The 72089-nt window shown below is 38.4% G+C and overlaps 2 protein-coding genes across 2 annotated transcripts in view; one reads left to right on the plus strand and one right to left on the minus strand.

The window, feature by feature from the left end:
- Nucleotides 1-6547: 6547 nt before the first annotated feature.
- On the plus strand, nt 6548-49873 carry setd2 (SET domain containing 2, histone lysine methyltransferase). The gene is made up of 21 exons (XM_073847830.1): nt 6548-6576; nt 9099-9120; nt 9234-13216; nt 13366-13497; nt 15184-15312; nt 15394-15517; nt 15628-15705; nt 16095-16192; nt 16300-16444; nt 16990-17124; nt 17932-18060; nt 18299-19468; nt 22774-22822; nt 22911-23169; nt 23258-24014; nt 26375-26500; nt 26749-26885; nt 33458-33569; nt 40150-40224; nt 40330-40431; nt 48392-49873. Exons 1-21 carry the CDS (start codon nt 6548-6550, stop codon nt 48551-48553), a joined length of 7953 nt encoding a protein of 2650 aa, XP_073703931.1. The 3' UTR covers nt 48554-49873.
- Nucleotides 49874-67557: 17684 nt separating this feature from the next.
- nradd (neurotrophin receptor associated death domain) overlaps nt 67558-72089 on the minus strand; it is a 16597-nt gene continuing 12065 nt past the window's right edge. The window contains exons 5-6 of the mRNA XM_073847646.1: nt 71845-71987; nt 67558-68896 (exon numbers count right to left, since the gene is read on the minus strand). Of these exons, the coding sequence (XP_073703747.1) occupies nt 68583-68896; nt 71845-71987 (457 nt within the window). The 3' untranslated portion in view covers nt 67558-68582. The remainder of the gene's footprint in view (nt 68897-71844; nt 71988-72089) is intronic.

Below are 72089 nucleotides of genomic sequence, written 5' to 3' on the forward strand. Positions count from 1 at the left end.
AGTGAAGCGCGTGGGAGACCTGCACGCACTCTCCGTGGGCGCGACATGTGTGGAGTTTGGACCTAATGACTCTAAAGTTATACTCAAACCCAAGCATGGATATGTGCCAAAATCTATTAACACACCGTTTCGAGCACAGGTCATCGCCCTGTCAACTTTACCGGTTGTGAATGAAGAGGCTGACGCGAGACTCTTATGCCCAGTTAGAGCGCTAAGAGTCTATGTGTCTCGCTCGTCTGCTTTTAGGCAGACAGAGCAGCTGTTTGTCTTGTTTTACGGGCATTCTAAAGGAATGGCTGCGTCAAAACAGAGTTTATCCAGATGGATAGTGGATGCTATTGCACTGGCATACGAGTCCAAGGGCATGCAATGCCCGCTGGGTGTCAGAGCACATTCCACGAGGGGCGTGGCCTCGTCGTGGGCCTGGTCGAGTGGGATCAACCTACAAGACATTTGTACGGCGGAGGGCTGGGCCTCTCCGTCTACATTTATAAGGTTTTACAACCTGGAGGTTCCCGCCTTGCAGGCCAGATTGCTGTCAGTCTAGATGTTCAGTGTTGTCTGACCTGATGTTATCAGCTCGGAATGCTGCGTCTACTGAGCACAGCTCTAGGGTCGACAGTGAAAGTAATAGCACAAGATGTGTCTGGGCAAACTGTGTGAAGACCCTTATTCTTACGTCAGCTCAGGCCGTAACCCCGCCCTGTATGTACGTTTAATTAGCGTTTGAGTGACGCTGCACTATGTGGAAGAGTGCGGCGTTGCCCCTCCCTCTTCCCCGGACTCCCTGTGAGTTCTTAGGTGATTATGAACTGTATGAACCCCGGGCTATTGCCCTTGGGTCTATGGTATCAGATCCTGGCATGCACGGCGTTTTACATGGGGTCCCCAAGCGTAAGATACTTACGCAGTACGAGAGACCTCTCGTAAGAGAACGTACTCGGTTACTAACGTAACCTCGGTTCTCTCAGAGAGGGAACGAGTACTGCGTATCTTGCCGTGCAAGCGCATGCTCTGGGCGCTTTTATGATGAAAAAAACAGTGTGTAGCTACCTTCGAGCGATATTTATAGGCTTGAATCACGCCACTTTGGGCGGGAGATGACGTATTAGGCGCAAAATGCCCTCATTGGAGCTGGCACCGCGCCAAGCCTCACTCGATAGGTGCTGCAGTTGCAGCAGAGCAGCCAATAGGCGCGCGAGCCGCCTCGCCTATGTCTGCACACTGCGGCAACGCGTTTTACATGAATACAAAATTAAGGATCATTTTTTGGCTTCAATATCTCTCGCGGAAAGGATTTTCCCCAAGCGTAAGATACTTACGCAGTACTCGTTCCCTCTCTGAGAGAACCGAGGTTACGTTAGTAACCGAGTACGTTATAACAAATCAAGAAGAAGAAAAGTGCAAAAAACTCTAAGGAACAAAAGGTGTTTTTGGGCGGATAAAACGGAACTAGAATTTCCAGGGCAAAAATCTTTGCATTTGTTCTTATAATTTCCGGTCAGGTAATTGAAATAACAGTCTCTTAGTTAATACTGCTTGTATCTTTACCACCTAATAAACTTATTATATATTGCACACTTTCCTGCTTACTGAAATTAATATATACTAGTTACTATTGGATTACTTACTACTAGGACTAGTAACATACAAATAGACAGGGCCTACTAGTTAGTTTTTTAAGGAATAAATGTTAAAACAGCTTGCCATACACAAACTGCCCATTTTCCGAATTCCTCCGAATTTCACATTTCCAGTCTAACAGTTGCGGATGCTGAATTGATTTCTTGGTGGGGATTCCACGCCATTGAAGGCCCATCCGGTTTCCATGTTGTCTGACCAAATGTATGGAAAAAATAGCCTTTAGCTGCCTCTGTCGTACGTTGACTTTTACATTAAACAATTTTATTCCGCGTTCTCTTGTAATGTAAGATTTCTGGCTTAACAAAGACCCCGAAACGGTCGAATCGTCATCAGTCCCTCTGGACAGCAGCGCATGCATGTCGACCTCCTTCTTCACGGCATGAGCTGTGTCTCGCAGAGAGAGGAGGAGTCGCAACCGGTGCATCGCATATCGACTCCGCCAGATCATCTGAGGCTGCCCTACTACACCATGAAACAAAAAGGATGGTGCCTTCCACAGCCTGCTTCGTACTGATAAAACAGTACAGAGTCGTCTAATTACTATTTATTTGATCACCGTGGACCGAGCATTAAATGCAAGCATTTGGATCTAGCTGTATGCTATCTAACGTTAGCACCAGGCGAATTGTGTTTTTGAGAGCAGTTTGTTGCCCCGTGTGGATTTGACGTCTGTGGTCTGCTGCTGGATGTTTAGGAAAAATCAAGTGAAAGAGCGTGCCATCATTGTCCTACAAGATGGAGTGCTTAACCGAACTGGAAAAGTATAAAAAGTGAGTACTTTACAGCTGCTATGCGTTTGTTTTGGTACACAAAACATACCCAATGAGCACCTACATGCACTACAGATTTTAACCAGTTAGCCGTTGAGCTACCTAGTTAGTCCTGCTAACCAGTGACCCGTTTTCATGCTTTCAGAGCATTAACCACAAGTCAAACCGTGAAATTAGTCTTTTAGAGAAAATATATTGTAGATAACCAGTTAAGCTTAACAAATAGATTAGGATATGAAAAAACGAACAGTCATAGGTGTCTCAAAAGCGACAGAGCGACAGTTCACTTTGCAGCTAGCCAGCGAACTGAGGGAACTATTACAAGCAGGGACCCATCAATAAATGGGAAAAAAAATCTTATTTAAATAAAACGTGATATTTTTAGTTCTTAGAAAATCAAAGCATGTCTAAAACATTATTAGGTAATACTGTAGTGTCAATCTATATTGTGTTATATGTTCTGGAAGCACAAGTGAAAACAGATGAAGCGAGGCCTCCACGTAGGCCTCAAATCCTCGAGATAAATTTTTTAGCTGCCCGCGGTACAGGGTCAGAGGATCTACGCGTTGCCATTACGAACCAACCAGTCAGTGCTGGAGCTATTGGTGACGAAACGAAGGCCTTGTTGTTAGACAACCTGAGCAGTTGACGTTGTGTTGGTATTGTCATCCATGTCAGTAACAACCGAGACAACTGTATACAAAATTGTTATGTTGTGCAAACAAATGTCACCCACATGCGCGTGATAGCTCATCTGCAGTGTTCAAGCATTTATTCGTTCACTTTGCCAAACCATATCGATCTCAAACATAGTTTTATTAAAAGATCAACGATCAAGTTTTTACTATTTGACATAGTAGACTAGACAATCCAACGTTACTTGTTTATGTCAAAACACCAAGCGTGCTTATTGATATTGTGTGTCCAGGGCACGCAGTTTACCTCAAACCACATTTGAGACAAAAGGCAGTTTGTCCTGCTGAGGCAGATAAGTGCTCTTCCCTCCACTTTACTTCTGTCTGCTGCTACAAGCCTAATGTTACAGATGACCATTTCAACAAAATTCTTATTTTGAAAAGCACAGTAAAGTAAGGCTTTACATTATTATTATTATTATTATTATTATTATTATTATAAGCAAATATTTAAAATGTTCAGAGAATTTAGACATTGAAATTAGTATTACAATTAACTGCATATGACATGTAAGCTGAATATGATCTAAATGTCATTTTGTAAATGCATAAATTACACAATTTTCCCAGCTGAAAAAAACATGGGACAACTACCAAGGCCAAATATTGTATTACTATTAGTCATATTAATATTTGGCCGACAGATGAATTTACAGCAGAATACTGTAAAGTTTGATTTGACATAATCAGCTTAATCAAGTGTTTCCCTCTTAAAATGCTGACAAGCCTATTTTTGTAGCCCCCATCATGCACAACTATATTAGTTGCATCTGAAACTCGGCATGAAAAGACTTCACTCTGATAGCATATGCAGCACTTCTTTAATCATTTAAAGCACTTAAAGAGAAAGTTCACCCAAAAATGAAAATTCTGTCATGAATTAATCATCCCCTTGTTATTCCAAACCTATAAGACCTTTGTTCATCTTCGGGAAACAAATTAAGATATTTTTGATGAAATCTGAGAGCTTTCTGACCCTGCATAGACAGCAACACAACTGACACATTCAAGGCCCAGAAAGATAGTAAGGACATCATTAATACAGTCCATGTGACATCAGTGTTTCAACTGTAAATTAATGAAGCTACAAGAATACTTGTGTGCAAAGAAATGTTGAATAAAGTCATTATTACAGTTGATCTACTGATAACAGATGGACTTTTTTAACAATGTCTTTACTACTTTTCTGAGCCTTGCACTTGTCAGTTGCATTGCTGACTATAAAGGGTCAGAAAACTCTTTGTTACACTCACATGTTGCAATATAGAGGGAAAAAAAACTTCACTACCTCTGTTTCACTGCAACTTTAACATTGTCCTCGACTGGATCAAAACAGACTTGTGACCCATTTTTGTGACCCACTGGTTGAAAGCCACTGGCCTAGACAGCTAAAACACAATAACCTTCTTATAGGAATTAAAGAGCAGGTCATATAGTATTTTAAAGTGTTCTAATATTGTGCTGGGGTCTGCAACAACAGGTTTAAATGCATCTAGAGTAGGGCTGTATACCTTGAAGAACCTGGCGATACGATACATACCTCGATACACAGGTCACGATTCGATACATACCTCGATACAGAGCTGTCTCGATACGATTTGATACAATGTGACACGATTCGATACGATTCAATAAAAATACATGGGCCAGAGCCAATTAGTTAATGCTGAACACATTTACTCAACAAACAGAACTCTGCATTTTTCTTCAATTTATTGAAGACAAAAGTGCATTATAACAAAGTGCATTTTGCTTAAATATTTGCAACTTTTAAGTGCTCTGATTAATTGTACACAAATTGTATTAATCTGGAAATTACCACAAGTCAACATTTACCTTTCCAAGGGTACAGTCTGAGCTCACACAAGCACAAAATCTTCTTATTATTCTTTTTTGTGACACCATGTACTGCCATAACATATTTCACTATGAAATCACTTAAATGCTACATCTAGTTCTTGAATTCTTCGAGCTTCTGCAGTGATTCTCAAGTATATTTCCTCATACATACATGGTCTCTTTCTGCTGATCCATGTACCTCTTGCTCAAATCTTGGCAAATAGCCGCTTTGATTTCTTTCGACATTTTCCATGAGTTTTTTTAAATTCGAGGGCGCCGCTGCGCCTAATGGCTAGGCGGAGTATCGATACTAAGTGCTAGAATATCGATACTGTATCTTTTTTTATTATATCGGTATGTATCTAAGAATCGATATTTTGAGCACACCCCTAATCTAGAGTCAGAAAATAATCGTTTTCTCAGAATATGCATTTAATATTAGAATCATTTTGCAACAATTTTGAAACTATTATTTTGAAGCAGTTCTGAGCTTATGGTCTGTAAACCCTTCCCTTCCATAAACCTACACTGCTGTGATTGGTCAGCTGGCCAAGTGCTAAAGTGACTTACTGATGAAACAATACAGTTCATAAACCAAAATATGTCTACATTATTATTAAACAAAGTAATTAGAACAACGATAGTCTACATTAATAGACATATTCTTAGGAAATGTTGGGTTCACAATGAATTATCAGAACTATTTCAGTAAGAAAGTAATATCATAGTTTTACCTGGAAACCTAAAGCTGCACCAGGTATACATCACATATTAGCACAAAAACTTAATATTTTGAGCACGCAATTGAAAATTCACACATAACGTATCAATCGTACTTACAGGTTGTGGTTCGGAGATGTTTGTTTGTCCAAACAAAGAAGGTACGGACTTATCTTTCATGGACAAGCGTTTATCGAATCCCGTGTTAAACTCTCCAAGATTAGAGAAGCAGTCCTCGGTAAAATGCCGAGCACACAACAAAAGGTTCGAATTGGATTGCTGTGGTATTTGTAAAATATTTTACCACTGATTCTTCACATTATCATATTTCGGCAATGAAAACAAAACAAACTTGGCTTTAATAGCGCATAACATAGTGTCAACTCGATGTGAGTAAACACAAACTAGCGGAAGTGTTTGTGGGCTGGTCAGACTGTTCGTATTTATTATTATTATAATTATGCTAATATGTTACCTAGTGACGACTCGTTAAGGCGTCTCAGAGCCGACTCTTTTATTTGAGAGACAATATCTTTATTTATTATGCACTTTTTTGGTTAACAACTTTGTAGACTGTTTACATTGAAGGGAAGCTGTGTTACAAACTGCAAAAAATATATTTTTCGAAAACCCATATGACCTGCTCTTTAATTTAGCACTTCCAGTGGTGTATCTTTGAGGTTCTACAAATTATTTTGCTTTTGGTAATGAGACACCTGATGTCTTCATCTATAGACAAATATATTTGTGTCACGGAATCTACATTGCCTGTCTCTTCTCCATAGGTGTGACATCATATCGGAGAGCATACTACTCTGAGTTGGTTTGCCCCAGTGTTGCAGCTTCTTTCAAGCTGCTCAGCATCAGCTCTGCCTCAAAATGGATGCTCTGTTGAATCAAGAGCTCAGGTACTCTCTAAAGTGTGGCTATTGAGTGGAGTAGAGTGCAGTATAGCATTTGCTTAAACTGCCAGCAGAATTTAAACAACTTTCACTTTTGGCTGTTGTTGGAACAGAGTCTTTGCAATAGTGTTCTTCAGTTGAGTTTAAGTGAACACTTGAATTGCAAAATTCAATGTCTAATTTGTCATGGGCCAATATATCTTTAGCTCCTTATGTCAACGGACAGTATGCAAGAATGTTAAGCCATGCTTCCCTGCAATACTAATCCTGCTTCTCCAGTTCCGGGCTAAATTTGGTTTTGCACTATTGAGGGATTTTAGATAACAGAGTGCTTGCATATATTATATGTAGGCTTAAAAGTTTTTTGCATTTAACCTTGCACTCTGCAGCATAAAGTTATTTTAAAACAAAACTGTAAGATGTCAGCATTTTGTCAGAACATAGTTCGTTATTTGTGAAAAATTGTATTCAGACATGGATATTGTGGGTTAAGTTTTTAACAAATCTGTGGTCAGAATAGACATTTATTTTGTTGTGTCATGTTTATGTGCTTGCCTCACTTGAATGTGGACAATGTGAATGTGTTTACAGCTCTTGCCTTCTATGCAGTGTTCGGTATTTGAGACTTTATTTATTGATATTTGAGTTTATTTTATGCTACTAGTGTCATTAGGGATATAATTTTAGCGATATCATTGTTCCATTGGAATGGCTGAAGTGGGTCACACATTAAAATTCTATTATACTTGATTCTTGATGGTGCTATTATTAAAAAAATATTAAATAGGGTCATGGTAGATTAAAATATTGCCTATCTGACAGATATGAATGGCATGAGAAACCCCTCCCAATACTACTACTATCATTGTAGGGTGACTCCATTATTAAGGTCAGAGTCTCAGAGGAACATGTAACCTAGTTGTTGCTTGGTAGCTTCACTTAGGTTTTATGAGAGCTAGCAAATAGTCTGCTTATTTGTTGATGAAAGTGTGTCAATTGTTTATTATATGTAGGGTTGTTCCGATTCCGATACTAGTATCGGAAATGCCGCCGATACCACAAAAAAATCTAGCATCGGAATCGGCGAGTACTTGAACCCACGTACCGATCCGATACCATTTTCTTAAGATATGTTATTCCCGCTAGCAAATCAGAAGCCAGTTCTTCTTCGCGGCTCAGAATGCAAACAGTGTTGCCAGAAGCAACCACTGTTTAGAGCAGCGAAGAAGAAATACAAATGTGCTAGCAGTTTGTCCGCTAAAACGGCGGCATGTCTCATATGTGGGGCTTTATGATTTCTGCGATGCGGAAAACACGGACGGAATCGCGGAATCCAGTCAAAATGGAACTTACAGTTTAACGCGGAACGTCACGGAATTTGTCAAAGTTTGATGCATTAATCAAAGGTAGTTCATTACACTTAAATCAAATCGTGATATGGACTAATATTAAGCCAAAAACCGACTGTTTAAATATGAATTAATGCGTGGTTCTGTGTTAATGAATTGTACAGGCGCGTGGTTTGTTTACTCCTTGTACTGAAGTGCGCGGGACACTTGCGGTAATATTAAAGGGCTCCAGACTGTGACCAATTTTTCTGCCAGTGTTACTAATTTTCGTGAGCGGTCACACTGGCGCGACCACCACGTTCTTCAACTCATAAGCTCTGCCATTTCTGTCTCAGATGAGAAACATAAAATGGCACGCGAAACGAAAGTGAAACTAACACGACACGTTTGAGCTGCTCAGCGCTGACCGTTTATCAGCTTGGACTGCAATGCAAACAAACTTTCACAAACCCCGAACAGCTTTATTCGGGAGCCAACGTTGATTTTGCAACACTGTTACTGCTGCGAGATGCAGTGAGGAGCATTTGAAAATGCCGCACAATGAATAAGGTTGCTGCGAGATCTAGTGAGAATCTTTCAAATTCTGGCCAAAATTCTCTGTTATAAACAGGGCTGATGTACGTCAGAAAACCAGATTAGTAATACTAACTATATGAAAAAATATTACTGTCAAATGTATGTCATATAATAAAAATACTCTAGTTCACTGTATATGTCATATAATAAAAGTTCAATGTATGTCATATAATAAAAATACTCTAGTTCACTGTATATATCACTGTATATTTGTTTTATTAAGGAATAAGTCTGAAGCACACAATAAAATAATTTATTAGTATTATCTACAGCTGTATATACAATTACACACCCAGGTATCGGATTAGTACTCGGTATCGGCCGATACCCCGAGCCCAGGTATCGGAATCGGTATCGGGAAGGAAAAAAGGGTATCGGAACATCTCTAATTATATGAAGTGACTTCAAAAATTGGAAGTAAATATGAACTATGTTGATATATTGTGTTTCATAGACTATTTTTAACTATTAGTACTTGGCTTTTGGATGAAAGAGTGATGTTATTTTCACAGCAGGTTTTTAATTTCCCTTGTAATGAGATTTTAAATTGACTGGACTAATGTTCTGCTTTTTTTCTTTCCTGCCATTGTTTTGTGACAACAGGGAAGATGTGAAAGATTGCTCGGTAGGTGTATAATTCAGATGTTTTGTGATTTTTGTTTGTTAAATGTACATGAACAACATGAAACATGTTTTGTACATATGCATAAAATACTCATTATTGTTTTTTATTACTAGATCAAGGTTGAAAACCTCCCTAAGCAAGTCATATTCAAAGGCCTTGCACCTAGGGTTGTATTGACAAACCATCTCCTGCCTAAAGGACCCAAGACAAAGGTAAACCTTGAAGAGCAGGGTCGACAAAAGGTCTCCTTCAGCTTCACACAGACAAAGAAACCACGTCAAAATGTGTTTCTAGCCCCACCAAGCCCAGAGAAATCTGCAAGTGAACATTCTTCTGCAGTGCAAGCTGGATCTGTACCTACTTCAGATCTGACAGGACAGAGTGATGAAACCAAGAATGTGGATACAAATACTTCAGCAGCTGGGGTGACCCAGACAGCACCTGCCCCAGTATCGTTCCCTCTCAAATCAAAACATGTTCTTGGAATGAAGCATTTTAAGAAACAGATTCTCAGCGTTACCGTTGTTGAGGATAACTCCATTGTCAGCACTGCTTCAGCAGAGATTTCGGAGCCAGTAGTCCCATCTGAGTCAGACAAAATTAGATCCTCAGCCAAGGTTGAAACTGAAACCTCATTGCAACAGTCTCACAAGAACTCTGTCATTGATAGTTCCTCTGAAAAAGTTTTCAAAGAGGAAAAACCTCAGGAGAAAACAGACTCATGCCTTAAAGGTCCTGTTTCTTCCCATATTGGGAAGGGAGATATGGATTCTTCCACTATTTCTGAGCATGAGGAAAACAGAAAATCCCAGCCCCGATCAGATAGCACACTTCCAGGTTCAGAGTCTGATGGGGATTCAATCCGAACATCATCTAGCCAGAAGTCTAGTGACCGCAGAAATAAGATAAAGTCTGAATCCCAGAGTAACGAAGCAAAAAGATCCTCAAATTCCAAAACTGAGGAGTTGGAAAAATCCAGGCCTGATAGGAAAGATGATGAAAAGGGGTCGAGTCGTTCAAAATCTGAACGTGACTCCAGGCACACATCATCGAGATCTTCTCGTTCTGACAGAGACAGAAGAAGGACCAAAAGTCGGTCACGGTCTAGATCTCGAGGCTGTCGAACTAGTTCTTACTCCAGGTCTGAAAGATCCAGGAGTGAAAGACAGTCAAGGTCAGATAGGTCACATTACCATGATACTGAGCGGAGGTTTCATAGAAGCTCTCCTCATCGTGAAAGGAGGAGCTCACGTTCACGAACCGATGGCAGGTCTCGTGACAGTTCTGACTCGGAGGATGACCACCGGCGGACAAGGACTCGAGGTAGTGACTCAAGTCGATCCTCCACTTATTCTAGCTCACAAAAAGACACAAAATCGTCCACTCACTCCAGGTCCCACAGGGACTCAAAACCCACAGATTGTTCTCGATCATCTGAGTCAGACAAAAGAATACAGCATTCAAAATCAGAACGATCTCATTCAAAAACTGGTGACTCTGAATCCAATAGAAAGAGCTCTGAAGAAAGAGCTGAAGCAGAAGTAGTTCACAGGAAATTCAGTGCCCACTCAAAATCTGAGGTTAGTGCTAAAACCTCAAATTCTAACCCAACTACCTCATCCCGAACATCTGAGAAAAAGGTCCATAAAAACAGCTCTGACTCTGATGACGAGCACAGGAAAAAACGCCAGTCACAAGGATCAGACAGGTCATCTGCATCTGGGACTTCATCTTCCAAAAAAACTGATTCAACGGATCACAAGACTTTAAATAATGTTACTGGAACAGAGAGACAATCAAAAGACAGATCAAGTAATAACACAAAGCAGTCACAGTTAGTCCCCAGCCCAGTTACTCCTCAGAAGGAATGCAGCAGAATTGATGACAACTCTACTCGGTCTAAATCTAAATGCACTTCTCAACAGATGCATGAAGCTACGCACAAAGTTAATTTGTTCAAAACAAATCAACACACTGAGCATCAACCTCCAAACCAAGATCTTAGTAGTTTGGGAAAGTGCTCAAATGTTCCTGAGAGTCACAAGGCAACTGAAAGATTGAAGGAATCCACAACAAGTAAAAGTCTTGAATTTAGAAGTTCCACTGATAAACCTGGATTGAAAGATGAGATTCCAGTCCAAAGTGAACCTCTGGCAGAAGGACCAGTTGACTCATTAGGTGTAGGCCACACTCCCGATCAGGATTCAATGGGATCACTGGCAGACCCTCTTTCTGTGAAAGAATTACCACCTGGAGGATGCTTGACATTAAACACTAATTTAGATGGGCCATCACTTATCAATAGTAATACCAGTATGCCCATCACACAGAGTGCTCAACTTTGTGAAAAAGTTTCTGAGCCGCATTATGTGAATCCTGAAGAACCCAGTAGTGGGATTTTGAAAAAGGACGGTAGTGCTAAAAAATCCAGATGGGACATTGTTGGTCAAGCCCTTTCAGAAAATCAAAGCCCTACAAAAATAGTGAACCCAGATGTGAAAAATGTAATGTTGGTAAAAAGAATAGAGTTCAGCAGTGAAGAATCTTGTACACAGCAACAGGACTCTAAAGTACCATCTAAAAAACCTGTAGATGGACTAACACAAGACACAACCTTAGTTGAATCTCATCAAAAATTAAGTTCTTGTGCATCTGACCTTGGCACCCAACATACTCATGGTGAACTTACAAATCAGACTGTTGAATTTCCTCAATTAACAAGTGCCCCTGTTGTTACTGATCTTCCCCTTAATTGCAGTTCTGGCAGTAAAGAGAAAATCAGTGTAGACAAACTTAAGTCTGAAACTCAAGACCCTGATTCTTTAAATCATGAAGGTAAATGCCACAGTGAAGACAGTGAGAGTGAAGAATCGGACTCCGATTCAGATGATGGGCGTGTTTCCCTAAAGCGATTGCACTCTGTGGTGGTTGTGCCAAAAAATTCTACTATTGCTCTTGAGACAAATGACTTTACTGAACCGTCTACTGGGTCCTCTGTGTTTTCTGGACAGCAACGGACTGATACACATGAAAGCATTAATAGAGAATTTGCTTATGGCTTTAGCAATCAGTCAAAGCTTGAGGAATCATCAGCTGCACTTTTTAAGGCCAGTGCAGAAGCTGCATTGCTAAGTCCAGAGTGTGTCTCCTACCAATCCCAGAGCAACATGGTTGACAGCACCAGCCATTCGGAGGCTACCAGTGCTCATGTGGACAAGAATTGGAGTACCCAAGAAAGACCAAATAGTGTCCAGATAAACCAAGTATCACTTCAGAGTTTTGAAAAGACTTGCATGCAACCTGAATCAGATCGCCATCAATACCATGATAGACCGGATAGCTGGAATGGAAGGAAAGGAGGAAAGCAGCACTATGGGAACTCCAATGACTTCAACAGTGGGAAAGGTTATGGTTTAGCTTGGGACTTTAACCAATCAGAACAGCCCAGCAGCACATTTCAGCAACCGGACAGCAGTCATGGCACTGAACACCCGCCTCCACCAGGAATTGCTCTGTTTGATAGCGGTAACAGACAAGGTCCATGGGCTCAGCCTGCCATATCTAAACCCAACAGACCAGTCAACGCACATGTGCCTTTTCCATATCTTGATTCGCTTAACCAGATCCATCCAGACTCTTTGACCAATGATCATGATGACGACAGGGTAGTAGGGATCAAGCAAGGATGTATCCTGTCTGCTGATCTTCCCGGATCAACCCCATTTGTTCAAGCTCATGAGATTAGTAGCAATTGCACCTTCACCACAGAAAGTCAGAGCATCTCTGAAGCCCCTAGAGAAGACAACCAAAAGCCTCATCGAGGAAGGGGCCCACCTAAGAAGAGACGTCAAGAGTTTGAATCAGAATCGGATAATGAGGCAGAGGCTGGTCTGACCATTAAAAGGGAGTGTTTGGATGAGAGCTCAAGAGTTGCAAAAGATAGTAAGGAATCCTTCCATCAAATTCAAGAGGTGGAGCGCCCACTGCTCAGTCTGAAAGAGTTTGTGGATCCAGCTGTGTGGCGGGAAAAGGCAAAGCAGAAAAAAATGCCACCCTACTTTGACCTCATCGAAGAAAATCTATATCTGACAGAACGGTAGATATATATTTTCCCTTTTACACAATTTTCTTTGTGTTAGCAGTATCATACTCTGCTGTTCGAATGAGCTCATTTCTAAATGTTCATTTTGTTCATTTAATTTGATCTTTTATAAAGCTCATAAAATCTGTTCTCTGTCCTTACAGCAAGAAGAATAAGTCTCATCGAGACATCAAGCGTATGCAGTGTGAGTGTGCTATCCTCTCAAGAGAAGAGCGTGCCCGAGGAATGATGGCATGTGGCGAGGACTGCCTCAATCGCTTGCTGATGATTGAGTGGTAAATGTCCTGCTACTACAACATAATATTTGCTTTATTGCAAATAGAATCTGTAGGAAGAGACTATTATCAATATACCATGTTTGTTATTTTATGATTTTGTATTACTGTGGCAATTTAAGCAAAACTAATTGGGTTCGAACACGTAGTGCTGAAGGATCCACAAACTCTGAATAAAACTGAGATTTGAAACTTGAAGGGATGGTATTACTTTCACCATCTACAATGTCTCCAAGGCTCGCCCTGATTGTCCTGATAAGAGTGCTACAGCGATCGAAAGTATGAAATCACTCATAACTCCTTAAATGTTTGCCGCATTCTTAAGTGTCTTATGTTGTTGAATATCTTGGATTCGTCCATCACCCTGGCTAGGGCTGGGCGATTAATCGAAAAATAATCGAAATCGACATTCAGAACCTATAATCGTTAAAATTTTTCCAGGAAGATTATTTCAATTACTTTACTTATTATTTTACTTTATACAGTAAAAAGTATTTACAGGATATACAAGGGTAATTTTATTTAGAGGAGATACTGCTTATTTTCTACTTTTAATATGAAAAACATTGAAAATTATTTATTTTGTTTCCAATAGTGCAAGTTATTTATTTTCACTAATTTAAGAAAAATGTGACTTTTCGTTTTAAGCAATGCTTGCTTTAATTTCAGTTGTTCAACACTGATGTTCAATTAATAATCATAGATCGTAGATAGTGTGATTCCTTCAATTATTTTAAAATCAAGTAATGCACCCTTCATCCAAAAATCTCTCGCTTGTAATGTGTGAGCATATTTACTGTACAAAACTTGTCAGTGAACTATGAGGGCAAAAAAATAAATATTATATAAATATAATTAAATATAATTTTATTAATAAATAAAATAATCGTTCATTAATCGTAATCGGGTTAAAATGTTCAATTAATCGAGATTTTGATTCTAAGCCAAATTGCCCAGCCCTAACCCTGGCAAAATTTTGGGATATTTTGCATTTTTTGAAAAACCTACTTTTGTGAACTAGTCCTAGTTTTTTTGCTCTATTGGAACCAAACCAGTGCAGGAAGATTCTCTGGAGAGTGAGAATTCTAAGAAGTCGAAGTTGAACTTTCAACTCTCCATTACAGAGAGATGCTAAAACATTTGAAAGGGACAGGGCCGCCTTTACTAAACTGGCTATAACTTTTGAATGGAATTAGATATCTTCGCCAAACTCTCAATGCATATATGAAAGAGCTGAATCTGAGGTCACATGAAAAAGTCATGGAGCTTGGCCACTTGGTGGCGCTATAAGAGGGTAAAAACATAAAAACAACAGGGTCGTTTAGAAAGGGGCCTGTCCACTTATACCAAAAAGCCTATAAAGCCTAAACGAAAACTCAAAACTGGGTGAGCACATGCGACAGCTGATTCTAAACAAGAATGCAAAGTTTTAGGGAGATCGGACCACAGCTGTCGCTATAACGGTCATAAACGTTAAAAAACAATATATTTCTATAGTAAATGACCTGGATTTGCCAAAAATGCTTTTTCATTATTTATTTAGATCATTACAGGTTTGATAAATAATATGTATTGTCTTTTTTCATATGTGCTTAAATGCCTTAAAGCGCTTGAACCCTGGTAATCGCTGCTTGCAGCTATTTTTCTTCTTATTTGTTTATTTTCTCTTTTTCTTGTTCTTTCAAGCTCTTCCCGGTGTTTAAATGGAGCATACTGCTCCAATAGGCGCTTCCAAATGAAGCAGCATGCAGACTTTGAGGTAATTTTGACTGAGAGCAAAGGCTGGGGCTTGCGAGCAGCCAAAGACCTACCACCGTAAGTACTATTTGCTTCAGCTAGCGGGTGCTTATATGTTCTTTGTCTTTTTTGTTAAGTTACCTGTTTTTTTTTTTGCAGAAACACCTTTGTTTTAGAGTACTGTGGAGAGGTTTTGGATCACCGGGAATTTAAGGCACGGGTAAAGGAGTATGCGCGAAACAAGAACATTCACTATTATTTCATGGCTTTGAAAAATAATGAGGTGAGTCTGAGGAATTATTGCAAAAATGAGAATTTGAAGTGGTGCTGACTTTCATGAATTAAGTTAGGTTTAAAAAAAGACGTGCGCCTATGTCTCTATTATGTCTGCAGATAATTGACGCTACTCTGAAAGGAAACTGTTCCCGTTTCATGAATCACAGCTGTGAACCCAATTGTGAAACTCAGAAAGTAAGTGTAATTGATTTGTGTTCTCAGATGTTTGTACCCCCACACAAATCCTACTTCTCCTCATTATCATAAGAGCTCGACCTGAACTGTTGTACGGTATACCTGCATAGATCTTTCAGTTCCACCTCCACATTCAGGATGAGAAGCAGGATGTCATAAGAAAATGTAAATGTGATTGTTAGTGTGATGTTATGAGGTCAAGTACTTATGCAGTAAAAGGTTATTTTGCCACATTTTGTTCAGTAACTTAAGGTGTATTATCTGTCTGTTTACACATCTCTATTGCATTTTTTTTGCCCATGTAGGAATAGGTGTTTCTGAAACTTAGAGCCATTGATTTCCAAGTAAAATCTTTGTTTTGCATTTCTAATCGATTGCACCTTTTGCAGTGGACTGTAAATGGCCAACTTCGGGTTGGCTTCTTCACCACCAAAGCTGTGACAGCTGGGACAGAACTCACTTTTGATTATCAGTTCCAAAGATATGGGTAAAAGATCCAGTCATTTCCCTTTCATGTATAGCCTTGGTTTTCTTAAAATGAAACTCAACATATTGATCATATGGATAATGTCACATCTTTTCTTTGTCCACTAGTAAAGAGGCCCAAAAGTGTTTCTGTGGAGCTCCTAGCTGTCGAGGTTTAATTGGTGGAGAGACTCGGGTTAGTGTCCGAGCAGCAGGTGGGAAGAAACAGAGGGAACGCTCACGGAAGAAAGACACTGACAGTGCACTTACCACGGTGAGCAATAAAACTCAATGATTGGGCTTCATCCAGGCAGAACAAACCCATGCGGTGACAAAGTGTTACATGTCAAGTCCATGATATCATGTTTCAGTGATTTAATTTAGTCAACATTTGCGCTTGAACAAGTATGTGTTAATACTAGATACAAATAACACATGGCCTGCCAGATTTCAAACCGTTGTTGAAAAGTGTTATCTTTAAACCAGCAGTACCAACGCAATGATCTTGTGGCTGAATTAGGTCAGCTTTGTTCTTGCTTGCATGTTAATTGCTCTGAGACTTTCAGGGCTTGTTTCAGTCTACAAATAACACGGCTAATATATTCTGCATGCATTCAAGCTAATTTCATTTTGAGCTAGCACTCTTTATCTCTGGCACAGACTAGCACTAAGAAAGCAAACAAAATGAAACATCCTCCTAATACATGACTTCCATGAAATTGGAAGTGCGCTTTTGCCATGGTCACAGTTTGACAAAATCCAAGAAAGATGTCTCCTGCGTTGCTGCTGGTGTCTTAACTGGTTGGCGTTGTTCTGCAGTTGGATGAGGAGCTGGAGGCTCTGCAGGAGAATGGAGAAGGCTTGTGTGGAGAGAAAGATGTGATCGCACTCTGCAGACTCATGGTTCGAGTGGAGACAATGGAGCAGCGACTTACCTGCCTTAAACTCATACAGGTATACTGCAACGGCATCACATTGACATGAATTTGTTTCATTACATTGAACAGCATTGGAATGCTGGAGGACATACTACTACATGTTTTTTGTTTGGCGTTTGGTTTCACTTCCAGAATATAAATATCCTGAAAATGTACTCACCCCCATGTCATCCAAGATGTTCATGTCTTTTTCTTCAGTCGAAAAGAAATTAAGGTTTTTGAGGAAGCGTCCAATTTTTCTCCATATAGTGGACTTCAATGGGAGCCAACACTAGGTCCAAATAGCAGTTTCAGTGAAGCTTCAACGGGTTCTACATGATCCCAGCCAAGAAATAAGGATCCTTTCTACCAAAACAATGTCATTTTCTTAAAATAAAAATATATACACTTTTTAACCACAAATGCTTGTGTGTACTAGCATGATCTTACATAATCACGTTGGAAAGGTCACACATGACATAGGCGGAAGTACCGACCCAGTGTTTACAAACTGCGCTATCCTAACATTTTGAACCGAAGTACACAGGCAAAGAACTAACCACACATGACCTTTCCAACATGACTATGTAGTGACACGAGCATTTGTAGTTTAAAAGTATAAATCTTTATTTATCTTTTTTATTCCTCGGCTGGATCATGTCAAGCGCTTTGAAGCTGCATTGAAACTGCATTTTGGACCTTCAGCTGTTGGTTCCCATTGAAGTCCACTATAGGAAGTGGGGGTGAGTAAATTATTGGGAAATTCTGGAAATAAACTAATCCCTTAAGTATTTAAAATGACCGAAAACTGGTCTTACAGAGGTTTTTTGGCATGTCTGTGTAGAATACCCAGAATCCCTTGTGCCTGAAGCAGTTTTTGGATCACCACGGCCTCTCGCTGCTGTGGATATTTATGGTTGAACTTTCTGAGGCTAAGACCAACTCTGTAAACAACATTAAACTACAGCTGGAGGTAAGAGTTCAAAAAACACACATTTAGGGGGTAATTTAAGAGCGGATCACCCAGCAAATTAGTGGGGTGCTAGATATTTCTGCCATTTTCCTTTAAGCAAAATCCAAAAATTCATAGTGGCCTGTTATTTTAGCCAATGTAACTTAATTGTGATAGTGCTTTATGTATTTTTGAGCTCAAATTTAGGGTGCTGTCTCCTAAAGCTAAACTCTTTTACATTTTTGGGCAAAATTCTTAGATAATGAAGGCTCTGGCAGTGCTTCCCATCTCAACGAAGAACATGCTGGAGGAGAGCAGAGTGCTGCAGTTTATCCAGCGCTGGGCTCAAAGCCGGCCACTTAGCCAACCAGCCGAACAGGATGGCTACTCCAGTGAGAGCACCTCACGTGCCCAGACGCCCCTCAACACCCCTGATGGTCCACCAGCTAAGCTGGCTACTGAGCTGGATGGGGACACTCCCAAGCGAGCAGTCTACCGTAGGTTGAAGATCATCAGTGAGAACAGTCTAGACAGTGCCCTGTCAGATGCTAGTAAAGCTTCGGATGGGAAAGAAGAGGAGGATGAGGAAGAGGAAGAGATGGAGGATGAGCCTTCACAGGTGGAAGCCACAATTGAAACTGAGGTCAAAGTAGAAGACATTGAAGCACCTTCTGAAAGTCAAGCTGAGCTTGAGCCCGAATTAAAACAAGAGCCCTCTGAAACTGAAGAAGTCGCACATTTAACACCAGAAGCCACCGGCAGTGAGGTAGAGACACTTGAAACTCAAGAACCTGAAGAAAAACCCATCGTTAAGCCTGAAGACCAACTGGAGGATGAGAAAATCGTGGAAGAGACCAAGAGTGAGGACCAAGAGCCTTCAGAGTCCCAGACGGAGTCAGCGACAGTTGAAGATGCCCCTTCAGTCACGGACACCACATCTGCAGCAGACGTTAGTAATGATGTAACTGCTGAAGTGGAAACTCCAATGACTGAGACACAGGTGGAAAATGCATCTTCTGAACAATGCAGTTCCGAAGGGAATGGAAGTTGCAACACTGCAGAAATCACACCCACGCAACCGTCAGAAACTCTAATGGAGAGCGTATTCTCTGAATCTGCAGCTGTTGCCATAGAGAGCACACCCACAGAATCTCCATCTGCCTCTGTGGAAACCACTCCACCTGAATCTGCTGCTGTTTCTACTGAAAACGCATCACCAGAGGCTGCCGTAGCCACCGGTTCTGCTGATGCATCGGCCCTGGCTATTGTGGCTGTTCCAGCTGAAGGTGCCGCAGTGGGGACGCCCTCTCAAGATGAGGAGGAAGGTGTTTCTGATGTTGAGAGCGAGCGCAGTCAGGAGCCACAAGTTCGGGCTTCTGATATCAGTGACATGGCCGCCCGGCTGCTGGACAGTTGGAAAGACTTAAAGGCAAGGCTATCATTTATTAAAAGTGGGCCAAGTACAAGTAGTGATACTTTTTTGGTTCTCACATTACTTTTAGTAATGCTGTAATTTTCTAGTACAGTACAGTAGGGCTATCACTAACGATTATATTTAATAGCAATGAGGCAATAATAATTAGTTCAAATAAAGTTTGAGAAGCAAGTAATCACATGGTTTTATTAAAGAAAACTGTTAAAATACAGAATACATTATGCATTGTCAAATGCCTGCAGAGGGCGAAGATATCCTGGTGATTGTTTTTACACTCTACTGTGTGATCTAATCTTTGTTTAATATTGACTAAACAACATTAAATCTTAAAGTCCACTTAATCTTTAATATTTTGCAATTTCTTTATAACAGAAATGCTACAGCCGCTTTATTTTAAATAGCATTATGCTTTATTATAACAATTAGTCATGATTAATTGATTCAAAATAAGTTTGTTTGCATACTATATGTGTGTGCTGTGTATATTTATTATGTATATACAAATACACACCTATATGTATATATTTTTAAACATATTTGTTTGTGTTTTATATATATATATATATATATATATATATATATATATAAGTGGTGGGCCGTTATCTGCGTTAACGTGCTGCGTTAACATGAGACTCTTTTCGGGCGATTAAAAAAAAATATCGCCGTTAATCTATTTTCAAAGTTGGGTTGGGAGCTGGGTCTAAACTACGCAAGATATGATGACTTTCACCTTGATATTTTAGCGCGGATGACGTATACCTAGTCGAATTGCACTGTAGGGGGCAAGAATGAGTCTTCAACTTCTGTGAAATTACCACATCAAATGAGACATGCAAACATGGATGCAGTTATGAAGCCGCTTCAGGGCAGGTGCGTTGCTAGACCCTTTTTACTGGGGCAGTTATGATTAACTTTGATAATCCCGAAATAAAGACATTAAACTATATGCAACAACTGAATTGACGCTTCTAAAAGCAACGCAGTTTAATCAAAGACTATGCACGCAGATAGGCTATCCATGCCCGTGCGCGTCTGTGTATTTAACGGCTACGTGCACGTCGTGCAGCCTTTTGCGCAGAAGTACTTGGTTTGTATAGGTAATTATGTTGTAAATGCAATTGTCAAGCAGTTTGTGATGCATTTTGGAAACAGGAGATGAGCGCCTGTTCTAATGCGCCACCTGGCCCGTTCTCGAAGACTTACTTTTAGTCATTATTTGGGTAGCACACATATTCTGAATGCCTTAATTCAAATTAGCCATTTTAATCTAGATTAATTCCAAGATTTAATCTAGATTAATCTAGATTTAAAAAAATTTATATATATATATATATATATATATATATATATATATATATATATATATATATATTAGGGCTGTCAAAAATAACGCGTTAACGGCGTTAATTATTTTGTTGTTGTTAATTACGTCAAATTTTTTAACGCATTTCACGCATGCGCAGAGTGACGAATTATTTGTCAGGAAAGTGGTTGGGAAGCTAGAGGCTAGATGGAGCAAGGTGAGCCTATGGACGGATTCAAATATAAAAAGAATGATGATGGTACAGTTAACAAGTACAAGCCTGGCCGACAGCCCCTCTGCAACTGGAGTGGTTAGCTTAGGCCCGGTTCTACTGGGGTAGACGGTGCTATATACCCTCAAACGAAAGCAAACCAATTGAAGATCAGGCAAACAATCCAGCGTTGTTCATCTCCTGACTAAGTGTAGACGCGATGTAAATAAAAGATTCATTGTGTAGTTTAGAAAGCTTTATTGATTATAACGGAACGTTGTGAGATCTCTATGAACTAAGATTTGTGACGCTTTTAGTGATAATAAAGGGAGCGCGCTTTGCACTTTCCATGCCATAATCCATTCAGAATTTGTATGAAACTTTCGTTTTTCTTATGTTTTGGGAATTAAATCTGCATAGTTATGCTGGGTTCATTCTCGAAAGAGCGGTGACTGACACAGTGACAGAGTGGAGAGTGGAAGATACATAAAGCCGCTTTGCAGGTCATCGAGGCACCAGCTCGATCATTTGCATTTTTTCAGTGGAAGCAATTTAAAATTATCCGTCATTTTTGCTCACAAAGGAAAAAGTAATACACCAAAAAACGTTGCAGTGTTTTTATAAAATAAAGAAAACAAAAATGATGTGCTTTCTGTCGTCTCGTTCTTGAACAGGAGTGCTTAACAAAAATAAAGCTAAATGCATAGAAAGTTTTAAATTATTACTTAACGAAATAAAACAAATCGAAAACAAAAACGTGTTTAATATGTAATCCTTAACGATAAATTTCTCTCTCAAAGCGCGTCCAAAAATGAGATTGCAGGATCTTTGCGACATTGACTCACATTGAATACACTTTATTAATAAATAATTCAGATATGTCCTTACTCTTTCCCCGACACATTTATTATTTATTTTTGCCGGTATTTTGTGGCAAGTTTCAGCCTACAGCGTGCGATTGAACGCGGATCTCTTCCAGTTGCGCCATCCGAGCCGTTGTCGAAAGTAAAAGCGAAAGTCTCGTGTTGTTTCCACCAGCGCGACATAATTGATGGATGTCTAAAATATAAAAAATAAGGAGTAGCCTAAAACAGGCCCGATGCGGGCCCTGGCATAATATGAAAATGTGAAAATTATGTATCTGTGTCCTGTTATTTATATTTTGGTATGCATTTCAGAAAAAAAATGGTTAGGATTCAGGTGTCGTTGCAAATAGTGATTAATCATGATTAATCCACTGAAAAGTCTGATTAATCTGATTAAAAATTTTAATCATTTGACAGCCCTAATATATATATAAATATAAATACAAATTGTACACAAGTGTTTACATACAAATACATACAACACAAATGTTTAAAAATAGACATTTTTACATATAAATTTATATTAATCAAAAATCATATTTTTTCTTAATACATGTATGTGTGTGTTTATATATATATATATACATAATAAATATACACAGTACACACATAGTATGCAAACATGAACTTTTATCTTGAATCAATTAATCACGACTAATCATTTTGCAGCTTTACTTTAGCCTTGAAAAACAGTCTGATAATGGTTTTATGGATTCTTGTCCGTGTAATGTGCCACTTCCTGTATTTTGCCAGTTACTTGACATGGGCAAAATGTAGTCAAGGATTTTTCGAAAATTGAGTACTCAAATTTAATCAAGGAATCGTGACAGCCCTACAGTACACTGGACTGATTATTAGAGTTAGCGTAGACTAGATCATTTTGTATCACAAATAAACAAGCTGGTTTTTTCTCTCTCAGGAGGTTTACAGGATACCAAAGAAGAGCCAGGTTGAAAAAGAGTCAAGTGGTAGGTCAAAAACACATCATACTTCTCAGTTCGTGTTGTATGTTGTAAGCATTTTTTGTAATATCCTCTGATGCATCCTTTGTTTCAGATCGCAGTCGTGATCGAGAAGCCCTGATGACGCCTCGCACACCTTCCAGCAGTCGAGAGAGAGAACGAGAAAGAGAGAAGGAGCGTGATCGGGACCGGGACCGTGACCGGGACCGAGACTGGGACTGGGACCGTGAGCGGGATCGGGAGAGGGATGGGGAGAGATCGAGTCTTCGCAGTGCAGACAGGAAAAGAAGACGAGGCTCTACCTCCCCTCTCCCGCCTTCAGCCTATGAGAGGGGCCGCAGAAATGATGACCGGTAAGATTTAAGGCACAAGAGACATAGATAGATTTGTGTTCAAAGTCTGGTTACTGACACCTAGATCTTCCTGCATTATTTTCTGTAGTTATGAGCAGGCAAGCAGCAAGAAGAAACTCCACACCAAAGAGTCTCGTAACAAGCTGTCTACTGAGGAACGACGAAAGCTTTTTGAGCAGGAGGTGGCTCAGCGAGAGGCCCAAAAGCAACAACAACAGCAGCAGCAACAACAACAACAACAACAGCAGCAGCAATTACAGACTCTTGCGTTTAACCCACTTGCTTACACCTCCAGTCCAAACTTCATGGCGTACCCGCCTGGATACCCTATCCAGACCTACGTGGATCCCACCAATCCCAATGCAGGAAAAGTACTCCTGCCCACACCTGCTGTAGAGCCTCTTTGTGTCACTCCAGCTGCTGGTACCTTCGAACAAACACCTACTCAGCCCATCATATCAGATCTCAATCTAGCTTCACCCTCTTCCACCACCACCCAGGCCGGACCTGCCTCCAGCTTGGCACACATCCCTGCCACTCTAGAGCTTTCCTCTGGCACACAGACTCAGCAGTTTGTCCAGCCTGCTGTGCCAGCACAGGACCTGAGTGTGGCTGTCCTGTCGGTGCCTGCGCAAACAGCCAGCCCACAGGTTCAGGGTCAGCAGGGCTACGCCACTCTCTGGGACCCTAACACACAGCAAGCGGTCACAGTGCAGACACAGCCAACCCAGCAGTATCCTACCACCGCACAACCTCAGACTGCCATCTACTATCAGGGCCAGCCCTGCCAGACCATCTATAGCATTCCTACAGGCTACCCACAAACCAACACTCCTGTCATACAGGTTGGACACAATGCTTTCTTTTTAATCCTCATTCTCACTATATTCTCACATAGTGGTCAACTGATAAAAGTTCTTGAGTGCATATATCTAGAGAGAGTGTATATGTGAATAGAAAATATGATGCGATGCAGTTTCATAAAACAATAGCAAATGAAACTTTTATGTTATTTAAAAAAAAATCCAAATTGTTTTAACATATTTTGAACTATGGGCGCCATTATTTAGATGACATTTTACTCGGAGTGCTACTGGCACTTCCTATTGCTATTTTTATTGGAACACAACTTAGAAATTTAAAATACTGGTATGATGATCACAGCTACTAAAAGAGCTTACAAGTGGTGATGGATATAAGCTTAAGCTTAAGCCAAATGCTGTACAATTTATTTATTTTTTTCCCACAAGCAGTCTAAACACTCCCTGATATCGAGTGAAATCTGTGCTGAGAAACTGCTTCAGTGACTGCATTGGCATGTTTACATCCTGCCAGGATGGCCTCTTCCCATTCTTTTCTCCTCTTCTTATCGCTAAGAAATCAGTGAAGACTTGCATCGTTTCTCTTGTTCTCATTATATCAGTATTTTATTTTCCTGAGTTGTTTTTTGAGAAAAATTGTAACAAGTAGCGCCAGTAGCTTACCAAGTGCAAACATCAAAATGCCCCCCATAGTCCAAAATATCTAAAACGATCTGGATTTTTTTTCACTTTCATGGGTTTTCTACTACATATTGCAGTAAGGGACATTCATGATATTAAACCATACAAGTTTTAATACATGGGGTTCCCTTTAAAGGGGTAATGTGACATTACTAAAAATAACATTATTTTGTGTATTTGGTGTAACGTGTTTACGTGGTTCAAGGTTAAAAAAAAAAAAACCTTAATTTTCTACATACCGTACATTATTGTTGCTCCTCTCTGCCCTGCCTTTCTGAAATGCATATATTAAATACCTCAAGCATGTGATGGAAATGTTACGCCCCTTACCATATTTTAATGCAGTGTCTCGGCACGACGAGACACATTTATTACAAGACTATTATAAACGAGGCATTTTTTTTGCATACTATTTATGATGACTTGTACTGTCTTTTCGCGTTGTGCCGCGAAGACAATACTATGAAAACATAAAACCATGTCTGCATTTGTAAAAATATACTTGCAGGCTGTGAGGCAGAAGCGACTGTTCTTGCAAAGTGGGAAGGACCGCAGACTTAGCAAGAATTAAAATTAGGCCTTCTTTCTTTGCGTATACATTTAGGCGGTGTTATGCAAATCTTCCCACACAGTGACGTAGATTTGTGGGGGCATGTTTGAATGAGGCATTTTAGGAAGGTGTGGCTAAATCTTAACTTTTATAAAGAATATCTCTTTGGGTTTGAGACTTTAATCTTTGCGACTTTACAGATCTTTTATATATATATATATGCATGAACAGATTGTAACACTCCAAAGATAAAGGAAAACAGCATTATATGACCCCTTTAAGGATAAAAAGTTTTCAAAACAACTTAAAGGGATAGTTTATCCAAAAATGAAAATTTGATGTTTATCTGTTTACCCCAGGGCATCCAAGATGTAAGAGACTTTGTTTCTTCAGTAGAACACAAACAAAGATTTTTGACTCAAACCGTTGCAATCTGTCAATCATATAATGGCAGTCAATGGGACTCACGGCTTTGGGAGTCAAAAAACATACACGGACGAAACCAAATTAAACCCTGCAGCTTGTGACGATACATTGAGATCTTAAGACATGACACAATCGGTCTGTGCAAGAAACTGAACTGTATTTCTATAATTGTTTACTTCACCGCAATGTCCAACTGTCCTGAGTGCGTTCACCACAGCCGGTGCGTGATGCGTCAACATGCTCTGGCATAGATGTATGCGCAAAAACAATCTGTGGAGTGATGTATACGTGTGGCTTTTTGGACTCTCAGAGCTGTGGATCCCATTGACTGCCATTATATGACTGACAAACTGCAACAGTTTGTGTAAAAAATCTTTGTGTTCTATTGAAGAAACAAAGTCACCTACATCTTGGATGTCCTGGGGGTAAGCAGATAAACATAAAATTTTCAGTTTTGGGTGAACTATCCCTTTAATTTAGCTTTACTGACAAAAAGAAAGTGTAACACTTTTTTTAATGAGAAGAATTTTCGCAAAGATCACACATGGGACTAGTGCTTTGAAATATGAATGTAATAGCTATGACACACTAGTGTAACTGACTCTGAAGCAATATTTCTACCCAGTAGTCGCTCCTTGCATAACCTCTTCATGTACTCGGTGTGCTGGAAGATTGAACACTTCACACTTTATATTACAGCTTTAAACTTGTATTTGTTTGCGTGCAGACTTACACTGAGCCAGCTGCCAGTTACCTACATGGACAGCAGGTGTACACGGGCCATCAGCAGGGTGTGGTTGTGCAGCAGGGAGGCACTGTCACCACCATTGTCACATCTCAGACAGTTCAACAGGTATACAATGTCGTTCACCAGAAGAGGGTGCTGTTACACTCTTTCTCTATTTTGTCTTTTTTTAAGCATTCCTTCTGCTTGGTAATAATTTATAAGGAAATGTAGGGACTAGGAAAATATAAATTGAGGTTTTTTGTAGTTTTGTTGTAAATTGATTCAGTGTGATGCATGTAATGCACTGTGAGCAATATTTTAATTACTTGACTCAACCTGCTGACTAACCTCTCCTAAACTTTGATTTACCACAGGAAATGATTGTACCCAACAGCATCATGGATCTGCCGCCCCCTTCACCTCCCAAACCTAAAACCATCATCTTGCCTCCCAGCTGGAAAGTGGCGCGAGACCCAGAGGGCAGAATCTATTACTACCACATCATCACCAGGTATGAATGGTTCTTATTAAACAAGCAATCTGTATATCATTAAAACAGCCAGAAATCTCCTTTTAATCAATTAAGCTCTAACATCAGCATGGATTGATCAAATGAGTTAAAGAACACTCCACTTTATTTTGGAAATAGGCTCATTCTCCAACTCCCCCCGAGTTAATAAGTTGATTTTTACCATTTTGTAATCCATTCAGCCGTTCTCCTGTTCTGGCGATATCACTTTTAGCATAGCTTAGCATAGATCATTGAATCCTATTAGACCAGTAGCATCGCGTTCAAAAATGACCAGCGAGTTTCGATATTTGTCCTATTTAAAACTTGACTCTTCTGTAGTTATATCGTGTACTAAGACCGGTGGAAATCCAAAGCTGCGAGTTTCTAGGCTGATAAGATTAGGAACTACACTTCCATTCCGGCGTAATAGTCAAGGAAGTTTGCTGCCGTAATATGGCCGAAGCAGGCGGAGTATTATCAGAAATGAGTTCCCAGCTAGTTTAGCATTTGCACATGTGCTGCGTGGTATTACTGCTCCTGCTTCAGCCTTATTACGGCAGCAAACTTCCTTGACTATTACGCCGGAATGGAAGTGTAGTTCCTAATCTTATCAGCCTAGAAAATTGAAGCTTTGCATTTCCACCGGTCTTAGTACACGATATAACTACAGAAGAGTCAAGTTTTAATTCATTTCTTAATAATATTGAACTCCCTAAACTTAACACAGAACAAATCAGTGCACTGGACAAACCAATCATAGAAAAAGAACTTCATATCGCCCTAAATCAAATGCCGAACAATAAAGCACCAGGACCCGATGGCTTCCCAGCTGAGTTTTATAAACACTTCTGGTCCATTTTATCCCCATTATTCATCAGAGCAATAACCGAAATTAACGAAAACTCAAGATTACCAGTACACATGAACACAGCTACTATTTCACTCATCCCCAAACCTAATAAAGATCCAACCCTTCCGTCAAATTACCGTCCTATATCCCTTATCAACGTAGACATCAAAATACTCAGCACAGCTCTGGCACATAGAATTGAAAAAATTATCCCATTTATAATCCACCCAGATCAGACAGGTTTCATCAAAGGTAGGCAGGCATCCAATAACACACGCAGACTATATGATTTAATCCATTATTCATCACTACAGCAGAAAGACACCCTCATAGTCACTTTAGATGCAGAAAAAGCTTTCGACAGAGTCAACTGGAACTTTCTATTCACTACACTACAAAAATTTGGCTTTGGTGAGTCATTTATTAATTGGATTAAGATTTTATACACAACACCTTCAGCCACAGTCAACACCAATGGACTAACATCACAAAGCTTCACACTGCACAGGGGGACTAGGCAGGGGTGTCCACTCTCTCCATCTTTATTCACCATCTTCATTGAACCCTTAGCAGCAGCCATCCGCCAGAATCCACTCATCAAAGGAATTCACACACCCCAAACCCAACATAAGATTAGTTTATATGCTGATGATATCTTACTCTTTTTGCAAAACCCTCAGTCATCTCTACAAGAAATAACTAAAACCATTGATTCATGCTCTAAAATCTCAGATTATGCAATAAATTGGAATAAATCTTCAATTCTTCCACTACATCAAACTAAATGGGGTGTGGTAGCCCAGGTATCACCCATTCCTCTATGTACAGGTCACATCACTTACTTAGGCGTGAAGGTTTCCTCCAGGCTGTCAGAGCTGACTGGGCTCAATTTCACTCCTTTTTTAAAAACAGTAGAAGATTACCTTCATCGCTGGCATAATTTACCAATCTCCATCCAGGGAAGAATAGCAATAATCAAAATGACAGTACTCCCTAAAATAAACTATTTATTTTCAATGATCCCAACTCAGCCTACTCTCAACTGGTTCAAATCTCTAGACGCCATCATCAACCGATTCTACTGGAAAAATAAACCACCAAGGATAAAATTAAGCACTTTACAAAAACCCAAATCTTTAGGAGGCTTTTTACCATTACTCACTAGCAAACCAACTCCAATACATATATAAATGGACTCACCCCACTCAATCAGACATCATTTGGCTAGACATAGAACAATCACTCTGCGAAAACGTACACATATCAGACATTCCATTTCTTAATCAGTCCATTAAACATCACTCATGCTTCAAAGCCTTGACAATAGCTTCAGCTCTGACGGCCTGGTGGAAATATCATCAAATCACAAACTCCAAACTGGCTCCATCTAGCTTCACCCCACTTTGGAATAACCCTGACTTCACAAGTAACAAAAAAACACTCAATTTTCATAAATGGGCAGAAAAGGGTATCACACACATTAATCATATTTTTCAATCAAACAAATTGGTTTCATTTTCTTACCTAGTCCAGGAGTACGGTATTGGGAGCAATCAATTCTTAAAGTATTTGCAACTCAAATCAGCTGTTTTATCTAAAATCAATACCAGAACCATCAGTCTTCACCTTCCCTCCGCAGTAGCAGATTTAGTTAATATATCATCCCCCAAAAAATTACTTTCTAAATTATACAAATTGATAAACAATTCAAATAAAACCTTAAGCTTACCGATAACCAAATGGGAAGAAGATCTTTCTATTGCTCCTGATACCGACTTCTGGACTCAAATTTGTAATAATATCTATTTCATGACTAAAAATGCCAACCTTCAGCTCATACAGTATAAGACCCTTCATAGAACACACTACACTGGGGAAAGGCTGTCTAAAATGGGATTCACATCAGAAACTTGCTTGCACTGCTCACAAAATAGTCCGGACACATACATCCACGCCACATGGAACTGCCCACCCATTAAACACTTTTGGGAAGATGTCACTGAATCGCTGTCGCATCCCATTATCCCCTTCACTCTGTCTACTGGGCGATCTATCAACACTCAATCAGGAAATAACAAACAAAAGAATACTCCTAATAGCTCTAGCCATTGCCAAGAAAACTGTCTTCTTGAACTGGAAATCCCGAAACACTATTCATATAACACACTAGGCTTGGGCGGTATTACGGTAATATGGTATACCGCGGGATCTAAAAATAGCAACGGTATCAGTTTCAATACCGTTATACCGTCATAAAACAATGCACTTATATAGAAGACAAGGATAAAATATATAAAAATATAAAAATATAATTTATTTAATGCCTAAAAATGTGTAGTGATGTAGTGATGCGCGGATGGTGGTTTTATCCGCGGGTCGGGTAATAAAAAAAATGCATTCTTATTATTTGCGGTTGGATGAGATAAATCAATGATGCTAATATTAACTACATTTTCTAAAACATGAACGTGTTTTATGTACTTTTTTCATCAGGCAGACGATTTCATTTGTGTGTAGTTTTTGGTGACAGAAACGGTGACATTCCCTACAAAGTTTGAAGGGAGTTATGCCTGTGCTAATGCTATTGAGCACGGTAATGCAGTGGTCGGCTTTGCGTTTACCCACTTCTCTGATGCGCATCATTCGGTAGTGTCTTGCATTATCCAAAATCACGACAGTCCACCGCATGAATAGCGAATTCAATCGCATGTTAATAAATTGAAATATTCCCTAAAAACACCCAGTAAAGACAGCAATGTGGGGCTGCGGCGGCTTCTTTTGGAATAGCCTATATTTGACGAAAGGTGCCTAATGCGCCTGCGCCCGCTGTATCCACACTCCACAGATGCTGCCTGTTCATTCATACGCGAGAGCATGTCAGGCTAGGCACGCAGTGGTATAATAATAATTATTATTGATTATTTGAATCAGTAGATTATAACGAAAACAATACCTTAAAAATGAAAAGCAGATTTTTACCATCAGACATTTCTTAAACTGGTGAACCCCTGTAAACTTCAGTCCAAGCATGCATTCAAATAGTAAGTTCAGAGCGGCTCTAATACAGAGAAAATCCGACCGATTTCGTCAGAGATTGCGGAGAGTTGCATCCAGATGTCAGTTAACGTTAGGCTATTCTTTTCTGCGTGGATTTGGCTTAAAATCATGAGTGATAAACGTATATAAGTGTGCAGCGATGTGCAGATCAGCTGAATCAATCTGCTGTTAAAAATGAACCAACCGTTTCATCATGCAAAACTAAGAATTACAATAGGCTGAGTGTAATATGACGATCGGGTGCGGTTATCTAAATCAGAGAAAAATATAGGTGCGGGTGGATAATTTATTTGAAGCTGCGGATTGAGCCCGTTCGCGCATCTCTGCGTGGTTGTCATCACGTGACAGCGTGGAGGAGAAAGAGAGAGATGGGGAGTCGCGCACCAAGTGACCGGGCGCGCGTTTCCCAAAAGCATCGTTAGTCAACTATGGTCGCAAGTTCCGTCGTTTAGCAACATAGTTCAACGCTTCGGTGTTTCCCGACAACAGGTCAATAAAACATTCACAAACAGCGTCACAATCTATATCTTCCATTTAAACTAAATATAAATGCATTTTAATCTATGTATTTTTGTGCGTCCTCTATAAGCACCGTTTATGAGTAGTGCGTGTGCACAAATGCCTGAGGGAACCCCGGTGTATGACGTAAGAGGGAACCCGTGATGAATCAAACATCAAATAAAGCGTAATGACAGGGGGGGAAAGAAAATGAGTCATTAGGTGCCATGTTCAATATAGCTGCATTTTTGAGATCCCTAATCAGTTAAATAGCCGAAGTTATCACTCGGTTACGTCATTAACAATGGCCCTACATTGTTGAACTAATGTGGTTCAAACGACGGAGATGCGACTATGTTTGGGAAACACTCGTGAGCTAGTTCGTTTCCACAACAATGCATCGTACTATGGAGGTTAACCAGCGAGTTATGTCGTTCTACGGGAAACGCACCCCAGGATGTTTGTTAATTTTATTCTGTTTGACTGTTGTATTTGCACTTTTTTTTTTTTATAAACTGCTATTTGTTGTTAATTAAAGTTGTTAACATTGTTGTAGTGTTTGGTATTCAGTTTCTGAATGGTTTAGGCACAAGCCGACAGTTTATTGACGCTGTCTGAGCCTTACGTCATAATTTTTTTATTATTCACGGTAATACCGGATACCGGGGTAAAATAGGGAGGTATCAAAATTTGGATACCGCCCAAGCCTATAACACACTGGAAAAATTTGCTTACAGAATACATCTCCCTAGAATATTTTTCACCTCCTTACAACTATACATCAGAACCACAACATTCAACATCAGACCTCACTGAACTCTTACAAATCTGACTCACTTATCTTATGTATGCACAAATACTATATATATTTATACAAGGTATTAGTAATATAAGTGTTTTCATTATTATTATTATTATTATTATTATTATTATTATTATTATTATTATTATTATTATTATTAGTGTTGTTGTTGTTTTCATTATTTTATCACTATTTATATCAGAAACATTGAGCAGGAATAAATTGATGAGATGATGTTTTGTATGGACGGTAACGGTTTAATGAAGATTATATAATTGAATATACATAATCAAAAGTGTATAAATATAAATAAATTAAAACTGCACCCAACAAATACCACCCATGTTTTTAATGCACCGCATGTTGATTTTAATGCACCACACCCTTCTTTTAATGCACCACTTCAGCTTAAGCTTACATACGTATGATGTCTATAATGTTGCCTTGAACGGAGAGAAGGAGGAGGAGGGAAAAAAATAAAAAAATAAAAACATGCACACTGAAACAGAAGATAGGATAGGTGTGGTATGTGTTGGGTATGGTTCATTATTAAATTTCCCCTTTATATAAATATATTTATATAACTACTATTGTGATTATATAATTATTATTATTATTATTATTATTAATAGTGATATTACTGTTGCCGTCATTACAAAATATCATCACAAAATATTACCGTTACATCACAGTCTCTATTATTATTATTATTATTATTATTATTATTATTTTTACTGTTAATATTATTGATATCACTGTTACCATCATCACAACATATTATTGTCATCACCATCTTTAGTATTATTCTTGTTATCATTATTATTGATATTACTGTTACTGTCATCACAAAATATCATCGTTATCATCATCGACTATTTCAAATTATGGTTATTTCTATTATTTCTAAACATGCTAATACTACTTATAACATTACTATTATTCAGATTGTCATTTTTGCTCATTTTCATTTATTATCATTGCTGTTTTTGTTGTTGGTATTGATTTTTGTTGGTTGTTGTATGTTTTTGCACTCTAAAAAAAAAAAAAAAAAAAAGAAGAGTCAAGTTTTAAATAGGACAAATATCGAAACTTGTTGGTCATTTTTGAACGTGATGCTACTGGTCTAATAGGATTCAATGATCTATGCTAAGCTATGCTAAAAGTGATATCGCCAGAACAGGAGAACGGCTGAATGGATTTCAAAACGGTAAAAACGGTTATTAACTCGGGGGGGAGTTGGAGAATGAGCCTATTTCCAAAAAAAGTGGAGTGTTCCTTTAAGACATTGCTGCCAGACCGTATCTGCTTTGTCCTATTGTAACGGCTTCACTGTGAGTACATGATGAAATACAATTTCTCTTTCAGGCAAACACAATGGGATCCTCCCAGCTGGGATGGGACTACAGAGGAAGCCAGTGTAGAACACGAGGCTGAGATGGACCTTGGGACGCCCACATATGATGAAAATCCTTCAAAGGTATTAAAAAATTCCTTAGGCTTATGAGAACTTCATGGGATTTTCATTAACCTTAACTATGAAGTACTGTATGTACTTCTTGTATAAAACAGCTTCAACCCTGGTCCACCCAGTACTTCTTAAAGGGATAGTTCACCTAAAAATTAAAATTTGATGTTTATCTGCTTACCCCCAGGGCATCCAAGATGTAGGTGACTTTGTTTCCTCAGTAGAACACAAACAAAGATTTTTAACTCAGTTGCAGTCTGTTAGTGATTTAATGGCAGTGGATGGGCACCAAACCTTTGAAAGTAAGAGTGAAAGTAAGAGAGTCCTAAGACACGAAACGATCGGTTTTTGCAAAAAACTGAACAGTATTTATATATTTTTTTTGTTTGATATACAGCCATGTCCAACAACTGTCCCGAGCGCATGCTCAGCATCCAGCTCGTTACGTGTGTATGCCCTCTGGCGTAGTATACACAAACATCAGAAGTGATCTGTCGCATGTATACGACACTCATTGTTTACACAGTGCACAGAGATTGTGTGTATAGCGGCTATTCAAAATGGTAATTACTTGCGCTTATCCTGATTGTTCAAACCGATTTAAAGCCAAAAGATTACGGTTGCTTGCGCGAACTCATCCGGGACTGTTTACTTTTCACCGATTTCCCCTTCCTGCGTTTGCGTATACTACGCTAGAGCGCGTACACGTGTAACACGCTGGATGCTGAGCTATGTTGGACATTGCTGTCTATCAAAGGTAAAAAATTATATAAATACTGTTCAGTTTCTCACAAAAAATGATCGTTTCGTATCTTAGGACATCAATGTATCGTCACAAGCCGCTAAGTGTAATTTGGATTTGTCTGTGCATGTTTTGTTTTTTTTTACTTTCAAAGGTTTGGTGCCCAGAGTTAAAAATCTTTGTTTGTGTTCTACTGAGGAAACAAAGTCACCTACATCTCGGATGCCCTGGGGGTAAGCAGATAAACATCAAATTTTCATTTTTGGGTGAACTATCCCCTTTAAATAAAACACAGCTTCAACCCTGGTCCACCCACCCACAAAAATCAAAGCAAAAACTGGTAATTCAGAAATGCTCAGTGTTAACGACACTATCAAAGCATATTAACGTATGCCTGTCCACGGTTACACGTTAGACCAGTAACTTTGTGGGACATTTGTTACTCTTTTTTTACATGCAATTACAACGAAATTAAAGGCATAGTTGACCAAGAAATTTAAATTCTGTCATTAATTTCTCACCCTCATGTCTTTCCAAACCCATAAGACCTTTGTTCATCAGTATCTCCAGAACACAAAATAAGGTATTTTTAATGAAATCCGAGAGCTTTCTGCCCCTGCATAGACAGCAACGCAACTGACAGATTTAAGGCCCAGAAAGGTGGTAAGGACATTATTGAAATAGTGATGTCAGTGGTTCAACCGTAATTTTATTTGAAGCTACAAGAGTACTTTTTGTGTGCAAAGAAAAGAAAAATTATTCAACTTTATTCAACAGTTTCTTCTCTTCTGAGTTTTTCATGCACATTCAGTACTGGTACTCTCATTAACGCACGTCAAAGACTGACATGGAAGAGAAGAAATTGTTATAAAGTCGTTATTCTTGTTTTTTTTGCTAGGGCTGCGCGATAATATCACAGTCGATATTAGGCAAAGCTGCAATTATTCATGCGCGCATCTAGTCAGTGAAGCACGGTTCTGTGATCAGTAGTAAATCTCCATCCGAAGGCCAGAGGGCGCTCTCACACGGAAAATTCAAATACGCCCAGCAGAAGAAATCCAGGAAATCACGATCGCTGCAGCTGAATAAAAGAAAGATTTAACTGCTTTCATTGGTTCAATGTGACTAATAAACACATGACTACGACAATATATGATTTATCTGAGTTCTTATAATTGTTATTATATTATAATAAAGTATATAATAATGCAATGCTAACTGACTTAGGTCTTTATCACTGCTTAGAATACTATGAAATATGTTGCGTGCCTTATTCTGTGTAAGAAGCCGCATCATCTCACAGTAGGATTTATTTCAAACACTCGACTGACGTTATGAAGTGAGTTTGGAGTAAAAAACATGTTATTAAATGTGTTATTTTCACATGCTTTCAGATGGAGCAGCATTTACTACACAGAGCCGTAGTTCACTGAGAAGCTAATGATAATATCTGCGTGGTTAGATTTTGCGATGGAGATTTACTACTGATGCGCATGGATGTCGCATGCAATTTATTGCACAGCCCTATTCTTTGCACAGAAAAAGTATTCTCGTAACTTCATAAATTTAAGGTTGAACCACTGATGTGACATGTCACAATACTTTTTTTTTAACAAACACATTATTGTATCAGCTAAACCCAATGTCGGTCAACCTCTAATTCACGTGATCGAACAAACCCATATAATCTTAAAGTATTAAAGTAGAAAATATTAATTTTATTTTTGCAGGTTTTAAGTTTGTTTTAACTTTGCAGATGCTCTGAATAAAAGGCAAAAAGCCAAAAAAAGAAAACAAACTGTCAGTTGTAAGAAACTAAATAAAGCAGTGTTTTTTTTTTTAGGATGACAGGAGATGGGTAGGATACGTTTTTTTATTTTCTTGACAATATTGCTGTTATAGACATAATCTTGCTTACTTTTTCTATTACACAAACCAGCTGTATTTACATTAATGCCTTACTAAGACGGATATTTTGACCAAGACGTGCATTCAACCATTCTTGCACGCAGCAAAATTACTGTGAGGCACAAGTGATCTTTGGAGCTCACAAACATACACGTATAAGCGTTTGAAACAGCCGTCTTTCAGACAGTGCTGGTACAATATTAAGTATCAAATAATATTCTTTTAAGTTTTTGATTGATTAAGTATTGACTATTCTAGAGTTCACTTTGGTGCACACATGTAGGGCCTAAGACTGTCTCAGCCTCTTTGGATAATTGAAGATATTGTTCCAGCCGTCTACGATGGAATGGTTCGTAGCTGGGGCTCATCCACATAGAGAAAAGCTATTTGGAGTTGGGAAGAAAACGCTTAGACCACTTAAATTTGCCTCGGTGTTCAAAAGGCATCGGCTTTTAAGATGCATCATCTGATGCAAATATACAAGAGGTCTGACTGGGCCAATCCAAACTGAAACACAGGGCTCGAAATTAACTTTTTTACTTGGTAGCACTGGTGCTCCCAACTTCAAAAAGTTAGGAGCACCAAAAAAAATTTAGGAGCACCCAATGAATATTAAAGTGCACCACAACTGCCAATTGAGCAGATCAGCCAGCACTCATCCTGTCATTTCTTTTTAGTAATGCACCAAACTTAATTCTTCATGGCTGATTCTGATTGCTGATGCTTTACAAGCAAATGGGCTGACTTCTGAATTATGAAAAGCTTTTTTTTATATTTATTTTAAACCTTAATCAAGGGACTAGAATAAATTAAAATATGCGTAAATGAACAAGATGTTTATTTTCTCTATTATAGGTAGAGCCATTTAAATTAGAGGCAACCACTGCATTTTTAAACAATCTATGGTAGAAATAACAAAAAATAAACTACACAATTCTTTCTTAGTCCTATTAAGTACAAACAATAAATGCAGCCATAATCAAAGTAGGCTACTCTCTCAATTTCAAAGTGCAAATAGAGACCAGATTTTTCAAGCATGATACAGAGCTATACACATACACAAACTCTTATAACCCACATACTAATAACAGCCTAGATATGTTATGTAGCCTAATTTGCGCGCATTGGGGAGTCACTCACTAAACGTGATGTATCAAAATTGCCTTTGAAAGCGTTTTGCTTTCGGTTTCGTTTTGACGATCGCACGAAACTCTCTGCGGTGCTGAGTGTGCATTAACACATTAATTTAACAAAAGATTTTGAAAGTGGGGGACTACAAACGGGATTTCGAAAAGTCTGATGTGAATGTATGCCTCGTTGTACATTATATACTGAGGCGGAGGCGCCAGAATTGCATTTGACAGAATGTGCGCTGCAGCACAATACTATGATTTCTTCAAAAGCATACTGTGTGATTTTTGATTGTGGACCATTAAAATCTCTTCAATCAAGTCATATCACACACCCTTAATTGCAATGCAGTTTGTGCAAATCCGAAACGGAGGTTGAGAGAGAGAAAAAAACAACATTTGCAGCAAAAAACCGCCCGGTTTCAGCGGAGCGCAGTGTTAGTGACGGAGTGATTGACGGCTAATATCTCAAATCTGCATTAAAGTTAACCAATTAAACGTAATCTTTAAATTCTTATGTAATATTAGAGAGAGAACGGCCAGGCTGTCACTGCATCAGCTCACAGCAGTCTGTGCAGTAGTTAAACGAGCGAAAGTTTTGTAAAAAAATGAAAACAAGTCGCACCACAATTTCTGGCACTCGCACAGATGCTCCCAAATATATTTAGAGGTCGCGCAGATTAAATTTTGGGAGCATATGCGACCAAAATGGTCGCAATTTCGAGCCCTGAAACATGAAGCCAAAAGCAAGTTACAGCAAACATTGTGTTAAAGACATGTCATCTCACAGGTCATAACCATCTTAATCTGTCGTTCGCTGCCGTCCAATCACCCCCCCCCCATCACCGCGTTTCTTTCTTTCTTTCTTTCTTTCTCTGCCTCATTCTCTCTCTCAGGGTTTTTTGCTGGTGTTTTCTCTGACTCTCTTTGATGCTAATCAAACCCAGCTGTTGAAACTGCATTCATTTATGTGTGGTTTCTCGTTTGGAAGTCGAACTGTGCAGAATCCCTTTTGTCTTTTCAACAATCGCCCTTTCGCTTTAGACTTCAAAATATCTTAACTACTAAACTTTTAACAGATTTTGTTACCAAAGGGTTTTATTATCTGTTGTCAGTATGTTAGCATTTCCTCTGATGTGCACTTTTTTGGCCTTTGGGTTTCTTTCTGAGACCTTGGGATGATGAGTATTGACAGTCTTGGCATTGATTCAACCTAATGTCTCATTCATGTCATATCAGCTCCCTAAGGGGACTCTGGGATTTGCAGTATTTAATGTTGTTCATTGTAGAATTTAGACTCCCAAGTATGTTTTGGAAAAGAATGTTTAAACCAGTGGTTCTCAAACTTTTTTGGTCGCGCCCCCCTTTAAACCTTTAAAAAAATCTGGCGCCCCCCCCCCCCCCCCCCCTCCCGAAAATACCTATCCCACCTAATAAATGATTTTACTAAACATAATGAAAAATTAATGCTCTCTTAGTTTCAAAAAAAAAAAAAGCTACAGGAGAAAAACACATGCAACACTTGAAGCATTAAAAAATAGCACAGGGAGAATAACTGTTATTATTATAATTCTGTTATTTATTTATTTATATATATTTTTTGTGGGTTTCATGCTGTCCTAAGGCATAGCAAGGCTTGAAATATGAAATAACTTTTGAATAACTCTTGAAATAACTTTTTTACTTGGTAGCACTGGTGCTCCCAACTTCAAAAAGTTAGGAGCATCAAAAAAATATAGGAGCACCCAATTTATTTTTAGTAATGTGGCGATCTTGATTCTTCATGGCTGATTCTGATTGCAGATGTTTTACAAGCAAATGGACTGATTCTGTAAGCCTTTTTTATATATTTATTTTATGCCTTAAGCAAGGGACAGGAATGAATAAAAATGAGTACATGAACAAGATGTTTATTTTCTCTATTATAAGTACAGCCATTTAAATTAGAGGCAGCCACTGCATTTTTAAAGAATCTACAGTATAAAAAAACAAAAAATAAATGACACAGTTCTTTCTTAGTCGTGTAGGCAATAAATGCAGCCATAATCAACGTAGGCTGCTCTTTCAATATTCAAAGTGCAAATAGAGACCGAATTTGCCATCATGATACAGAGCTATCTACACAACTTATTATAGCCACATACTAATAACAGCCTAGATATTTTATGTAGCCTAATTCGCCCGCATTGGGGAGTCGATCTCTAAACGTGGGGTATTAAAATTGCTTTTGAATGTGCGTGCGCGTTTTACTTTTGGTTTTATTTTAACGATCGTTCGAATCAGCGGCGCTGAGCGTGCATTCTACGATACAAGAGATTACTTTTACAAAACCATTTGAAAGTGGGAGGACACAAACAGGATTTTGAAAAGCCCCAAGTGGAAATTTCGCCCCTGCGTGAGCTGAGTGTCAGTGACATCTCTGCTGGACGCAACAAAGCGACAGTTGCAAATCATTTTAACTTTGAAGCCGAGAGCAATTATACCTCGTCAAATTTTCTGCATTGAGCTTTTGAATGACCAGCACCTGAATGGGTCTGTGTGAATTCATCTATGGTTTTCTCTTCTCTTTCACACAACGATCCATCTCCCATTCTAAGTTACGTCCTTTGGCTGTTTACGTTTTTATATTTATTTTTCTGCCGATGGCCCGCGCCCCCCCTGCAATACTCGTGCGCCCCCCCACTTTGAGAACCACTGGTTTAAACAATCTCTAGATTATATACTCTTACATGAGTAATACGTCAAATAAACTGTCAGTATTCACAGTGTATAATTCCATGCATTGGGTTTTTTGTTTAACCCCTTTGCACAGTTTTCTACGAAGACCGCCGAGGCAGACACGTCCAGTGAGCTGGCCAAGAAAAGCAAAGAAGTCTTCCGCAAGGAGGTAAGCTTTAGATTCTCTTGGGTTTTTTACCAGATAATTATAGCGGTAGCTCATGTGTGTCTGGCTCGTCTAACTTTTCAATTTCTTCTGCTTATCTCTTTTCAGATGTCACAGTTTATTGTGCATTGCCTTAATCCGTACCGAAAGCCAGACTGCAAGCTGGGCCGCATCAGTAACACAGAAGACTTTAAACATCTTGCTAGAAAGGTAACGTGTGAACAAAGAATGTTCTTATATATTATTTCTTATACAACAGTTCTTTCTTGTCCTCGAATCCAGGGCTTAAAGTATTCCGGCACCGTGCCGGATCTCCGGCGTGCGGCCGTGAGGGAAAAATATATATATATATATTTTAGAGCCTGCGCATGCGGTTCAATATTTTCGAGACAATTTATTTCACCTACCAATCATATGAGAGGAACGCAGCCTTAACTAACATTACAAGCCTATCAGAAGCAGAGAAGGGCGGGTCCTTGCAACACAGTATGATTGACACCCATACGTCAATGTCACGTTAGCGTTGTCAGAGAAAAAAAAATGGAGCGCAAGTTTATGAAGCCTGGGGATGATGTCCTAGCAATAGTAAAAGGACTCAAAAATAAATGGCGCTGGGCGTGGATTGAAGAAAGTAGAGATGGCGAGCCTTTTGGCAGTTGGCGCAAGAAACTAAGAGAGCCCGGGGCTTGTTTTCTGCACGATTTGCTCGAGGAAGCTACTGTATGCCAGCAGCGGTAAGAAAGTGCTTGCTCGTCATGATTTAGGCTGTATCCGAAATCGCCCCCTATACCCTATTCACTATTCCCTACATTAGTCCACTCATTCAGTTCACTTGAAGGAGTGAATGAAAACGAGTGAGTGAATTCGGACACTAAGTGCACCGGAAGGACTGCTGCTTTTGCATAGTGTGTTTACTGTTTAATAATCATTTCAAATGGGCAGCTCCAGTAGTAAGATTAAATGATTTATCTTGAACTCTGTCACGGAAATTATGTATAAACCCTAGTTAAACAATTTAATAATCAATTCACAATGAACGTGTAACTGTTGTACGCTGTAATACGCAGTGGACGAGCGCATTGTAAAATGAACGGATGGATGATTCAGCTGCGGGCGCCATCTTCTGGTGAGACGCGGATCGTGAATTCAATCGGCACTTGACTCTCACAGTGCATAATGGCAGTGGTTCTCAATCTTTTTTGGTCGCGCCCCCCTTTAAACCTTTAAAAAAATCTGGCGCCCCCCTCCCAAAAATACCTATCCCACCTAAGACTAATAAATGATTTTACTAAGCTTAATGAAAGATTAATGCTTTCTTAGTTAAAAAAAACAAACAAAAAAAAAACAGGAGAAAAACACATGCAACACTTGAAATAAAATGGCTTAATTAAAAAAAAAATAGCACAGGGAGAATAACTGTTATTATTTTAATTCTCTATGTTATTTATTTATTTATTCATATATATTTTTTGTAGGTTTCATGCTGTCCTAAGGCAAAGCAGGGCTTGAAATTAACTTTTTTACAGTGCTACCACGTAAAAAAAGTTTGAGCACAAAAAAAATATAGGAGCACCCAATTTATTTTTAGTAATTCGTCGATCTTGATTCTTCATGGCTGATTCTGGTTGCAGATGTTTTACAAGCAAATGGGCTGATTCTGAAAGCCTTTTTTATATTTATTTTACGCCTTAAGCAAGGGACAGGAATTAATTAAAATATGAGTACATGAACAAGATATTTATTTTCTCTATTTTTAAAGAATCTACAGTATAAATAGCTAAACATAAACAACACAGTTCTTTCTTAGTTGTGTAGACAATAAATGCAGCTTTGAAGCCCTGCATTGAGCTTTTGAATGACCAGCCCCTGCCTGGGTCTGTGCTAATTCATCTATGGTTTTCTCTTCTCTTTCACACACCGATCCATCTCCCGTTCGTTACGTCCTTTGGCTGTTTACGTTTATTTTTCTGCTGATGGACCGCGCCCCCCCTGCAATACTCGTGCGTCCCCCCCCCCTGGCAATGCGTTGTGGGATTGAACGAGTGCACTCGAGAGCCCCCCCCCCCCCCCCCCAAAACATGTTCAGGCTCAGGATTTTTATTTACTTTAACCCCTGCGAATCTGATTGGCTGAGAGGAGTGTGATATTCTAGTGATATCAGTACTCCAATCGTTTTACCGTTTTTATCGCTTTCAGTATTTCTCACAGCAGGTGTCATGGCGGACACCCAAATCACCCAAATTCACTATGATTTTATAAATAATATTGTTTTTGTCTCACAAAATGTAGGTATAAGAGTTTTTAGGCAAATATGTGGTTTGTTAATAAAGATAACATCTATTTGCAAGTTTTCTTCAACATTTTCAGAGGGCATCAGCAGCCATTTAGCGCTCATGAACCCTGTGAGAGCAACCTTACCTCAGCCACTTCTGGAATTTTCCACTGGCTGTGATGTCTCTGTAGTGGTTATAAGCTGCATTTACACTGGCACAAAAAAATTTGCACACGATAAGTTTTTTTTTTTTTTCGCATTCGATCTGGGCCACTTCTAAATGTGGATTTTAATCAAATACATATCTGATTTCTGAATAACAAACTTGCGTCTAAACCCTCATATCCGATTTCCCTCAGAAGCTCCAATGCAGGGGGAAACACATTTAACCATAACAATAGCGTTTTAATGTATATACAAATATTTAGGACCACCAGTGTGACTGACCCAATCAGCATATTTGTGTTTGCGCTGAGTGGAGCTTCAGAGGTTTCTGTGTTTTTACAGCCTTGAATAATGTATCACAGTCATACAATAAGGCATTGTGTAGCGTAGGGAGCTTCGCTGATTATAATAGATCTTTGTGAGATCATGCCGAGCAAAGATGAGTGACAGCTTTCATTTTTAAACTAATCTAGTGAGTCAATGAATTAGTTACCTATTGTTAAAGACAGTCATTTGCTTTATTCCTGAATTAATCAGCTGTTAGAACAAATCAAATGAATGAATGATTCAGTAATTAAATCAGTGCCATGCTGGCACCTACTGACAATTTTATTTTTAAAGCCCCCCGTAGTCAAAAATGTTATCCTTTTAAAACTAATCTTTGATCATTAAAATTACATATTTAAATGTTTTTCTTGTGAAAATAATTTTCTCATGCCTTAAAACAGCTTGAATGCAACTCTAGCCCCTTGCCTCATTTACTATTTGTGGATCTATGAATATTCAAATGAGCCCTGCCTCCACTCACTCACACCAGCCAGAGCCTTCTGATCTGTCCACTAACTGAACTTAACTGTAGTAAACGCGATATAATGGCGATACACGGATAATGAGTGATAAAAAACGCTGGTTACAAATGTAACTGTGGTTCTATGACTAAGTGGAAGACCGCCAGAGGCAGTGCTGAAAGCATTAGTGGAAGACGAATACCTACGCAGTCACAAGGGAACCCCCTGCGAAGCATCTGGGCAGGCAGAAAGCACTGCCGGCAAGGGAGTCACATTCAATCTGTAAAAACGTGAAAATGTACATGATGAAGTCCAGGTCGCTGCTGCACAAATTTCAGAGAGCGACACCCCTTTGAGCGCTGCCCAAGATGTTGCCAAGGCACGTGTAGAGTGACAATGAATCGATGAGGGAGCAGACTTTCCTGCAGACTCGTACGCATGTAAAATAACTTACGTCACCCAGTGTGCCAGTCTGTTTAACAGTCTCTGCTTTGCGCATATCGCTAAAACAAACAAACAATTGGTCTGTCTTACACCAGGCTGCTGTCTTATCAATGTAAACCCTTAAGGACCTAACTGGACATAGTTCCAACTGTATGTCATCTTGATCTGATGGCAGTGCAGCCAACACGAAGGTGTGTTCATAAAATGTGGAGACAAGATCTTGGGTAGAAACGCCTGATTAGGCCACAGTGAGACACTACTAAAGCAGCACTCCAGCGCAAACAGGGAGCACTCACAGACAATGCATGGAGTTCACTTACACGCTTTGATGTTGTAATTGACCATGTGAAATACTTCCTTGGTTAGACAAGCCAGCTAAGTCATTTCCGGACAACTGTATTGTGCCGTAATATGAGCGTACTTTGTTCGTTTTCTCTACATTTTTTATTTTTTTTTTCAAAGTCAACTTTGTCAATTCTGCCACATGTACAGGACATACAGAGAATTGAAATTGCGTTACTCTCAGTAACATTAGATACAAAGGTAGAATTTTAGAAATAATATGAATAAATACAAATAAACATAATATGTAAAATGAAAAACACAATATACAAGTAAGGGCACATGGTAGAGAGTGCAAACCATGTAAACATGTAAACAATATAGTGCAACAGAGCTTGTAATGTGTAAAAGTGTCAGAGCAGCCTTGTAACTGTCTATGAGTAGGTGAGGTAGTTGGCAGACCAATGCTGCACAAAATGACGTGTGTGTGTGTGTGTGTGTGTGTGTGTGTGTGTGTGTGTGTGTGTGTGTGTGTGTGTGTGTGTGTGTGTGTGTCAGAGTTCAGAAAGTTTGTGGGGCAGAAGAGGGGAGTGGGGGCAGAGTAGGGAGAGAGTTGAGCTTCCTGACAGCCTGATAGGTGAAACTGTCCTTCAGTCTGCTGGTCCTGGCCTGGAGACTCCGCAGTCTCCTCCCTGATGGCAGCAGGCTGAAGAAGCTTTGCATTGGGTGGGTGGGATCGGCTGCTATGCAGAGGGCTTTTTTTGGTGAGACGTGTGCTGTAGATGTCTTGGAGGGAGGGGAGAGGGACACCAATGATCCTCTCAGCTGCTCTGACTATGCGTTGGACAGTTTTTTGGCAGGACGCATTGCAGGCTCCAAACCACACAGTGATGCAGCTAGACAGGATGCTCTCGATGGTTCCTCTGTAAAATGTGTACATGATGGGGGCTGGTGCTCTTGCTCTTCTTAGTTTGCAGAGGAAGTAGAGACGCTGCTGTGCTTTCTTGGCTAGTGCAGTGGTGTTGTTTGTCCAGGAGACATCCTCAGTGATGTGCACACCCAGGAACTTGGTGCTGCTCACTCTCTCCACAGACGCACCGTTGATGGTCAGAGGAGCATGCTGAGTGTACACTCTCCTGAAGTCAACAACAATCTCCTTCGTCTTCTCCACATTCAGAGAGAGATTGTTGTCTCCGCACCACGTGGCCAGGCGGCTCACCTCGCATCCCTGTTGCTAATGAGACCCACCACAGTCGTGTCATCCGCAAATCGAAGTGTTGTTTATCTAAGAGGACCAAACGTCCATGTATACTGTTTCAAGAATGACAAATGCCAGTTTAAAAAAATTTGCGAGTAAATCGGCTAAATATGCGCGAGTCATTGCTCTGATTGACAGTAATAACCGGACCAAACAAATGACAAGCTGATGTAAATAAAAAGAACTTAAATGATTCAAACTAAATTCAGAGTAACAAAACTACAGCAGTAACAAGTATGTGTTGGTTAAATATAGGCTATTTAATAGATTTTACAGTTCAAGATAAAACTTAAAAGTAGTTTTAAAAATTTTTAAAATTTAAAAAAATATTTCAAATTACTATCGATTCCTATTGAGTGCGTTATTTAATTATTATACCATAAATATTTAACGTATTTGTAGTGAACTATATATTAGTATTTAAATAATTCACCCTTTATAGGCTGTTTGTGTGTGGGCTATGACTTTCTGCACTTGCTATACTATATAATGCTACTTAAGGGTGGTATTTATTACTACAATTTATTACTAGTAATTTTATAATAAATCGAAAAGCAAGACGTCTTGAAAAATATAGGGAGAGGCAGCTGCATAATAAATAATCCTCTGCTGCCATCTATTGGTTATATGGGTAACTCCATATTATTTTAGCCAAAAATAGACGTTGTTTTCCGTGAAAAGTCATTTTTTCCGATGCCTTATTTATGAATGAAAAGTGAGTCCTTGAAGTACATTTTATTTCACAGCTGTAGAGTTAGAAAATAATAAAGGCTTTGAAATATTGCAAGATTTTAAAAATGTGTTCATGACTATAAAGGCAAGTTAGTGATTATCAACAATACGATTAAGATGTCCTGGAAGAGAAATATCGCTAACTTGCTAACATTAGCCCAAACACGTTATGATAGTGTTTAGCTGTCAGCATTTAAATGTACAACTATGCAGATACGGAGAGTACGGGATTACCAGGCTCCGCATTTAAATTATATGTTGTTAAATAATTTGAAAATGAATGTTCATGCCGCTAACATTGTTTATAATGTTGCAATTATAATTTTTCTCAGTTTCTAATATGAACGAGGCACTAGATCAGTCTCAAGAGTGTCCACCTAATATATAGCATATATAAAATGAGCTTCAGCGGAAGTTTACGAGCTGGCTTCTCTTTATGCGGAAGTTCTAAAGAACGCTCCATGCATAAGCTCAATTGCCAAGAGAAATGCAGTCTTGAATAACAGCCACGTAATATCTGACTCCAAAATTGGCTCGAATGGGGGCTGACACAGGGAACCGCGCACCATACTCAAATCCCATGTCAAACTCCGGACTGCCCGTGGAGGACAAAGACGGTTAGCCCCTTTCAAGAAAGCAACACCGCAGCGGTCCCATATGTTCTCCATATCGTCTTTGCAACATCTGAATGTAGACTCCAATCTCCCTGTGACACCCTGCCACGACAGAGAGCATCTGCAGCATGATTGAGTCGTCCTGGTAGTAGGAGTTGCACCGACTAGTCGACTTTAATGCTCTGCCATGACGCTTTAAGCTTAGCGTCGACTAGTCGCTGGTCCTATAGAGGGCGCAACAGGATAAGAAGTCTTTGAAGTACTCTCTGTTTTTAAAAAAAGAGCTAAAATTATAGATAAAGCATACTCCGAAAGCGCTCCACAAGACGTGTGATTATACTATCTTAATGCTTAAAACTGAACAGGAGAATGCACGTTTTAAACAGCTTATTGTAATTGCCATTCTAATCTAATGCACTGCGTTGTAACGCACACACATAGGCTACAGACAGACAGTAGCTCGTACATCACGTGCAGATCGCGCACACGCAATCATTCAAAAGCGCGGTGCGAAAATGAATTGTCAACACTGTTTTATTATTTCTCCGTAATATAGCTTAGGAACTGAAAACTTCTAGCATATATTTCTTAGTAATTAAAACCCACAGCTTTATTATTAGGCTAGTAGAGAGACGCTGCAAGGTAGAATTAATTCACACACGCAATCGCTCTCTAATGACTTTATATAAATGTAATCTTTACAGTGCTACTTTATCTGTATCTGATTTAGAACGAGCAGAAATCTGTGAGAAATATAACGACCCAAAGGCAGTGCTGTGTCATATGCCATAGCTGTGCACAAGGTGTTCCAGTCTCAGCTCAAGGTTTAGGTAGGCTATTTGTTTAATAATTACGTCATAAGCGACTAGTCGACTCGACTTTTATCACATAAATGTCGACTTAAAAAAATCTGAAGTCGTTCAACCCCTACCTGGTAGATATACTGCCCGGGTGGAAAGCAGATTGGTCTGCGCCCAAACGAGATTGTGAGCTACCCGAAGCACACTCTGTGACCTCGTGCCTCCCTGATGATTGATATAAAAAACGGCCACTCTGTTGTCCGTGCGTACCAAGAAATGTTTTCCCCTGAGAACAGTCTGAAAATGCAAAAGGGTAAGGAACACAGCTGTCAGTTCCAAAACATTTATGTGCACCATGCGCAGAGCCCTTGTCCAGGTGCCATTCAATCCCCTCCTGCGCCAGACAAGCCCCCCCCCCCCCCCCAGCAGAGAAGACTGGCAGCCGTCCGAACTTCCCAGCGTGCAGGTGGAGGTCCTAATGGAACCCCTTTGAGGAGAAACTGCTGCTGTGACTAAGGTGTTAGGGCTTGCATGCAGCGACGTGTGACTCTAATAAACTCTAAATAATAAACTCTAATATAATGCAGGTCTAATAGTGCGTTTTATGGTTTTTCGCCCATGGAAACTGCCAATTGCAGTATTTTGCCAGTTACTGGACATGGCAAACTGCAATCAAGAATTTTTTTTAATCGAGTACTCAAATTGAGTCAGGGAATCGTGACAGCCCTATATGTAATTCTTTAAACTGAAGAGATCTTTGTTTTTGAAGTCACTGCTGCTAAACTTTTAGTTTGTGTGTTTCTGTTTGTCTGCAGCTGACTCATGGGGTGATGAACAAGGAACTGAAGTCTTGCAAGAATCCTGAAGATCTTGAATGCAATGAGAACGTCAAACACAAGACCAAGGAGTACATCAAGAAGTACATGCAGAAGTTTGGTTCTGTGTACCGGCCCAAGGAGGACACAGAGCTGGACTAACTAACCTGAAGCAAACCCAGGAACCTCCTGGCAGCTCTTTCCAACCGAACACCTCTGACCTGATCAGTTTCAGTGCGTCAGAACAGGGCAGCTCGAGTCCTGTTGTTTTGTTCCACTGACCTTCTAACCATGTCCTAAATGCTGCTTCTGGGAGGGGGTGTTGCCCGAGCTGTCCCGCACGGGGGCGTTTTTTTAAGATGAGACAAACTGCTGCGGTATGAAGCGTGGAGGACGCAAACCAAGGGTGCTACACAGACTCTTTCCAAGATATTTTTAGTCTTCTCAAAATTATCTCTAAGGCAAGTCTCATTACTTGGGCGAAGAGGATCATCTTAAACTCCGTTCTAGATGGAGGGGAAAATAAAAAAGAATAAGTGGACCATTAAAATCCTTTTCCCTTGCCACCCCACTCCGTTACTGTAGTTGTTACCAAGGGCTTTTGTTAGCTTGCCTGCTCTGCTAAAGGTCCAGTCCCTCACTGATAGTCGAGAAGGAAGGAAGGAGAAAGACAGACGCTAAGGATTAAATCTCAGATAAACTAGTCACGTTGGACTCACTGGCCATGGGTCGCCCAGCTCAGCATTGTTTTTATGGATTTTAGATTATCAAATAGAAGTGCAGGTCTGTCATCTAACCCCATTTGCCCTGGTCTTGTTTCTTCTCTGGACTGGGTGGAAGGTTATGTAGCAATGATATTTTATCAAGGTCTTTCACACTGTTTTTACATTACCATTTTTTTATTCATGTCGCAAATTGCAAATGTGAAGCCCTCTAGGCAGTTTGTAGATTATTTTTGTGGCCGTCACGTAAGGATTGATCAGGTTTACTATCCCATAAGCTCTGGCCATTAATCAACTCACCCCACCTTATTAACCTGCATTAAATCTTTTCCAAACATGTATTATATTGCTTTATATGTGAATATATTGAGAGTTAGTTTTTGAGACCATTAGCAGAGACTTTGTAAAATGACTGTGGGGGTCCACGATGTCGTGTGTAAATATGTCTAAATAAACCAGACTGGAAAATTGGGATCAAGAGGATACAACTAGATCCGAGTTCTCCATCCCGTCGGCGCCGCTCTGGTGTTCCTACATCATGCAGAATTCCGCACTCTCCCACGGCTCTGTATGTTGGGTTGGGTTTTAAAGGTGGGGGTGTCTTATTTTTCCTTTGCTTTCTCTGTAGAAAGACTTTGGATCTTTTTTTTTTATGTACAAATAGGAGTCTCGCCCCACTCCACTGTAAGTACTGTGTAAGCACATTGTCATACTGAGTGTAAAAACATTTTAAGATAAAATAAACTGTTTTCTAAAAATATGTCTTGCTTGTCTAGTCGCCTTATGCCTGTGTGTGGCGTAGTGTCTGTATATACGCATCCAGCAATTAAACATTACTGTGTTTAATCCTGGATGACTAGAATTAAATGTGCTGAACACAACTCAACATAAAAACTAAAATGGCACCTACTGCTTCCAAAGAGGCCTTCCCATCCTCCAAAGGTCATCAGGGTTCATCCTTGAGACCCATTCCTTGGTTTTAGAGAGGCTGCATTAACTGTAGGGGCTTTTAACTTGGGTCCAGGAAGGGGCTCTGAAAATAAAAACATGTAAAAAAAATAAATAAATAAATGTAAATGAAGAAATTTATATAAACAACTAATTTAAAAAAAAAAAAAAAATCCATCATATGTTACCAGTAGGGCTGCTCCTAATAGTCGACTAACCGTTAGTCAACGACAAGGTGCTTGGCCGACCAAAATTTTCGCATAGTCACAGAAAAAAAATTCCACAGGACAGATTCTGTGACGGACAGATTGTTAACGGCTGGTCTATGTGGTAACATAGTACATTGGACAGGACATCCAAATGCTCACCTATCATTCATCAACCTCAAATATGGCTTTTTATCTGAAAGGTGTCTGTAGTAACTTTACATAGCTGCTCAATCTAATGTTAACCTAGTAAAATGTGTGCTATTCAAGTGTCTGCGGAATGTGAAAGCTGAAATTATTAAAATGTTAATGCCTCCTTGCTGTTTCTCCCTGACACATTCATAATTATTATATCTGCCGGTGCACTGTGGTAAGCTTTTTTGTGTGCTTGAATTAGGCTTATTAGGCTATGTAGAAATTAAAGGCTTATTATTATTATGATTTATATAGTTTATTATGGTTTATTACTAGTCGACCACAAAAATCTTTAGTCAAGGGTAGCCCTAGTTACCAGAGAGAAGTCTGTCAATTCATCAGAAGGAAAATTATGTGGTCAAAACTGATTTTAAAGAACAAAACCTATGCAACAGTTCTTTCTGTTCCTCGTATTTGATTAGCTGAGAGGAGTGTATTTTTATATGAAAAGACAAACTAACTCAACTTTACATTCCACCACAATATTCCACTTTCCAATTTGTTTCCTTGCTTTTCTGGAGGCAAAGTCGTTTATATCATGATATCATTATGATAGCTTACTTTTATTACAAAAATATAATCTAGGAAAGTTATTTTTACACAGAATGCAAAAACTTGAATCTTAATCCAGCTAATATGTTGTATTATACTATATTAATATTGCAAAGATTAAATTTGCGGATGTTAAATAAAACATTAACTTTCTTGTTTGCTTAATTAACTAGCCAGCTAACGTTAGCTTGCAATTTAGCCTTGTTTAGTTTATACTCATTTTTTAACTTACATTTATCTTGCACCAGAAAATATGTCCTTTTTTGTGACATTATTAGTTGTTTTGCTGCAGTGACGCTGCTTCTTCAATGAATTTAAGTTACCTCAGTCAGGCATCATATGGCTGTCATACTCCAACTGTGCCTGCATCCTGCAGCAGCCAGTTAAAATAATATTGCGTTGTTTTTTTAATTGAATAATGGATTTCATCACCAATATGATAGCCACTGAAATATTATACATATAAAAAAAAAAAAAAAAAGACGATGTAATTTCCTGTACTCTTGGGGGCCCCCTGGTGGCCACGGGGCCCTAAGCAGCCGCTTAGTTCGCTTATGCCTTGGGCTGGCTCTGTTTATATATATAGTCAAGTCAAGTCTAGTCACCTTAATTTATATAGCGCTTTTAACAATACAGATTGTGTCAAAGCAACTGCACAGTATTTAAACAGCACAATAGTGTGTAAGTAACGCATTATTGTAAATAATCAATTTTCAGTTAAAGGCAGTTCATCAATGAATTCAGTGATATCATCATCCAGTTCAGTTCAAATAGTATACGATATTGCTGGAAAGTGTCCCCAACTAAGTAAGCCAGAGGCGACAGCAGCAAGGAACCAAAATTCCACAGGTGACAGAAATAGAGAAAAAAAAAACCTTGGGAAAAAACCAGGCTCGGTCGAGGGACCAGTTCTCCTCTGGCCAGACGAAACCAGCAGTTTGTAACAATGTCTGATTGTAGAGACATTGTTAGTGGGTGGGTGATTTTAACATCCATGTTGATAATGAAAAAGATGCATTAGGAACAGCATTTATAGATATTTTGAACTCTATTGGGGTTAAACAACACGTGTCAGGTCCTACTCATTGCCGAAATCATACTCTAGATTTAATACTGTCACATGGAATTGATGTTAATGGTGTTGAAATTCTGCAGCAAAGCGATGATATATCAGATCTTTATCTAGTCTCTTGTATACTCCAGATAGCTAAAACTGTAAATTCAACTCCTTGCTACAAGTACGGTAGAACCATCACTTCTACTACAAAAGACTGCTTTGTAAGTAATCTTCCTGACTTATCTGAATTCCTCAGCATATCCAATAGCTCAGAAAAACTTGATGATGTAATAGAAACTATGGACTCTCTCTTTTCTAGCACTTTAGATACAGTTGCTCCAGTGCGCTTAAAAAAGATTAAGAAAAACAGTGTAACACCGTGGTATAACGATCACACTCGCGCCCTAAAGAGAAAAGCACGAAAAATGGAACGCAGCTGGAGGAAAACAAAACTAGAGGTTTTTCGTACTGCTTGGCGTGAATGTAACTTATCTTATAGAAAAGCATTAAAAACTACCAGATCGGATTACTTTTGGTCTCTCTTAGAAGAAAACAAACATAACCCTAGGTATTTGTTCAATACTGTGGTTAAATTAACTAAAAATATAGCAGCAATAGGTGCAGACATTTCCCAACAGCACAGCAGTAATGACTTTATGAACTACTTTACCTCCAAAATAGACACTATTAGAGATAAAATTGTAACCATACAGCCGCCCGCTACAGTATCGCATCAGATAATGCGCTGTAGATCTCCTGAGGAACAATTCCACTCATTCTCTATTATAGGAGAGGAAGAATTGTATAAACTTGTTAAATCATCTAAACCTACAACATGCATGTTAGACCCTATTCCATCTAATCTACTAAAGGAGGTACTTCCAGAAGTCATAGATCCTCTTATAAATATTATTAATTTGTCATTATCATTAGGATATGTCCCCAAAACCTTCAAACTGGCTGTTATTAAGCCACTCATTAAAAAACCACAACTTGACCCCAATGAGTTAATTAACTACAGACCAATTTCGAATCTCCCTTTTCTGTCAAAGATACTAGAAAAGGTAGTATCCTCACAATTATGCTCCTTCTTAGAGAAAAATGGTATCTGTGAGGATTTCCAGTCAGGTTTTAGACCATATCATAGTACTGAGACTGCTCTTATTAGAGTTACAAATGACCTGCTCTTGTCAACCGATCGTGGTTGCATCTCCCTATTAGTGCTACTGGATCTTAGTGCTGCGTTTGATACTATTGACCACAACATTCTTTTAAATAGACTTGAATATTATGTAGGCATTAATGGTAGTGCACTGGCATGGTTCAAATCGTACTTATCAGACCGTCATCAGTTTGTGGCAATAAATGAAGAGGTATCATTTAAATCGCAAATGCAGTATGGAGTACCTCAAGGCTCAGTACTAGGGCCATTACTTTTTACATTTTACATGTTACCTTTGGGAGATATCATCAGGAAACATGGTGTTAGCTTTCATTGTTACGCTGATGATACTCAGCTCTATATTTCTTCGCAGCCCGGCAAAACATATAAATTCGAAAACAGAATGCATAGCTGATATTAAAAACTGGATGGCGAATAACTTCTTACTGTTAAATTCTGAAAAAACAGAGGTGTTAATTATTGGACCTAAAACCTCCACAAGTAATAACCTAAAACACAGTCTAATACTAGATGGCTGCTCTGTAAATTCGTCGTCATCAGTTAGGAACCTAGGCATCCTATTCGATAGCAATCCCTCCTTTGAAAGCCACATTTCTAGCATTTGCAAAACCGCATTTTTCCATCTTAAAAATATATCAAAATTACGACCTATGCTATCAATGTCAAATGCTGAAACATTAATTCATGCGTTCATGACCTCAAGGGTAGATTATTGTAATGCTTTATTGGGTGGTTGTTCTGCACACTTAATAAATAAACTCCAGCTGGTCCAAAATGCTGCAGCTAGAGTTCTTACTAGAACTAGAAAGTATGATCATATTAGCCCGGTTCTGTCAGCACTGCATTGGCTCCCTATAAAACATCGTATAGATTTTAAAATCTTACTAATTACTTATAAAGCCCTCAATGGTTTAGCTCCTCAGTACTTGAGCGAGCTTTTATTGCACTATAGTCCCTCACGTCCGCTGCGTTCTCAAAATTCTGGCAATTTGATAATACCTAGAATATCAAAATCAACTGTGGGCGGCAGATCATTTTCTTATCTAGCGCCTAAACTCTGGAACAATCTACCTAACACTTTTCGGGAGGCAGACACAATCTGTCAGTTTAAATCTAGATTAAAGACACATCTCTTTAACCTGGCTTACACATAAAACATTAACACATTCCTATAACTCAAATCCGTTAAAGGATTGTTAGGCTGCATTAATTAGGTCAACCGGAACCGAAAACACCTCCCATAACATCTGATGCACTCGTTGCATCGTAAAAAGAATGGCATCTACGCTAATATTAGTCTGTTTCATTCTTATTCCGAGGTCACCGTAGCCACCAGATCCAGCCTGTATCCAGATCAGATGGTCACTGCAGTCCCCCGGATCCAGTCCGTACCCACCTTAGATCATGGATCACCACCTGAAGATGACTTCAATAGCCGTGAATGTCAACCAGATGAGCTCCAGAGACGGATCATCAATGAAGACCTCGCCAACCTAGATGGCCATCGGTGCCACACCACGGGATCCTGCCTCCCGAACAGTGTTAGGTAGATTGTTCCAGAGTTTAGGCGCTAGATAAGAAAATGATCTGCCGCCCGCAGTTGATTTTGATTCTAGGTATTATCAAATTGCCAGAATTTTGAGAACGCAGCGGACGTGAGGGACTATAATGCGATAGGAGCTCGCTCAAGTACTGAGGAGCTAAACCATTGAGGGCTTTATAAGTAATTAGCAAGATTTTAAAATCAATACAATGTTTTATAGGGAGCCAATGCAGTGCTGACAGAACCGGGCTAATATGGTCATACTTTCTAATTCTAGTAAGAACTCTAGCTACTGCATTTTGGACCAGCTGGAGTTTGTTTATTAAGCGTGCAGAACAACCACCCAATAAAGCATTACAATAATCTACCCTTGAGGTCATGAACGCATGAATTAATGTTTCAGCATTTGACATTAGCATAGGTCGTAATTTCGATATATTTTTAAGATGGAAAAATGCGGTTTTGCAAATGCTAGAAATGTGGCTTTCAAAGGAGGGATTGCTATCGAATAGGATGCCTAGGTTCCTAACTGATGACGACGAATTTACAGAGCAGCCATCTAGTATTAGACTGTGTTTTAGGTTATTACTTGTGGAGGTTTTAGGTCCAATAATTAACACCTCTGTTTTTTCAGAATTTAACAGTAAGAAGTTATTCGCCATCCAGTTTTTAATATCAGCTATGCATTCTGTTAGTTTTTCGAATTGATATGTTTTGCCGGGCTGCAAAGAAATATAGAGCTGAGTATCATCAGCGTAACAATGAAAGCTAACACCATGTTTCCTGATGATATCTCCCAAGGGTAACATGTAAAGCGTAAAAAGTAATGGCCCTAGTACTGAGCCTTGAGGTACTCCATACTGCACTTGCGATTTAAATGATACCTCTTCATTTATTGCCACAAACTGATGACAGTCTGATAAGTACGATTTGAACCATGCCAGTGCACTACCATTAATGCCTACATAATTTTCAAGTCTATTTAAAAGAATGTTGTGGTCAATAGTATCAAACGCAGCACTAAGATCCAGTAGCACTAATAGAGAGATGCAACCACGATCGGTTGACAAGAGCAGGTCATTTGTAACTCTAATAAGAGCAGTCTCAGTACTATGATATGGTCTAAAACCTGACTGGAAATCCTCACAGATACCATTTTTCTCTAAGAAGGAGCATAATTGAGAGGATACTACCTTTTCTAGTATCTTTGACAGAAAAGGGAGATTCGAAATTGGTCTGTAATTAATTAATTCATTGGGGTCAAGTTGTGGTTTTTTAATGAGTGGCTTAATAACAGCCAGTTTGAACGTTTTGGGGACATATCCTAACGATAGTGACGAATTAATAATATTTAGAAGAGGATCTATGACTTCTGGAAGTACCTCCTTTAGTAGATTAGACGGAATAGGGTCTAACATGCATGTTGTAGGTTTAGATGATTTAACAAGTTTATACAATTCTTCCTCTCCTATAATAGAGAATGAGTGGAATTGTTCCTCAGGAGATCTACAGCGCATTATCTGATGCGATACTGTAGTGAGCAGCTGTATGGTTACAATTTTATCTCTAATAGTGTCTATCTTGGAGGTAAAGTAGTTCATAAAGTCATTACTGCTGTGCTGTTGGGAATGTCTGCACCTGTTGCTGCTATATTTTTTGTTAATTTAACCACAGTATTGAACAAATACCTAGGGTTATGTTTGTTTTCTTCTAAGAGAGACGAAAAGTAATCTGATCTGTCAGTTTTTAATGCTTTTCTATAAGATAAGTTACATTCACGTCAAGCAGTACAAAAACCTCTAGTTTTGTTTTCCTCCAGCTGCGTTCCATTTTTCGTGCTTTTCTCTTTAGGGTGCGAGTGTGATCGTTATACCACGGTGTTACACTGTTTTTCTTAATCTTTTTTAAGCGCACTGGAGCAACTGTATCTAAAGTGCTAAAGTTTCTATTACATCATCAAGTTTTTCTGAGCTATTGGATATGCTGAGGAATTCAGATAAGTCAGGAAGATTGCTTACAAAGCAGTCTTTTGTAGTAGAAGTGATGGTTCTACCGTACTTGTAGCAAGGAGTTGAATTAACAGTTTTAGCTGTGAGTATACAAGGAGAGGAGTCTGGAGTATACAAGAGACTAGATAATGATCTGAGATATCATCGCTTTGCTGCAGAATTTCAACACCATTAACATCAATTCCATGTGACAGTATTAAATCTAGAGTATGATTACGGCAATGAGTAGGACCTGACACGTGTTGTTTAACCCCAATAGAGTTCAAAATATCTATAAATGCTGTTCCTAATGCATCTTTTTCATTATCAACATGGATGTTAAAATCACCCACTATTAAGACTTTATCTGCGGCCAACACTAACTCGGATAGAAAATCAGCAAATTCTTTAATAAAGTCTGTATGGTGCCCTGGTGGCCTGTAAACAGTAGCTAGTACAAACGTCACGGGGGATTTATCATTAGCACTTGTTTCTCTAGGTAATGCTATATGAAGCACCATTACTTCAAACAAGTTGTATTTGAAGCCGGTTCTCTGAGAGACATTGAGAATATTGCTATAAATAGTAGAAACACCTCCCCCTTTACCTTTTAGACACGGTCCATGCTTATAACAGTAATCTTGGGGGGGTTGACTCGTTTAAAATAATGTAATCGTCTAGTTTTAGCCAGGTTTCTGTCAAACAGAGCACATCTAGGTTATGATCAGTGATCATATCATTTACAAAAAGTGCTTTTGTAGAAAGGGACCTGATATTCAATAAGCCAAGCTTTATCAATTGTTTCTCTGTATTATATATATATTTTATTTGTTGAACATCAATTACATTGTTAGTCTTGATTTGATTAAGGCATTTTTTGTATTTTCTAGCTCGGGGAACAGACACAGTCTCTATAGTGTGATATCTAGGTGAAAGGGTCTCTATGTGCTGAGAATTAACTGATTTCTGTGACGTGAGGCGGCTAGCAGACGGTCGGTTTAGCCAGTCTGTCTGCTTCCTGACCTGGGCCCCAGGTAGTCAAGTGCAAACTCTAAGACTATGTGCCATATTTCTAGATAGGAGAGATGCTCCACATCCGGAGGGATGAAGACCATCTCTTTTCAACAGGTTGGGTCTGCCCCAAAAGCTTGTCCAATTGTCTATGAAACCTATGTTATTTCGCGGGCACCACTTTGACATCCAGCCGGTTAACGATGACAATCTACTATGTATCTCATCACCACGGTAAGCAGGGAGGGGACCAGAGCATATTACAGTGTCTGACATCGTACTTGCAAGTTCACACACCTCTTTAACATTATTTTTAGTGATCTCCGCGCTCTGGCTCCCGGTAAACACTGGAAATTTTCACGTTCCGTACAATAGAATCGCCAATTACTAGAGCACTTTCATCAGGTTTCTCAGTGGGTGCTTCACTGAGTGGGGAGAACCTGTTTGATGTTCTGATCGGAACAGAAGAGAGGTGTTTTGACCCGCGACTATGCCGTCTCACAGTCACCCAGTTGCCCTGCTGCACGGGTGTTGTTACCGGAACCGAACAATGTACAGGGCTTTCTGAGCTAGTCGCATCCAAAACCGTATCTAAGGCCCTCACATTCTTACTATCCTCTATTAAAGTTTGGATGTGTGACTCTAGTTCTGAAATCTTCTCTGTCAGCCTGACTATATTCCTGCATTTATCACATGTATAAGGCTCACTGCTGATAGAGATAGATAAGCTATACATGTGGCAAGCAGTGCAGACAACAATTGTAGGAGAAGAAGCCATTACTCACCGTGATTGTAGAATGATTCCAACTTACCACTGTTGTTTGATGAATTCCTGAAGAACAGATCAGGGGGAGAAAAAAACGAACGGAACTAGCTAAAGGAGTACTAACGATATTAAACACGAGAGAAAAAACATGAATGGAACGCAGATGGCAAGCTAACCGGCTAACGCAATGCTAAAAATAGTAAAAAAGAGTTAAAAGCGTGAATGGAGTGCGAGTGGCAAATTAAACGGCTAATGGAATGCTAACGCGCTGCACTCGCGATTATAGAACAAGGCGAACGATCAAATTAGTCAGATTAGTTTGATGGATAAGATCAGAAATTAAGTTAAGCTATATCTATCAATTTAAAATGGCAGAATTAACAATAAGATAGAGAATCCAACAGAAAAACAAAGCTGCAGGGAGCTACAAACACAGACCACTCTGCAGCAAGGCAAACAGGAAGCAGGGAAACAGCGAAACAGCGACACCCCTATTTTAATATGCATTTTAAATGCTACTATGTGAACATGTATAGTTGGCTTACTTTTTTAGGAAGGGGCTTCAGTACAATAACAATATAAAGGTCAAATTAACTTTGAAAAAAATATGAAAAATGTTTTATAGCATGCTTTTTAATATTAATGGTATTCTTGAAAATATATACAGTTGAAGTCAAAAGTTTACATACACCTTGTAGAATCTGCAAAATGTTAATTATTTAACTAAAATAAGAGGGATCATACAAAATGCATGTTGTTGTTTATTTAGTACTGACCTGAATAACATATTTCACATGAAAGCTGTTATATAGTCCACAAGAGAATAGTTAACTTTATAAAAATGACCCTGAAAACTTTTTGATCAGGGTAAATTTAACTTATTTTGTCTTCTAGGAAACGTATCTTCTGCAGCTTGTGAAGGGCAGTACTAAATAAAAAAATATGATATTTAAGCAAAATAAGAAAAATGTACACATCCTCATTCTAGTCAAAAGTTTACACCCCTGGATCTTAATGCATCGTGTTTCCTTCTGAAGCATCAGTGAATGTTTGTATCTTCTGTAATAGTTGCATATGAGTCCCTCAGTTGTCCTCAGTGTGAAATGGTGGATCTCAAAATCATACAGTCATTGTTGGAAAATGGTTCAAATACACAAAAATGCTGAAAAACCAAGTAATCTGTGGCACCTGTAGGACTTTTCTGAAGAACAGCGGGCAGTTTAACTGTTCAGGACAAACAAGGGACTCGTGAACAACTATCACTTAAAGGGGTCATCGGATGCCCATTTTCCACAAGTTTATATGATTCTGTATATTAAGATTTATATGATTTCTTTATAATAAGAAGTCTATAACATACTTTGGTTAAAATTTCTCAGTGGTAGTGTAAAAAAAAACACTTTACCTTGTCAAAATCAGCCCTTTTTAGAGCGAGCTATTCTGTTGCATTTTCCTGTAAATGCTAATTAGCTCTGCTCACCCCGCCCCTCTCTGCCATGGGATGACGAGCCGAATGTTTAAGAAAGGCCATTTGCAAAGATGCATAAAAACCCTTATACTCACTTATGCTGCGGGTGAAGCAGCATCACGAATGATTCGCACGAACATAGACGCATATGTAGACCGGGATCGGCGCTTTCCTTTCAAAAATGAAAGTAACATTAATCCTCCGCATCTTCAGTGGCTCAGAAGTAGTTTTACTATGTTACTGTACTTAGGAAATTTTTTCAAGTATCTGTACTTTACTGGAGTAGTTTTATTTTAAGTAACTTTTACTTCACTACATCCCAAAGCATACAATCATACTTTTTACTTCACTACATTTCATAAAACATATCGTTCCTCCTTGAAAAATATTACGTGCTCCGAGACGCAGAAGCGTCATGAACAAACTGATTCTTTTCAATGAACCTGTTAAATTGGTTTGCAAATCGCACCAACCGATTCATTCACGAATTGGACTTAATCCAGCTGTTCTCGAGTCGACAACTCACTGATTCAAATGAGCCGTTTAGAGCGAGTCTTGTGAGCGTGTGCACGACTGATGCTGCGAAAAGTAAGTTAGGCCACTAATGTCGAATATTAGGATTAATTATTGTAACGGTCAGTTGTTTGTGAACTAAATCTGGTGTAAAGGGTGATCTATTTAAGCCCACTGAAATGCTTGAATGCCGATACATCAATATTAGTGCCTCTAGGTCAAAAAACTAAACATTATAAACAAAATATGCACGTTCATATTCCCCGCTGCTGTAACATTAGTAGTCTTATAAAAATGCTACGCATTTAGCCCTGATGTCTGTGTTTATATTGTTTATCAACGGTATCAATTTTTATATTGTTTGGATCAACATTATACCAAGTAGACAAATTTAAATGTTTAACCATACCAAAAAAATAAGTAAATATTGTTAGCTGATGCTAACTGTCTAGCTAACAAGCTTTCTGGTGCTAAATTGAGGTAATTATAGGTCCAAATATTTTTATTCAACCACCTAGACAGATATCTGAGGGAAAAAGAAAGGGTGTGATGTTTAGAACATGGTAACTACAGTTCCCAAAGTGGGAAGTGATTCCCTCTGGGGGCATTTGTCCATGGGTGTTTTTATACCACAGACAAGGTTTGAGGGAAAAAAATATTATGAAAATATAATTATATTTTACATTAAAATGTTCTTCCTAACTTCAGGCCTTATTTTAATATCATATAAAACTGACGTTCTGCAAAACAACAAGCTTTAAAACACTTTTTTCTTACTGGTAAAAATGAGATGGTCAAATCTGTTTTCTCTCTGGTACACTGCAGTGTAAGCTTCACAGTGAACATTACTACATGACTCTCGTCAACATAATTAATATCGACAACAAAAATATATTGACTTCATATAGGCTAGTGGTTATTTTGAAAATCCCAGGTATTTTGAGCAGTAAGATTATAAAAAATATATAATATATATAATTATATAAATATATATTATATCTAAACTTGCTAAATCTATCACTACTTTTTTACTTAACCAAAAGTAACTTTTTTACTTTTGTACTTTCACACGAGTAAAATTGAAAAAGGAATACTTTCACTTTTACTGGAGTAATATTTATTTATACGTATCTGTATTGTTACTCAAGTACTTTATTTGTGTACTTCGTCCACCACTGGTCGGTAGTAATGACGACTGCTATGTTCATTATTACATCCAGCAACAGAACACCTCAATCGCTCAATCGGAGACATTCTTGTTTTTCCCCACACCTGAGTCGACACAATGGCGATCAGAGTCAGACTGTTTCAGCTCGGTGAAGGTGGTAAGGTAAGGTGTAACATAATTTTTTCCTTTGAAATTATGTACCCTGATGGATTATGTACAATGTAAATAACAATGTATAATAAAGTAAATACATGTTGAAATAAACCCTTTTAAACCCTATGGAGTGACTGCCACCACAGCACAGATCTGGCTCTATTAAATCACAGAATCAAAGTGGTGCACTGCTTTCATTAGAGGGTCTTCCAGGGCTCAGACTCTGCCTACATGGTGCCGAAACCATCTGAGCAGAGATGGTTTTCCCCCTCCCCTCTGCAGAGCCCTTCTTTATGTAGAGCAGAGCTCCCAGGGCCAGGGCATTCCGCTGGGCTGCTCCAGACCGCAGTTAAGCAGCTCCGTCTGGAGTACGTGACGGCATGCAGAGCCGCCCAAGTCCCTGCAAACCCTCTGCTCTCACTTAACAGAGCAGTCACAGAAATCATTAACACACTTCAGCGAGATGTGAACAGAGAGAGTGCATAGAAATCCACACACCTGAGCTGCAAAACTTCTCTACAGTGACAGCAGGGCCAATTGTCCTTTCTGCCCACATTTGTTAGTGACTTTCAGAAGTATGGCTCTTGAGTTTTACCCCTGATTGCTGGCCGAAATGTACTAGTATGCTTTGCATTTTCAGGGTCAACCAAGGTGACCAGATTTCTGAAATGGACACCAGGAACATTTCTCAGTTCAATGGTCAAAAAATAGTACTGAAGCACTTGTTATAGTGTATGAATAAAAAACTGAGACAATAGATTTTTGTATGTTTTTAAATTGTTATGGGTTCCTTTAGGTCAAAATGACTGGATTAATACAATTAACCAAAACCACATAGTAAAGTAAAGTAAAGTAAAGTAAAGTAATAGTAAAACAGTATTACAACATACATCAGTGTTTTAGTGCCATGTTAAAAAAAAAGTTGAAATATTGAGAGAAAAAAAAGTCGAAATATTTTCGAAAATAGTCAAAATTATGAGAATAATATCGAAGAGTTTTGAAAAAGTTGAAATGTTTCAACAATAAAATCAAAATATTTGGAGAATAAAGTCAAAATTATGAGAATTAATTCAGCAATTATGAGATTAAATTTCTAAAATTTTGAGAGTAGCCTATATTCTAGGTTTTTTGCGCTTGCGAATTGCCCAGATTGGGAGCACTGGGTGATAGTCTCAGCTTTCAAAATCTGTCAGTTCAAAATACAAGTGAAATACAAACAATATGTCAATTACAATAATGTGTATTTATGCTCTTTAATGTGGTGTGACAGATCGCTGTATATGGCTCAGTTTAAGTGTGTGAATCAGTCATCTTTCCGATTACAATGAGACATTCCTTTAATAAATTAGGCTATACTGTTTTTTTTTTTCCATTCTGTCTGATGTTCCATCACGTTTATATCGTGCTATAAACTTAAAATAAAGAAGAAAAGCACATTTATAATTTGTATTTTGTGATAAAACTGACAGAATTTGAAAGCTGAGCTACAAATAATGAATGGAAGAAGTTAAATGTTATTTCCAATCATTTGCTGTATTTTACCGTGAATAAAACAGCTTCTGAATAGTCACTTATACACCTCAGAAAAGACAACATTACAATGTTAAAACGTTGGAGTCCACTTCACTTCAACTTTTTTCACAAACAAAACAGTATAATTTAATAAACGAATGTCTCATTGTAATCGATAAGACGATTGATTCACATAAACACTGTGATCTGTCCAGCCACATTAAAGAGCGTGAAAAACACATTATTGCAAGACTCATTGTTTACGAAGGCAAAAGAGGAACGTAAACAATTACGAACCTTCTGCAGGTCCTGTTACATATTCTGTACAATAACTATAATAAATGCATATAATGTAACATTAATAGTTAGTGTGTGAATACCTTGAAACCGATGTCGTCAGATAGTTCTTCCTGAATAAAGCGGCCGCGCTAATCACGACTAATCACCGTAGCTCGCAGCGCCCCCTGTTGGTGAAAAAAAACACTACATGATTGCTCTGGTGACCACAATGTTGGACCGGCTTTTTGCAGCTTATGGGGAGTGTTTTAAACGTGCTGTAAAACGGGGGCTGTCCTCAGAAAACAGGGATGTCTGGCCGTAACCACGTCTGGGCGCTATAGCAGCGTATCCTTCAGGTAAATTACTACTGTGGCTGAGAAACATTTTGAAGAGACTAAACCAGTTCTAAACTAGTTAAATTATGTTTACTACAGCTTACCTAAATAATACATTGGTTTTACGGATCAGAAAGCAACTCTAACGGCCTCCAGAGTAGGGTTGCCACCCGTCCCTTAAAATACGGAATCGTCCCGTATTTGAGAATGAAACTGCGCGTCCCGTTTTCAATCAATACGGGACGGGTTTGTATTTTTTGTATCATTTTTTAAAGCAGCGTCTCATGCAAATCATCCCACACGCATTTTATGAAGATGCCTCCTTTCCTACTTTTGATTGGGTAATACTTGATGTCATCGTTAGTTTTATTAGTCTTTTTAACTGTCCAGTGAGGAGGGTCTTTTAAGCAGAGTCTGCCAAGTCTAAAAATGGCAGAAGATGCTTCTCCAGGTAACCCCCCGTATTAAAGTTTCAGAGCTTAAACGCAAGAAAAGGTTCCTTTCAGGGGCGGACTGGCCATCGGGAGAACCGGGAGAATTCCTGGTGGCCTAGCAGCCAATTTGGCCCGCTGCCATTTTTTTAATTTATATTTTATTTTCATATATAGCCTATTGTTGTTTCTGTTGCCTGCCGAATGTACTAAAGTGATTATTTCCAAATTCGCCATTCAATAATAAAACTCTTAATAAATCGTAATCCGGTTCGTCTTGACTGACAATGCAATTCGCCTCGCGCACGCTCACTCCGCCCATCCGCGCGTCCGCCAAAAGAATGCAAGACTCGAGAATAGAGCGCCTAGGTGGAGCAGAGAGGCAAAACTGTCCTATTCAGGACATAATTTACAGGTCAGATACATTTGTAAATAGACTATTGTAGTTTTGTCTTTGTTTACTTAGTTAAGCATTAAACTGCTTGCAAATATTATCAATACCAGTCAGTTTGCTGCAAAATTAACAAAATTACATAACTGTTGTAAAGAGTTGGAACTTAGCAGACAAATATTCACATTGTTTTATAACGAGTTTACAGGGAGCTATGGCTAGCAACAATATGGCCCTTACAAAAATTAACCATGTTTTCATTAAAAACCAAAAACCATGGTTACTATAGTTAAACTATCCACAAATTAACAAAGGGTTTGCTACACTTTATGGTATTTGTAGTAAAATTTTGGTTTTAGCTGTAGAAAACCGCTTGTTTTGGTGCTTGATATTGCAAATTGTTGTGTCTTACCATATCATTTTAATGTATTATCTTTATTATGAGCACTGATTTGTAATGCAAGCAGTTTTACCGTTTACTGCACATTGTTATTGAAACCCTATTGTAATTGTTAGAATGGTCACGGATCAGCGATCTCCGCATAAAACTGACCATGCAGACCAAACCGTAAATCATAGAGACTTGAAATTTGGAGGGATAAAAAACAAAACAAAACAAAAAACATACACAGACAAAACCAAATTAAATCCTGCGGGTCGTGGCGATACATTGAGGTCGAACTCGTGAAACAATCGGGTCTGTGCAAGAAACTGAACAGTATTTCTATAATTTTTTACCTCTATTCCACCGCAGTGTCCTGAGTGCGCTCACAATATTCAGCGTGTGACGCGTCAATGTGCTCTGGCATAGTAGACACATGCATGGAAGTGATCTCTCGCTTGTATACATCACTCATTGTTTACACAGAGAGATTGTGGGTAAGACGGCTAGTCAAATTGGTAATTACTTGTGCTTATCCTGATTGTTGCAACCGATTAAAAACTAAAAGATTACGTTGGCTTGCACAACCTCAACCGGGAGTGTTGACTTTTCACTGACTCCCAACTATTGAGCCTGATCGACTCGAGTTATGGTTGCTTACTCTTCGTCATGCGCCAGCTGTTGTGAACGCACTCAGGACATTGCGGTGGATCAGAGGTAAAAAAAAAAATGATATTAATACTGTTCAGTTTCTTGCACAGACAAACTGTTTAGTGTCTTAAGACCTCAATGTATCATCACAAGCTGCAGGTTTTAATTTAGTTTTGTCTGTGTGTTTTTTTACTCTCAAAGCCGTGGTTCCCATTGACTGCCATTATATGACAGACAGACTGCAACATTAAGGTAAAGAGTTAAAAATCTTTGTTTGTGATCTACTGAAGAAACAAAGTGACCTACATCTTGGATGCCCTGGGGGTAAGCAGATAAACATAAAATTTTCATTTTTGGGTGAACTCTTCCTTTTTAATGAACCAGAAGTCTCACCCATAGGCTTATGTCTGCTTTGAGGAAAATGGTAGATAGTTTGAGTGCTTGCATCTGTTTGTGTAAAGTTTCTGCTGTGCATGTTAATTTCTTAATTAAATAAGCATGATTCTTAGTTTTGACTTTTGAAAGTGATAGGATTGAAAAAAACTTTAAAAAACTTTTAAAACTTAAAAAATCTATTATATATTGCATATCTGTAAAATATGTGTGGCTTTAACCCCCATTCACAAGAGTACCAAAACCTACTGCCGTGAATGCGTGTCAAAAACTGACATGGAAGCTAAGAAATTGTTGAATAAATTAATTATTTTTGTTTACTTTGCACATAAAAAGTATTCTCATAACATCATAAATTTAAGGTTGAACCACTGATTTCACATGTACTATTTTAACAATGTCCTTACTACCTTTCTGGGCCTTAAACATGGTATTTGCATTGCTGTCTATGCATGTTCAGAAAGCTCTCGGATTTCATCAGAAATATCTTAATTTGAGTTCCTAAGATGAACGAAGGTCTTAAAGGATTAGAAGGACATGAGGGTGAGTAATTAATGGCATGAATTTTCATTTTTGGTGAACAATCGCTTTAAAAAAGCTATTTCTACCTGATTTATCCCATGAATATTTGGTTTTGTTGGTATAAATTAATATATTTAGGTTAAAAAAAACAATATTAAATATTTTTGACATAAAACCTTTCAATGTATGTTTTTAGGAGCGTGCAAAAATAAGTGCAAAGAACATCTTACAGTATTTTACATGTGTTCTTCCTTCTTTATAAATCGTTCCTACACTCCTGAATGTTGTCATAACCACAGGAAGAAGTAGAGGCGAGAATGTTTGTTGTGTAAACAAAGGACACTATTGTGATCGCTCTTCATTACATCAGAAAATTCTGACTGCCAAGAAACTGCTGTTTTTGGTTGGGTGTTAAGTTGGCATTAACACAACATTATTTTGGCTCTCAAACAGATTTACATTTCTCACAGCTTTCTTTTTTTTTTTTGCCAAGTTAAGCAATTAGCCCAACAACCCACAACAGCTTCACCTTTTGCTATGGTTTTAAAGTGAACCACACACTTTAAAACTGCTATTCAGAGCATGTTGCTGTACAGGAAGAGAAAAGAGATGTGTGTGTTATTATAAGTAAATCAAAAGAATGAATCAACCACAAGAATATAATCAGATCCAGATTTGACTGCTTGGGTTAATTGTGCAGAAAAGGCCCTTTAAATGTTATATGTTTTCTGTAATTCCAATTCAGATCTTGTTTTCAGTGTAACACAAGGTCATAAAATACTACTTCATTGCTCACACAATGTATTATTTATTTTTTTAAAAATACAAAGATACCTATAAATCAATATTTCATTATTAAAAAGTACAAACATAAGTGATAGATAACGTGACATAACATGAATGTTATTAATATGAAAAGCATCTCAGCACAGAAACCATCATGTCTCACCCAGAACTCAGCACTAACATACAGAATGACCTTAAAATACATACACGGTGGAGTAAACCAGCAAAGCACAAACCTGAGCGTTCAAAGTAAAGGCACTAGAGAGTTTTTCTATCACGTAACTCACAAAAACATAACTTTGCTTTTAGGTTGCATTGTTGGTTAAAGTGCAAACCAAGCACTAACACATTTTGTCAAAGAGAATCATTTGCTCAGACAACTTGACCGTGTATCTGTATATTTCCAAATATACAACTCCCTCGTGCAGCCCATTTAGTGGTTTTCCTCTCTGGAAACCATAAAACACCTTGCAGTGTTTTACCCTTGACAAGCTGAATTTTCCATCCAGCTTTGGTGTTGACCATTGTTCAAATGGCAAAAGCGCTGACATATAAATACAAAAGCACGATTGAATCGCAAGCACGATGCTATGGTAGGTTCCGCACAAATGGAAAACTGCATTCACGAGGCCGCAGAAATGTTCACGAAATGTCCGTTTCTTTAATGTGAACCACAGCTGAAACCACGACCGCCCAAAACACTGACAGTGAAAATGTTCAGCATGAATGTGTCCCGGAGAAAACAGAGTTTGTTTTGACACTACAAAGAGGATAGTACAAAGCATACACTTCACATGAATACTGGAGGAAACATCTGTCTTGAGCAGAAAATGTTCTGAGGTGGCGGAACATCTCAAGCTGTTGAAGCAGAATTCGTAAGTGAAACATTATGTTGAATAAAAACCTTATTATTTCCAATCCTGCTCTTCAAAGTCTTAGTGCAAGCCATTCGAAAATGAGTTTGGTTGACACAATTCCTCTGCGATTTTAGTGTCTCTTTCACTTTCTTGAAGGTGTGAGGAACATATTCAAGTATTCAGACCACTGACACTCCTTGAGAGGGGGCGGTGAGGGCGCTGATGATGTCTGGTCGTTCAATGCGTGCGAGAGCGGAGCATAGTAGGCCCAACGTGGAGCCTTCTTGTTGGGCCCAATCAGTCAAGAGAGTGTGGATGGGGTCCTGGCCCCGTCCGAAGACGTCTACGCGGTCCTGTTCGTAACCGAGTGTGGCCGCCAACTGCCTCCAGCTTTGACTGCCCCCCTCGGCGAGAAGACCCTCTACCTCCTCCTGCCTGTGAGGAGGCAGGTTCACATAAAGTCGCGTGTCCTGTTTGCTGTCTCGTTTACTGCCTGCCAAGAGAATGAGAATGGATACATATAATTACTAATTAGCCATTTACACTTTTAATGAAAGTAACATTTAATGCAACCAGTGTAGTTCAGTTCACAAACAAATGACTCTTTTGAACTAATTCTTTTTTTGTGAATCAAAATATACAGTGTAACAAATGTAGTCAGATTCCTGAAATGAATGACTTATGAACAAATTCTTTTTTAGTAAATCAAAAACATGATGTGACCAATGTAGCCTGATTCCCAAAATTAATAACCAGTTATTTTTGGTAAACCAAACAACATACAGCAAATCCAATGTCACCTGATACCCAAAAGGAAACGAGTCTTATGTGACAGTTATTTTAATTAACAATTAAACAAAAAATAAATAGAAGAAACTATTTGTATGAGCCAGTATTTGTAATAAGCAGTTTAAAAATACGAAAGAATAGAATAAATGACTATTATGAGACAGTTCTTTAATTTTATCTTTTTGAACTGTTCATTGAAAGAACTACCTCATAAGAATCTTTTGTACTATTCATTTTTTAAAACCTGTTCATTCAATAATACAAATTACTCTTATGAGAAATTTTTTTAACAGTCAGTTCAAAAAGACAATTAAATAGGACAAATTCTTCTTATGAGGCAGTTTTTTAAATAAAGAGCTAAAAAGATGAATGAATAGTAAAAATGACAAATAATAAATTGTTTAAATGACTTGTATGAGCCTTTCTCTTAATGAACAGTTCAAACAGTACTGATTACTCTTATGAGTTTTTAATGAACAGTTCAAAAAGGCTAAATTAATAATATAAGTGACTCTTAGGAGCCAGTTTTTAAGGAACAGTTTAAAATGACGAATGAATAGAACAAATGACTATTACGAGCCAGTATTTTTAATGAACAGTTTAAAAAGACAATTAAGCAGAACAAATTATTCTTATGAGACAGTTTTTTAATAAACAACTAAAAATGATGAATGAATAGTAAAAATTGCACTTATGAGTCGGTTCTTTAAATGAACAGTTCACAAATATGAATGAATAGAACAAATGACTTGTTTGAGCCTTTATTTTAATGAATAGTTCAAAGAGATGAATGACCGGTGCAAATTACTCTTATAAGTAGATACTTTTAATAAACAGTTCAAAACAAGTGACTCTTTGAAGCCAGTTTTTAAGGAACAGTTTAAAAAGACAAATTAATAAAACAAATGACTCTTAGAAGCCAGTTCTTTAAATGAATAGCTTAAAAACACAAATAAATAGAACAAATGACTTATGAGCTAGTTCTTTTAATATACAGTTCAAAAAGTCAAATTAATAATACAAATTACTCTTATGAGACGGTTCTTTAAACAATCAGTTCAAAAAGACTAATTAAATAGAAAAAAAGACTTATGAGGCGAGCCAGTTCTTTAAATGAACAGTTCAAAAAGTCAAATTAATAATATAAATTATGAGCCCATTCTTTTAACAGTCAGTTCAAAAAGATGAATAAATAGAACAAATGAATTTTATAAAGGCATTTTTAAATGAACAGCTAAAAAGACGAATGAATAGTAAATATGACACTTATGAGTCGGTTCTTTTAATGAACAGTTGACTCTTGGGAACTAGTTCTTTAAATGAGTTTTAAAAAGTCAAATTAATAATACAAATTACTCTTATGAGCTCTTTTAACAATCCGTTCAAAAAGATGAACAAATATAAAAAATGATTCTTACGAGGCCATTTTTTTAATGAGCATTTAAAAAAATGAATGAATAGTAAAAATTACACTTGAGTTGGTTCTTTTAATGTACAGTTCAAAACGACGAAAGAACAGTACAAATTACTTTTATGAGTCAATACTTTTAATGAACAGTTCAAAAAGACAAATTAATAGAACAAGTGACTATAGGAGCCAATTTTTTAATGAACGGTTTAAAAGACGAATGAATAGAACAAATGACTCTTATGAGCCAGTTCTTTAAATGAAGAGTTTAAAAAGTCAAATTAATAGTACAAATTACTCTTATGAGCTCTTTTAACAATCAGTTCAAAAAGTCAAAAAGATTAATAAATACAAAAAATTTTATTTTTATGCGGCCGTTATTTAATGAACTGCTAAAAAAGAAAATCAATAGTAAAAATTAAACTTAAGTCGGTTCTTTTAATGAGCAGTTAAAAAAACTTAAAAAGATTAATAAATACAAAAATTATTATTTTTATGCGGCCGTTATTTAATGAACTGCTAAAAAAGAAAATCAATAGTAAAAATTAAACTTAAGTCGGTTCTTTTAATGAGCAGTTAAAAAAACTTAAGGCATAGTACAAATGATTGGTATGAGCTTTTCTTTTAATGAACAGTTCAAAAAGATGAAAGAACAGTACTAATTACTTTTATGAGTCCATACTTTTAATAAACAGTTTAAAAAGACAAATTAATAGAACAAGTGGCTCTTAGGAGCCAGCTTTTAAATGAACAGTTAAAAAAATGAATAGAACAAATAACTTTTATGAGCTGTTCTTTTGTTTAATGAACAGCTCAAAAAGTCAAAATAATAATACAAATTACTCTTATGAGCCTGTTCTTTATACAGTCAATTCAAAAAGATGAATAAATAGAACAAATGACTCTAATGAGCCTTTCTTTTAATGAACAGTTCAAAAAGACAAATTAATAGAACAAGTGACTCTTAGGAGCCAGTTTTTTTTAATAAAGATAAATGAATAGTACATATTATGAATAGTACATATTATGCTTATGAGTTAGTTCGTTATATGAACAGTTAGAAAAAAGACAAATGAAATGACTCTTATTAGCCAGTTCTTTCAATGAACAGTCCCAAAAGATTAATTAATACTAAAAATGACTCTTATTACTCAGTTCTTAAAATGAATTGTTAAAAGAAAAATAAGTAGTACAAATTATGATGAATTCCTAACCCTATCTCTGTTTAAGCCGCTCTCTCATACCTTTGCAAGGCTGGTTTTCCTGAAGGCTGTGAGAATCCAGGAACACACCGCTGTCGCTGTGTAATTTCTCTCCTTCCCCGACATTATTCAACTCGCCAACCCGTGCTTTCACCAGAGCCTGCTTCTGCTGACAAGACTTCCAGCTATACACACACCAAATCGCACGTAAATCATCAAGTAAAAAATAACAAGAATAATATTTCACTTCACAGACACATTATGGTATCTTACATGCTGAAAAAAAC

Source organism: Garra rufa, chromosome 9 (genome assembly GCF_049309525.1).
Source record: "Garra rufa chromosome 9, GarRuf1.0, whole genome shotgun sequence".
Taxonomy (NCBI): Eukaryota; Metazoa; Chordata; class Actinopteri; order Cypriniformes; family Cyprinidae; genus Garra; species Garra rufa.

Bases quoted from the DNA above. Each gene is read 5' to 3' on its own strand.
- setd2 (XM_073847830.1), top strand. From the start codon at position 6,548: ATGGATGCTCTGTTGAATCAAGAGCTCAG. The intron at 6,577-9,098 runs GTACTCTCTAAA...TTGTGACAACAG, and splicing joins CTGTTGAATCAAGAGCTCAG to GGAAGATGTGAAAGATTGCT. The intron at 15,313-15,393 runs GTAAGTACTATT...TTTTTTTTGCAG, and splicing joins GCAGCCAAAGACCTACCACC to AAACACCTTTGTTTTAGAGT.